The 64700-nt window shown below is 39.1% G+C and overlaps 2 protein-coding genes across 4 annotated transcripts; one reads left to right on the top strand and one right to left on the bottom strand.

The window, feature by feature from the left end:
• Positions 1 to 6925: 6925 nt before the first annotated feature.
• On the top strand, positions 6926 to 32677 carry LOC103280580 (uncharacterized). Of its 2 annotated transcripts, none has more exons than XM_008120092.3 (8): positions 6926 to 7256; positions 10201 to 10384; positions 17691 to 20978; positions 22085 to 22177; positions 24372 to 24563; positions 26718 to 26890; positions 28899 to 29016; positions 31360 to 32677. In XM_008120092.3, the coding sequence occupies exons 1-8, from the start codon at positions 7042 to 7044 to the stop codon at positions 31552 to 31554; spliced, it is 4458 nt and encodes a 1485-aa protein (XP_008118299.2). In that variant the 5' UTR covers positions 6926 to 7041; the 3' UTR covers positions 31555 to 32677. The 2 variants fall into 2 exon arrangements, with proteins under 2 accessions (XP_008118299.2, XP_062826841.1); XM_062970771.1 differs by having other exon boundaries at positions 24372 to 24596.
• A 232-nt stretch (positions 32678 to 32909) lies between these two features.
• On the bottom strand, positions 32910 to 63069 carry zc3h6 (zinc finger CCCH-type containing 6). 2 transcript variants are annotated; one of them, XM_008120086.3, is made up of 12 exons: positions 62025 to 63069; positions 54165 to 54348; positions 53354 to 53473; positions 50299 to 50533; positions 49257 to 49366; positions 48564 to 48680; positions 45276 to 45387; positions 43687 to 43796; positions 42511 to 42764; positions 41188 to 41651; positions 37620 to 37862; positions 32910 to 35247 (listed from the first exon to the last, which is right to left on the bottom strand). In XM_008120086.3, the coding sequence occupies exons 1-12, from the start codon at positions 62114 to 62116 to the stop codon at positions 33758 to 33760; spliced, it is 3531 nt and encodes a 1176-aa protein (XP_008118293.1). In that variant the 5' UTR covers positions 62117 to 63069; the 3' UTR covers positions 32910 to 33757. The 2 variants fall into 2 exon arrangements, with proteins under 2 accessions (XP_008118293.1, XP_008118294.1); XM_008120087.3 differs by lacking the exon at positions 37620 to 37862.
• Between the last annotated feature and the right edge of the window lie 1631 nt (positions 63070 to 64700).

The raw sequence follows: 64700 nt of genomic DNA, 5'->3' as shown, positions 1-64700 counted from the left end.
GTTGCTGGGATTTATAGTTCACCTACAATCAAAGAACATTTTGAGCTCTGCCAACGATGGAACTGAACCAGACTTGGCACACAGAACGCCAGTGACCAACAAAAAATACTGGATGGATTTGGTGGACATGGACTTTGAATTCTGGAGTTGTAGTTCACCTACATCCAGTTCACCTACATCACCTACTCAAATAATGATGGATCTAGACCAACCTTGGCACAAATCTCAGTATGCCCAAATTTGGTGGAGTTTGGGGAAAATAGACATTGGCATTTGAGAGTTGAATTTGTTGGGATTTATTGTTCACCTACAATCAAAGAGCCCCTTAAACCCCACCAATGATAAAATTGGGCCAAGCTTCCCACACAGAACCCCCATAACCAACAGAAAATACTGGTCTTTGGTGATCCCTCTGAACCCCACTCACAACACCCCCAGGGGTCCCGACCCCCAGGTTGAGAAATGCTGCTGTGGGCTATTTGGTATGCATGGACCTTGAGTTTTGGAGCTGTAGTTCACCTACATCACCTACTAAAATAATGATGAATCTAGACCAATCTTGGCACAAATATTCAATATGCCCAAATTGTAATGTAATGTAAATGCATCATGATCTTCTCCAAGGTCTCCTGTCTTCTCATTATGTGGCCAAAGTATTTCATCTTTGTCTCTAATATCCTTCCCTCCAGTGAGCAGCCAGGCATTATTTCCTGGAAGATGGACTGGTTGGATCTTCTTGCGGTCCAAGGGACTCTCAGGATTTTCCTCCAACACCAGAGTTCAAAAGCATCTATCTTCCTTCACTCAGCCTTTCTTATAGTCCAGCTCTCACATCTATAAGTTACTATGGAGAATACAATTGTTTTCACTATTCGGACTTTCGTTGCCAGTGTGATGTCTCTGCTCTTCACTCTTTTATTGAGGTTGGCCATTGCTCTCCTCCCAAGAAGTAATGTCTTCTGATTTCCTGGCTGCAGTCTCTGTCTTCAGTAATCTTTGCGCCTAGAAATTCAAAGTCAGTCACTGCCTCTACATTTTCTCCCTCTATTTGCCAATTATCAATCAATCTGTATATTTTAGAAAACATTTTCTTGATTTAAGCGGTTGGCGTGCTGGCTGATATCTGAACAGGGGATGGGCCGGAAATGTCACTGCCTTGGTACTTTCATTGCTGGTTGCTACTTCCCGGCAGACGTCAGGCGGTACAATGCTGGCTAAACAGTATAATTTCTCCAGCAGTGTAGGGCGTAGACATCCAGTGATAAGGCGGCATGGCTCATTAAGAGCCACATCCACTGTTTTAACGTGGTGAGATTTGTTCCACATCTCTGCATATTCAGCAGCAGAGTAGCAAAGCGCAAGGGCAGATATCTTCATCTGATGTGATCCCCAGGTTGTGCCAGTCAGCTTTTGTATGAAATTATTTTTAGTGTTCACCTTTTGCTTGATAGTCAAGCAGTGCTTTTTGTAAGTCAGGGCATGGTCCAGGGTAACTCCCAAGTATTTTGGTGTGCTGTAATGCTCCAGTGGGATTCCTTCCCAGGTAATCCTCGAAGCTCAAGATGCTTCTCTGTTCTCAACGTGAAAAGCACACATCTGCATTTTAGATGGAATCTGCTGCTTTTCCCTGTAATAGGCAGTAAGACCCCCTAAAGCTTTGGAGAGCTTCTGTTCAACCATTTCAAAGCTCCCTGCTTTTGCGGTGATGGCACAATCATCAGCATAGATGAAACAGTGGCTGGTCATTTGTGTAAATGTTAAACAATGTTAAGCACACTCCCCTGAGGCAGCCCTTTCTTCTGTTTTCGCCATCTGTTTCTCTGACCCTGAAATTCAACAAAAAAGCTCCTATTTTGTAGCAGATTTCCTATGAAGTCGGTGATGTGGTAGTCCTTTGTGATATTACAGTAGAGTCTCACTTATCCAAGCCTCGCTTATCCAAGCCTCTGGATTATCCAAGCCATTTTTGTAGTCTATGTTTTCAATATATCGTGATATTTTGGTGCTAAATTCGTAAATACAGTAATTACAACATAACATTACTGTGTATTGAACTACTTTTTCTGTCAATTTTTTTGTATAATATGATGTTTTGGTGCTTAATTTGTAAAATCATAACCTAATTTGATGTTTAATAAGCTTTTCCTTAATCTCTTCTTAGTATCCAAGATATTTGCTTATCCAAGCTTCTGCCGGCCCGTTTAGCTTGGATAAGTGAGACTCTACTGTATATGTTTTTCTGAGGAGGAGGCGATGATGTACAGTGTCATAAACTGCTGACAGGTCTTTGAAGACAGCTCCTGCAATCTGCTGCCTTTCTAAACCATCTTCTATGTGCTGAGTCAAGTTCAGCACTTGTGATGTGCAGCTTTTGTCAACTCCCATCAGCTACGGTGGGAGTTTCTGATTAGCATGGCAATGGGTGCATCTATGCTGCAGAATGAATGCAATCTGGCTCAAGGCTAGGGAATCAGAGGAGTTGTGGTCTTACTAGGGCCTTTACCAGGCATGGGCAAACTTGGGCCCTCCAGTTTTAAACTCCAACTCCCACCATTCCTAACAGCCTCAGGTCCCTTCCTTTTCTTCCTCATCCCCTTAGCTTCATCTGCTAAATAATAGTGCCAGTGGTTGAAATGGTGTCAGACTGCATTAATTCTACAATATAGATGCAGCACCCTTGGAGACAGATCAAACACTGCTGTCAGGAAAGGTCCTGTCAGAACGAATGCATGATCTGTTTTGATTAGAGAAAAATCTTTGGTGACATTTTTGAAGGATTGGGAACCTTTGGCTACAGAAGAATGAAAATAATATGCTGTGGGTTTTCATCATTAGTAGGTTTGGTTGAGGAGATGCATATGAATATGCTTTTGTTTGGAGAAGTCAGATTCTAGACATTAAGATGCAGAATACTCAAAGGAAAGCCAGAAGTTATTGTAATTTTTTATTTTTCTTCGTAAGTTTATCTTCTTTATCTTATCTTTTGTAGAGTCTCACTTATCCAACACTCGCTTATTCAACGTTCTGGATTATCCAATGCATTTTTGTAGTCAATGTTTTCAATATATCGTGATATTTTGGTGCTAAATTTGTAAATACAGTAATTACTACATAGCATTACTGTGTATTGAACTACTTTTTCTGTCAAATTTGTTGTATAACATGATGTTTTGGTGCTTAATTTGTAAAGTCATAACCTAATTTGATGTTTAATAGGCTTTTCCTTAATCCCTCCTTATTATCCAACATATTCACTTATCCAACATTCTGCCGGCCCGTTTATGTTGGATAAGTGAGACTCTACTGTATATAAAATACTGTGTGTGTGTGTGTGTGTGTGTGTGTGTGTGTGTGTGTGTGTGACTTTGAAGACTTTGAAGCTGCAAATCTTTTCAATGTTACTCAAGGTGATCAGTTGCAACATTCACACTTGCCTCAAACAGACAATAGTTCTTTCTCCCACCTTGAACATTATTCCACTTGCCTAGTTTTCAACAGATCTCACAACCTCTGAGAATGCCTGCCATAGATGTGGGCGAAACATCAGGAGAGAATGCTTTTGGAACATGGCCATACAGCCCGGAAAATTCACAGTAACCCAGATATAAGTGTCATTATACATTTTGTAAAGTCAAAAATTTTCCAGTACTGTCTTGGTTGTATATTTTTCTTCTTTTAATGTATTGGGAGGCTTCTAATAAATATATTTTTAAAAGGCTGTCAAACCCTCAGTACATAATTATCCAATATTTTGTGCCCATTTAATCATACATTTTTTCTTTGGTTTTCCCTCAATTCTATTTTCAATTTAAACAATATGCATTTTCCCATGATATATTGAGTGTCAGTAACAGTTGCACTAGGTCTAACAATCCAATCTTGAGACAGTGTTTGGTTTGTTCTTCATTGATTTTTAAATCATTTTGACCTGTAAACTTCTTATCTGTTGCAATGATACAAATTTTGGCAGGACTAGACTTTTTTTTCCGTGTCAGGTGCGACTTGGGAAACTGCAAGTCACCCCGTTAATTATTCCCATACATAACAGGGAGGCTTCTACAGAGGAAAGGAATGCCTATTTGTTAATTTCCAAAGAAACTTCTTCCAAGGACTTGACTGCAGCATAGTCTTGGAAGAAGTGTCTTTGGACATTAACAAATAGGCATCCCTTTCCTCTGTAGAAATTTCCCAATTATGTTTGGGAATAATTAACAAGGCGATAGCTAAAGTGATACCTTTGTAGAATTAATATAGTTTTAACACCACTTTAACTGCCATGGCTCAATGTTACAGAATCCTTGGAGTTGTAATTCAACAAAGTTTGGCTTTTTCTGCCAAAGAGTGCTGATGCCCTACAAAACTATAAATCCCAGGATTCCATAGCATTGGGCCAGATCAGTGAAAGTGGTATCAAGCTACATTAATTCTACAGGGCTGGTAAGATTTTAAAAAGGAATACAGCTAGTCAGCTACACCTCCATGCTCTTCTCTCTGCAGCTTTAGAGAGGAGATGAGCAATTAATCTCGGGTGCTCCTCCTTCTGACACTCACTCTGGTTTCATTTTACTTTGCTGCATTACGCTGGTAAAGGCCATCTATTCTATTCCTATGAGTGAGGAGCAAGTGCTTTTGTTCAGCTGTTTCCTCCAATCTTGTCCCCTGCATGTCCTCCATATTCAAGTCCTAGATATTTAGCAGGGAAAGACACAGCCTATAGGAAAGCAAGGATGTTACTTCTCCAAAAAGCAGAGTAGAGGGAGAACAAGAATACTGACTCCTGGCTTTGTTCTGGTGCAACACTTTCATTGAAATTAAATATAAAAAAGTGGGGAGGCCAAATAGCTAAGGTAGTGGATTTTTGGCTTACAGCAAGAGTGTACAGAATTGGGCACATTGTAGAGCAGGCCTGGGTAAACTTCGGCCCTCCAGGTGTTTTGGACTTCAACTCCCACAATTACTAACAGCTGGTAGGCTGTTAGGAATTGTGGGAGTTGAAGTCCAAAATACCCAGAGGGCTGAAGTTTGCCCAGCCTGGTGTGGAGCATAGCGTGTAATTAGACACGTAGCTAATTATGAGTAATAGTTGCTTGCAAAAAAAAAATCCTTTCCTTTTACGGCAGTGGTTCTCAACCTTTGGGTCCCCAGATGTTTTGGCCTTCAACTCCCAGAAATTCTAACAGCTGGTAAATTGTCTGGGATTTCTGGGAGTTGTAGGCCAAAACACCTGGGGACCCACAGGTTGAGAACCACTGTGTTAAGTGATGTTAACATCTGCAAGAATCTCGGGTTTGGAGGCCTGGCATGTCTAGCTTTCAAGAATGCCGAATAAGACACAGGCCAAAACATCTGGGGACTCACAGGTTGAGAACCACTGACTTAACACATTGTATATAATGAGACCTGAGCATCCACAAGATTTGGTATCAGCTGGGATCCTGGAACCAAAGCCCAGTGGATACTGAGTGCAAATTGTAATCTTTTGCAAATTTCTTGAATTAAACATAGACTAATTTTATGTCAAGAGAAAATGCTGCTAGAACACAGACATACAGCTTCAAAACCACATAACATCCCGGTGATTCCAGTCGTGGAAGCCTTCGACAATACATAGACTAAGCCAAATAACTGACAGGACCATATTTCTATTGTGAAAGTGACATTCATCAACTTTGGTTTTGAAAGTCAAGGGATGTTTTCATGATTTGAATTCTTAACCTGAGCCTGGTCTGATGGTTAGCCCCATGGCACATCTGCTGACGTTAAATTTCCGATCAGCGAACTGCCTGTTGCCATGAGACACCTTTGCCGTTGTCCAAGGGTTCTTGTTACCCATAAACTCACAAACCAATATAAATTATTTATAAAGCTGCCATCTCTCTTACATGAATGAGAAGTGAGTGTCTGGAAATGGAAAAGGGGCTCCTTCGGGAGAAAAGTAAGTTATCATCCATCTTTTCTTTCATATAGACATGTCCCTTGAGGTATGTGTACTTGAATGATTTTCAGGAAAAAAAGGTATTAATACCCATGCTATCATTTTTAACCTTCCATTCATGAAGAAATGTCATTTTAGCTATGTGAACTCCTCACCACCAAATCTATTACAGCATCCCAATTTATATTTATATCAAGAATTGATATAAATTTATATCAAGAATAGATGTGGTGAACCTTAGAAAGAATTGTGGTCATATGGATGCGAAATTTGCACTACGTTATGAAAGACTCAATGCCAATCAATCCCTTTATTTATACAGTATTTCCCCAAAGACTGAAACGTGCTACTAAAGAGGCTTCAAGCCTTTTAAAACTAAAGTAATATTTAAATTATTCTCTGTGCATCTGCCTTCAAGCAGTTTGTCGACTTTCAGAAACCCCATTAATTTCATAGACTAGAAATACTCAGAGTTGATTTGCTATTTCTTTCCTCTCTGTCATTTAATTTCTATTGTACATCACTTGTTCATTTCTCCACTGGTTTATTGCCTTTATACACTATAGAATTAATGCAGTTGGACACCACTTTAACTGCCATGGCCCAAAGCTATGGAATCATGAGAGTTGTAGTTTTACAAGGTCTTTAGCCTCCTATGCCAAAGAGTTCTGTAAAGTCGCACAACGTAACAGATCATATAGGATTCTGAATTCCTGGGAAAGTGTTCTCTCTAGGAATATCTAGGTTCTCCAGTGATTCCATGGTATTGAGCTATGGCACCTAAGTGGTGTCAAACTGCATTAATTCTACAATCTAGATCAGGCATGGGCAAACTTCGGCCCTCCAGGTGTTTTGGACTTCAACGCCCACAATTCCTAACCGCCTACCGGCGGTTAGGAATTGTGGGAGTTGAAGTCCAAAACACCTGGAGGGCCAAAGTTTGCCCATGCCTGATCTAGATGCACACTGAGAGAACTCATCAAATTGACGCCATGATTTTTAAGGTGTTGTCATGGCCATTGTGCAATAAATGTGTAATGTGAAAGCCCTTCCATTGCAGAGATGGCTCAGATAATGGTGATTTTTCTATTTCCAGAGCGGAAACAATGGAACTCTTTTCTCTCCATGACGTCTGTGACATCTGTGCGGTTGTTTATACCAAGTCCACGGAGAGAATTATTTCACCCATGGCTGCTGAACTTTACCATTTAATTTTAGCAACGGAACTAGGAGAAGTGAACCGTGAAGGGTTTTCTGGTTTAGAAAAGACCGCGGAAGAGTTAGCTGTGGCTACAGAAGAGCTGGCTTGTAGTGCAAAGAGGTAACATTTGTTTTTAAAAGGTGAAAAACATCCTAGTAAGAATGTGTTGTTGAAGGCTTTCATGGTTGGAATCACTGGGTTGCTGTGAGTTTTCCGGGCTGTATGGCTATGTTCCAGAAGCATTCTCTCCTGACGTTTTGCCCACATCTATGGCAGGCATCCTCAGAGGTTATGAGGTCTGTTGGAAACTAGACAAGTGTGTTATATATATTTGTGGAAACAATCAGGACCTGCTGACACCTTCCAACAAAGGATTCCCCCAGGCAGGAAGCAGCCAGACTTTGAAACTGCAAGGCTAGTCAGTGCTAATCAAGGTGGCCAATTGCAACATTTACACTTGCCTCAAACAGACAAGAGTTCTTTCCCCCACCCTGGACCTTCCACAGATATATAAACTTTACTTACCTAGTTTCCAATAGACCTCACAACCTCTGAGGATGCCTTCCATAGATGTGGGCGAAACGTCAGGAGAAAATAGGGCCGGGCTATGGCACAGCTGGTTAGTAGCCAGCAGCAATAAATCACTACTGATCGAGACGTTATTAGTTCAAAGCCTGGGTCGGAGTTAAGCTTTCGATCATTAATAGCCTAGCTTGCTGCCCACCTAAGCAGCTGAAAAACACTTGCGTCTGTGAGTAGAGAATTCTAGGTACCGCTTAATGCGGGGAGGCTAATTTAACTTAATTTACGACACGATAAAACTGCCGGTGGTGTGTGAAGAACAACAAGGAAGTACTACAGTAGAGTCTCACTTATCCAACACTCGCTTATCCAACGTTCTGGATTATCCAACACATTTTTGTAGTCAATGTTTTCAATATACAGTAGAGTCTCACTTATCCAACATAAACGGGCCGGCAGAACGTTGGATAAGCGAATATGTTGGATAATAAGGAGAGATTAAGGAGAAGCCTATTAAGCATCAAATTAAGTTATGATTTTACAAATTAAGCACCAAAGCATCATGTTATACAACAAATCTGGCAGAAAACGTAGTTCAATATGCAGTAATGCTATGTAGTAATTACTGTATTTACGAATTTCGCACCAAAATATGATATATTGAAAACATTGACTACAAAAATGCGTTGGATAATCCAGAATGTTGGATAAGCGAGTGTTGGATAAGTGAGACTCTACTGTATCATGATATTTTGGTGGTAAATTCATAAATACAGTAATTACTACATAGCATTACTGTGTATTGAACTACTTTTTCTGTCAAATTTGTTGTCTAACATGATGTTTTGGTGCTTAATTTGTAAAATCATAACCTAATTTAATGTTTAATAGGCTTTTCCTTAATCTCTCCTTATTATCCAACATATTCGCTTATCCAACGTTCTGCTGGCCCGTTTACGTTGGATAAGCGAGACTCTACTGTACCATCAAAAAAGACTCTGTGTCACAGTGGATGATGAAGTAGCAGCTCCCCCTGTGGCCAGAATCGAGCATACCCTCATGAAGCCGGAAGCTGGAAAATGTTAAATTGCCTCTATTGTCTTCTGGTGATACCTTTATTAAATACTGAAAAGTACTGAATCACAGAGTTGGATAGGACTATAAAGGCCATCTAGTCCAGCCCCATTTGGCCATGCAGGAACACGCAATCAAAGCCCTCCTGACAGACAGCCATGCAGCCTTTGTTTAAAAACCTCCAGAGACGGAGACTCCACCACATTCCAAGGCAGCGTATTCAATGCTGAACAGCTCTAACCATCAGGAAGCTATTCCTATTGTTTAGGTTTTTTTAATCATATCAGAAGCGAATTGAGAACATACTGCAAGCTGCTTCTGGTGTGAGAGAACTGGCTGGCTACAGAGACGTTGCCCAGGGGATGCCAGGATGTGTTCGCTGGGAGGCTTCTGTCATGTTCCCGCAAGCTAGAGCTAACAGATGCGAGCTCACTCCATCTTGCGGGTTCGAACCGGCAACCTTCATGTCATATGGTTTGCAGTCACAGAGCTGCTCCTTGCAATGAACTTCTTTCCCAATATCCATGCTGCCAATCATGCTTGGCTAGTACTGTATATAAAGGTAAAGTTTTCCCCTGACGTTAAGTCCAGTCATGTCTGACTCTGAGGGTTGGTGCTCATCTCCATTTCTAAGCCGAAGAGCCGGCGTTGTCCGTAGACACCTCCAAGGTCATGTGGCCGGCATGACTGCATGGAGCAATTGCACCATTCACACCTGCCTCAAACAGACAAGAGTTCTTTCTCCCACCCTGGACTTTCCACAGATATATAAACCCCACTTGTCTAGTTTCCAACAGACCTCACAACCTCTGAGGATGCCTGCCATAGATGTGGGCAAAACGTCAGGAGAGAATGCAACATGGCCATACAGCCCGGGAGACTCACAGGAACCCAGCATTGGATATATGTTTATTTATTTATTTATTTATTTATTTTCCACCCTTCTCACCCTGAAGGGGACTCAGGGCGGATCACATTACAAATATAGGCAAAACATTCAATGCCTTTTAACATAGAACAAAGACAAACAAACATAGGCTCCAAGCGGGCCTCGAACTCATGACCTCCTGGTCAGAGTGATTCATTGCAGTGATTCATTGCAGCTGCTCTCCAGCCTGCGCCACAGCCCGAGCCCATGTTGTTAATAAAGAATAAAGTTGCCTGAATTCTTGAACCGTATTTGATGGCAGTGTGTAATTGTCTTGAATATCTGCATTGCAGAATTTAGCACTGCATACTGAGCCACGTGGAGCATCATAATCTCAGCTCCAGAAAGTTACTTTTTGGACTACAGATCCCAGATTCCACCAATCATTGTGGCCATCCTGGAGAATTTTGGGAATTTGAACATTTACCAAACTCTCTTAATAACACTATGTGGTGTATGAGTTTGGATGATCTCAAAAGCAAGTTTCATTCATTATACCAGTGTGAGAACATATCTCATTGATCTTTTATTGGATTCTAGGCTGGCCGAGGAATCTGAGGATGAGGTATTTCAGCAGGAAATGATCCCAGCGGCCGAATCTCTCCTGATCTCAGGGAAAAACATCCTTCTGGTGGCACAGAAGCTCCAGATTCAACCTTCCGCTGATAACTGTATTGGGGAATTGGCTGAATCCACGAAAAAGATTCTTTTGGAAACCATAAAAGTACAGTAAATGTATTACATGTACATATGTATGTTTTCCCCATCAGGGACTTGCAGAGAAGTAGCAAGTGAAAGCCTGTTGTGGTCTGTTTAGTCAGGCCCTTGTGTGGCTCTTGAAAGACTAATTCCAATTCATTGTTGAAGGCTTTCATAGCAGAATCATTGGGTTGCTGTGAGTTTTTTGGGCTGTATGGCCATGTTCCAGTAGCATTCTTGAAGCCGCAGTGGCTCAATGGGTTAAACCCTTGTGCTGGCTGAACTGCTGATCTGAAGGTTGGCAGTTCGAATCCGCAAGGCAGGGTGAGCTCCCATCTGTCAGCCCTAGCTTCCCATGTGAGGACATGAGAAAAGCCCCCCCCCCTCCGCAGGATGGTAACATATTTGGGCATCCCCCAGGCAACGTCTTTGAAGATGGACGATTCTCTTACACCAGAAGCGACTTGCCTCAATTTGCTTCTGACACGATAAATTTTTAAAAAGCATCCTCTCCTAACATTTTGCCTGCATCTGTGTTTGTATCTTCAAAGCTTCTATCAGAAAATGCCACAGATATAGGAAAAACGTCAGGAGAGAATGCTACTCGAACATGGCCATACAGCCCGAAAAATTCACAGCAACCCAGTAATTCCAATTCACTCCCAGGTTCAAATACATTGCTTATACTTCATTCTCTGCTTCAGACAAGATATTTCCAATTCTCTCTAACCTCCTTGCTCATATCTACAATTAAAGTGAACAGTTATGGTAAGCTAGTGCAAGTGGCAAAATCTGTAAACTGTCAGGTTTCCAGAGACTTTTTGATTTCTCCAGATGGGATATTTTTGAACAATACCTGCCTGTCCATTAAGAGCTGCTAAGTCTACTTTAAACTAATGTAGGTTTTGCTCCTAAATGTAATATTATCACACAGACTGTTGTTACAACAACAGAGAAGCTTCACATTTTTCTAGGAAGTATAAGTAAAAAAGAAAAAAAAGTTAAAAAGAAAGGATAGGAAGCCAAAATAATTGATACACGATCTTGCAAAACTAACATAGAAATGAACGTTCTAAAAATTTATATTTAGCAACATAATATTTACTGGTAATTTATTAAAGCTGTTGATTTATAGTTTTTGTGTTATTTTTGTTGTGGTAATCTCTGAGCGGTTAGACTCAATTTAACCCTCTCTGGGGGAGATTCCACCAAAATCAGCAGAGTAGCAAAAACAAAGCTTTCAAATGCAACAGTTACTTACACTGGTGAGCAAGAGAAGCCTTTTTAGGATTGCAATGGACTGCAGAGTCTCAATAAAAGTTCAAAAAGTATTTATTCAGGTAAAAGGAACTCCATTGTAGATAGAAAGCCTTGGGAGCTGTCTAGATTACTATAGACTGGATTCTAAGGAAAAATAAGTAAGGAAAAGTAACAAACATCTACATAGTTACATCTTGCCAGGAGAGATGGCAGGATGCTGCTTGTTAGTTTGAAGAACAAAGGGAGAAGAGAGAGAACCAAAATGGTTCCAACCTCATGGTCCAGTTTATTGGGGCCATAAAAGACACTCTGACCAATTGGGAGTTAGTGTCCCTAAAGATTCACATTTCTACCAACTTCAAAGTAAGGGACGTGACGTAAACAGGATAGAGTGAAACACAGTAAAGCCTGTCTAGGCATGCTTTGGAAACAGGGAAAGGATTCCCTCAATCTAACTCTATCATCTATCTAACTACATTTGGACTTGAGTAGTCCAGGATGATTTCCCAACAATCCCCTTCTTCAGCCTGGGCTGCTCATGTCCATCAGGTTCAACATCTTCTTCAACTTATCATGAGCATGTCTAGGCAGGGGTTTTGTCAGAATGTCGGCAATCATGTCTTCAGATCTGCAAAACTCCAACCTCATAAATCCTTCTTCGTGTGCATTCTTCACGATGTGGTATCTTGTGTCAATGTGCTTGAGCAATGTACTGATCTTCTCTGTTTGAGTATACTTCAGACAACCTTGATTGTCCTCAAAAACTTGTATTGGTGTTGGTTCTTCGATTCCAAAATCAAATAACATCATATGTAGCCATTTCAATTGTTTGCATGCTTCTGATGCGGAAACATATTCTGCTTCTGTTGAAGATGAAGCTACTACTTTTTGTTTCTGTGTTGTCCAGTCTATCAGTGCATCTCCGTAGAAGAATAGATAGCCGCTGGTAGACTTGCGATCTGTAATATCATTGGCCCAGTCAGCATCCACATACCCTGTCAGTGTAGGGTTGCTGGTGGCTTGTAGTCTCAACTTGAAGTTCAGTGTGCCTTTTAGGTATCTAGCAACTCTTTTGATTGCAATTAAGTCATATTTGGTTGGTTTACTAGTCTTCCTGCATAGTATCCCAACCGCTGCTGAAATATCTGGTCTAGTGATTCGAGAGATGTACAACATTTTCCCAATTGCCTCTCGATACAAGGTGTTGTCACTCAATGGTTCACTTTCTGAAGTGTTTTTCCAATAGTTCACTTCCATGGGTGTAGTCACTGTATTTGCTTCTAAGAGTCCAAGATGTTTTAGCAAGTCAATAATCTTTTGTCTCTGATTCAGGAGAAAGCTCCCATCTTCTTCTCTTTCAACCTGTATTCCCAAATAATGACTCAAATTGCCAAGTTGTTTGATTTCAACGGTACGGCTCAAATGTTGTACAAGATCATCAAAGTCAGATTTCTGTTGAAAGCAACACACTATGTCATCTACATAGGCTAGAACATATGTCCATCTGTTGTTTTTGAATCTAGAATAAAGGCAAGGATCAGCTTTCCCTTGTGCAAACCCCTTCTCAATTAACATTTGATTTAATTTCTGATTCCAGCATTTTGCTGCTTGTTTTAAACCATAGAGAGATCGTTGCAATTTGCATACATATCCTTTGTGTGCCTTGTCTTCAAATCCAGGTGGTTGTTGCATAAATATCTCTTCTTCTAATTCGCCATGAAGAAAAGCTGTAGCAACGTCAAGGTGTTCAACATTCATTTTTCTAGAGGCTGCAATTGCAAGCAATGTCCTCAAGGTGGTGTGTTTTACAACAGGTGCAAAAACTTCATCATAATCCTCTCCATATTGTTGTGAGTAGCCCTTAGCTACAAGTCTGGCTTTGTATCGCTGTATCTGTCCATTTTCATCACGTTTCAGTTTGAAAATCCATTTACAGCCAACTACATTCCTATTTTCTGGTGGTGGTACAAGTGTCCATGTCTTGTTTTTATGTAATGACTCTATTTCATCTGATGCAGCAGTAAGCCATTTTTCTTTTTCATCCTCTGGAAACTTCAGCATCTGATTCCAGGATGATGGTTCCTGTAGTTCAGCTTCATTGGTAAGATAAGCAAATCTCTGGGGAGGGACCCCACGATTTGTCCTTTGAGATCTGCGTGGTAATTGCTCATTTTGTCCATCGGGTGTCTCTGCACTTTCATCTGGTCCTTGAGGGTGCCATTGATGTTCCTCTGCCATGCCACTATGTGGGTCAATCCTTTCATCGGGTCCTTCGACCTCAGATGTCAGGGTCTCTCCACTGGGTGGCGTTGGCTCATTTCTTTGATCAGCCCTTCTGACCAGCGATGGCAGGACTTTTCCAGCAGATGGCGCAATTGGCTCATTTCCACTCTGCAGACCGCATGTTAAGTCATCAGAGTCATTTCTTAACAAAGGCTCATCAACAGGAGGCTGTAAATTTCTTCCAACTCTTTCATCTATGTAAACCGTCTTTCCTACAAAAATTATATTCTTTTCTGGATCATAAAGTCGGTAAGATTTATGTTCATCAGAATAACCAACCAGTAGGCATTCTTTAGAGCTGCAATCAAACTTCCCACTTCGCTTTTCTCTTGGGATGTACACATAGGCTTTGGATCCAAACACACGCAAATGCTTTACACTTGGAGAATGACCAAACCACAATTCATATGGGGTTACATGACTTTTTGCATTGGGCATTCTATTTTGCAAATAACAAGCAGTATTAATGGCCTCAGCCCAGAATTTACGCTGAATTCCTGCATGATAAATCATGGATTTTGCCATTATAATCAAACTTCTATTCTTTCTTTCTGCAATGCCATTCTGATGTGGAAAATAGGGAAGAGAATATTGGCGTCTAATCCCATATTTCCTCAATAGATCATCCACTGCTTTATTGCAAAATTCTCCTCCATTGTCTGTCCTCAGAGTTTCTGGCATCCTTTGAAATTGATTCTCAACCATGGCCAAATATTCCTTTAATTTGTTAAATAATTCATTTTTGTGCTTCATGAAATAGACTTTGGTATATCCAGAAAATGAATCTTTGAAAACCACAAAGTACAAAGACCCCCCCAATGATGTAGACATGGGGCCACATACATCACTGGATATGACCTGCAGAGGGCGTTGCGCTTCAAACTCTTTGTCTTTTGGAACATTTGGAGCACATGCCTTGGCCTTTATACAAGTTTCACATATCTCCTTACAACATGAATTTACTTCCATATCTCTACATACTTCTTTTGCATTCCAGACATATTTCTCATTTGCATGACCAAATCTTTCATGCCATAAACGAGCACAATTTCGTTTCTCACATTCTGGTAAGGCTAATCCTGAAAACTTTGGCTCAAACATAACTTTGAATATCCCATGATATTCCTCAGCCTTTAAAACAAGTTTTCCATCTTTCAGCACTTTACATAGTCCATTCTCAAAAACAATTTTACATCCATGACGCATCAGCTTTGCCACAGAAATCAAATTAGTTCCAATGTCTTTACTGTAGTAAACATTGCTGAGAGTTAGATTGATCCCAGAGTCTGCACATGCAAGATTCACTTTGCCTAGCCCTGTACAATTAACTTTTTGACATCCAATTCCTTTCACAGTAGATTTTTCTTTCTCGATTTCAATAAAATAATCCAAATGACAAAAATAATGGCCCGTCGCTCCAGAATCTAATAAGATATCTTTTTCATTAACAAGCTTATTGGTCACATGTAATGCAAGACTTCCAAAGAAATCATTAATTCCTTCTGACTCAGCTGTGTCACTTGGTAACACCAAATTTGCATGCTTTGCAGAGGTGTGCTGACCTAATCTCTCATTTGCATTTTCACTGGCAGAGAACTGGCTTTGTCTTCTGACCTGGGTATTGAAAGCCCTAGGCTTTGATCCTTGACTCCTGCTGTGAGAAGCTGTAGAACTAGTTTGATTGTTTTTAGCAAACCAGCAGTCCCTTTGCAAATGTCCTGCCTTTTGGCAGAGATTACAAATCACTTTATTCTTGAGTTTAAATTTGTGCCCAGCTTTCAGAGCCATGCTTTTTGACTGAGATTCAGATTGCATATTATTTTTGGGATCAGATCCATTTCTTTCGAGATATTCAGATTTCAACTCAGCCGTGATAGATTTAAGAGTAAGCTGTTCACTTTCAAGTCTGTGTGTATTACGTAAAATTGTAATAATACTTTTGTAAGATGGATGGATCCCACATGCAACTAATCCTATGCACATTCTCTCAGTAATTGGTTCTCCGCTAGATCTCAATTGATCAACTAGAGATCTTATCTGTTGCAGGTAATCATTCAAATCATCTTCTGAATGCATTTTTGAATTAAAGAGTCTTTTATATGCAAATATAATATCTGCCTCCGACCCTTTACTGTAATTAGTCTGCAAATAGTCCATCATCTCTTTTGCATTAGAAGCATCTCTTACAAATTGAAAAACTCTCTCTGATAGGGAATTTATTATTATGCATCTCACCAAACGATCATCTTCCCGCCACGTCTGGATAGCCTCCTCCCCGGCTCCTTCTGGTGGCCCGCCTTCTTGCAGCACTTTTAGTTGTGCTGGTTTGAGCATGGTTTCCAGTCTTCTTTTCCAGTTCAGGTAGTTCTCTCCATTATCCTGCAGCTTGGGTAGGCTCCAAGAGGTTTCTTTGTTTTGCTCCATCCTTTCAATTTCCAAAAAAGATTAAAAATCTCCAAAAATCAAAATATTTGGAATAATCCAGAAAAATAAAAAAAAAAATTAAAAATCTTGAAATTAAGTCTCAAATCTTTTGAGAACTTTCCTCTGCTCCTTATTTCAATTCAATCCTTTTAAAAAACAGGCTATTTCCCTTTTGCTCAGCTCGCAGTGTCTGGGCCCGTAACCCTTTGTTGTGGTAATCTCTGAGCGGTTAGACTCAATTTAACCCTCTCTGGGGGAGATTCCACCAAAATCAGCAGAGTAGCAAAAACAAAGCTTTCAAATGCAACAGTTACTTACACTGGTGAGCAAGAGAAGCCTTTTTAGGATTGCAATGGACTGCAGAGTCTCAATAAAAGTTCAAAAAGTATTTATTCAGGTAAAAGGAACTCCATTGTAGATAGAAAGCCTTGGGAGCTGTCTAGATTACTATAGACTGGATTCTAAGGAAAAATAAGTAAGGAAAAGTAACAAACATCTACATAGTTACATCTTGCCAGGAGAGATGGCAGGATGCTGCTTGTTAGTTTGAAGAACAAAGGGAGAAGAGAGAGAACCAAAATGGTTCCAACCTCATGGTCCAGTTTATTGGGGCCATAAAAGACACTCTGACCAATTGGGAGTTAGTGTCCCTAAAGATTCACATTTCTACCAACTTCAAAGTAAGGGACGTGACGTAAACAGGATAGAGTGAAACACAGTAAAGCCTGTCTAGGCATGCTTTGGAAACAGGGAAAGGATTCCCTCAATCTAACTCTATCAGTTGTTACAACAACAGAGAAGCTTCACATTTTTCTAGAAAGTATAAGTAAAAAAGAAAAAAAAGTTAAAAAGAAAGGATAGGAAGCCAAAATAATTGATACACGATCTTGCAAAACTAACATAGAAATGAACGTTCTAAAAATTTATATTTAGCAACATAATATTTACTGGTAATTTATTAAAGCTGTTGATTTATAGTTTTTGTGTTATTTTATCCTAGTGTAAGTGTAGGAATCATCCACCCCTTCAGATGTTAGGACTACAACACCCAGCATTCCTCACTTTTATTTATGATGGCTAGGTCTACTGGGACTTGCTGTCAAAAATCAAGGGGAAAGCCATTCAATTCCCACTATATTTTAATGTGGTTACATTATTGAAAAGTTACTTTTTTAACTATAGCTTTTAGTACAGCTTGGCTTCTGGAGAGACCAGCTAGGGAATTCTGCCAATCGTAATCTGCCAAAATCTGCCCAGCAAGCAACATACTAACATTTTTTATTAGTACAATATTTTATCTTAGTTTAATATGATGGTCCTTGGGAAATGCTGATTTATTTTTTTCTTAACAATGAATTCCTTAGGTCCTCCAAACAAAAGACAATGCGGCAGTCAGGAAGATAATCCAAACTGCCTCTTGGTTCTTGGACTGCCTGGTCATGCTTGAGTCGGCTGAAGATACATCGGCAATGCTGGCTGCTTTCCACACTTTTTCAGAGGCTTCCTTGTTGCTCACCGATTTGACAGAAAAATTCCTCTGGGATCTTAAAGATTCTGCTCATCAGGAGCATGTGGCTCAGTGCCTGCAAATACTTAAAAACTGCACTGCTATGCTACACACAGCAAAACTCAATAACCTAAAGTACCCCGGGGATCATCAAGTGAAACTATCCAAAAGTTATGTTTTTGATTTGGCAAAAAACACAACCGAGGAGTTGATCTCCCTGCTGAGGAATAATGTGGGGACCAAGAGGCTAAGTGAAAGAAATGGCCTATTTTCCCAGCATTTGCATAAGCTTTTGAGCCTCCTATCCAGCCCAGAGCCTATTGATTTACAGGAGGGAAATGTCCACATAGAAGCACTGGTTTCCTTCTGCATGCTGCTAGCAGATTCATCAAGAGCGGATCAAAAGGTGAAGTTGATCAGACTCTGCCATCATCTCCTGAAATCCAGAAAGGCCATTGAGGTGGGCAAGACTATTGGCTTCCCAATGGAAAACCAGATAGAAGAGAAGGATTTTACCATGAAAACTATTTTAGGAAATCTTGATCAAGCAGTGCATACTGCTGTTCTTTATCAGATACTAGATAGCTTTTCTGATACTAATGGACCACTGCAGAGATTGACAGAAGCTGCTCTACAATCACATTCTTTAGGGAATGGAGGACTCTTAAGGAAACTGAAGCCTCTTATTACTGAATTCTTCAGTTATTCCCATCAAATGCTCAAAGGAGCTAATTTTGTCCTTGCCACGTGCACTGAAATAGAAACCATACAAGACATTAAAGATTGTGTTGGCCTTTTGGGCAAACTTCTTGCCAAAGTGCCTACCCTACTCAGTGAAATGAGCCAGCATCCTGGCCATGGGAGAATGGCTGAAAAGTTAGACTTCTTGTGTCAATCATGGTCTAGCACAATGGAAAGTTTGCTGATGTGTTTTGAGAAAGTGGTTGATCTACGTGAATTTCTTGACCTAGGAATTCAAGAGATGGTGGAACTCAAAAAGAAGAGTGAGGAAGCTTTAGCAAATCAGCACTTTGGAGAATTTTCTTGCCATGCCTCCAGTCTTTCCAAACAAGCTACACAAGTAGTTGAGTTTGTTATCAGACACGTGGATAGAGCCAGGGACCCTATTTTCCGGAATGGGCTGCTTGTTTTAGTTAAGCAACTCGAACGGGCCATATTGCAAGTGAAAGCTGCCATACGTCTGTGTAGGACAAGAATTTGTAGTCAGGAAGCCAAAGATGAATATTTGAAGAAGGTGGAAGAAGTGATTGAGTCAACATATAATGTCAGAATGGGACTAGATGAATGCAATCAGCCAGATATCCTCAGCCCTCTTCGTTTAGGTGTAAGGAATCTCAACATTTCCAAAGATTCTCCCTCTAGCTCCCCTGTACAGGATCTGGCAGAGGGTGATGAACATGACAGTACTGAACAAAACAGTTCAAACAATTCAGAATTAATGGCAGCATTGTCAGGCAAATCTCTTCCCGCCTCTTGTCCTTCGCAGAGAATCTCTACAAGCAGTATTTCATTCTGTGAAAGTGCAATGGGAAAAGTGGATTTACATCCTCTGATCACAGAGCTTCTGACAACAGTTGAAGCACACAACACCACACAGCTGAACAGTGTTTGTTCTAATTTGTTGGAGTTTTCCAACTGTTGTGTTGATGCATCTAAAGAGGCCTTAAAAGTTGCCAAGTCGCCTGAGTCAGAAAAACTCCTGCATTACAGAGAAATAGTGGCATTAATACCTAGTCTAATCAGCTTAGTCAAAGGTGTAGATCCAAACCATTCTCCTGAATCAGAGAAACTCCTGCAAACAGCAGCTTTGCTCTCAGAGAAATTTGATGAAGTTAAGCAATGCCTGATGATAGTTGCAAGCTCTTGGTACCCCTTTGCCAAGCAGCTGTTTTGCAATATCTCTGGATCTGATCTTGTGGTCAGCAAGCAAAAATTTGATGAGATAATTGAGACTTTAGGGAATATTGTTCAACTGGCTGGCAAAGATGCTCATACAGATTGTAAGAACGAGCAGGCAGAGTTTCCCAGAAATTATGAATGTTTTCTGCAACTTCAGGATACATTCACTTGTGTACAAGCCAGAACAAAACACTTGCTTGACAAGGCTTCCATGGTCAATAAGGCTCACTCTGACATTAATCAGCTGGAAAACTTTGATATAACCTGCATTCTTTGGTCTGTCACCATCCAAGCTTTCCTGAACTATTTAGATCAATTTATGAGAAGAGATGCATTGTCCTTAAGTGATTCAAAAGCCAAGATGGGACACCAACTTCCTTTGCAGAGCACCATGGCAGTGCTGTCAGAGACTACTCTGAGAATACAAGAAGCCACCAGACTGTCACTTCTGCCTTGTGCTGGACATGATAATGAGAATGAAATTATAGTGCTAAGGGAGCAGATGAAAACACTGATGGCATCTCTGCTTCATGTTGCAAATGCTCTTTCTGCCCCTCCGCTGCCTTCCCCAGATTTGTCAGTCCGTTTTCAGCTTCTCCAAAGGCAACTGGCCATAACAACCAAAGTCCTTCTGCTTCAGCTGAATGTAGTCAATGGAGAATTCCTCAGCAGCATCCAGAACTTCATCCGACTAGCCCAAGTTGTGTCTTGTGACAGTGAAAGTGACTTTGGTGTAATCAACAAGGAGGACTTCGAAAAAGATGCAGGGCTGTTTGTGGAAAATATCCAGATGGTCAAAGATATAATCAGAGATGCCCCAGAAAACCCTTCTTCCTCAAAGGTGAAAGAAAATTTACTTTCTACCGTTGAGCATCTCGTTCTCCTTACTGATGAAGTGATAAGAAGAACTGGGAGACTTCAAAGTCAGGTAGACAAGGAACATCTCCTGGCGGACAGTATTCTGCACGAGTGGTCGGCTAGAGCTGCTTATCTTGTAAGGCAGCTTCAGTCCACGAAAAGCGTCAGCAAAAGAGCCGTTGAACGTATTAGGAGATGCTTGAAACATAGTAAGGAATATATTCATTCCCGTCAAGCTTTCTATGGAACACAGTCTCTCCTACAAGAGGACAGGGATAGTGGGAGGCATCAAGACCTTGAAACTTCAACACACAAGATCACTAAAATCAACCAAGAAGTTTCATTTATCAAGGACACCAACAAAACGGTAACATGGCCTTGCCTCTTAGAGTTGTTTAGTAGGAATCATTACAATATTAAGTTTGTGCTTTGGTGATGGGGCTTGTCTATATTTCTTTGCTGTTAGTTTATATTTAGATGCCCAGTGAGGAAGAGGAAGAGATCCTTTGTATAAAATCCCACTTGGGATGTTGCACTCTGGCATACTGTATTACATTATTCTCTTTCATAAGCAAAGCAAATGTGTATACAAACTTGCTCTTAGTATACACGTAGTTGAATACCTGGAATTCTGAAATCCAGAATTGTCTACATTGGTAGCTGATATAAAAACACATTTGCTTTCTGATGGTTTAATGTACACAAACATATTTCATGTGCACCATTATTTAAAATGTTGTGTACACATTCACTTTCAGGCTATGTGTGTACATTGTGCAACATAAATAAATGTCATGTTTAGTCTTGAACCCCATCTCCAAGATATCTCCTTATCTACAAATTTCTCCAAAATTCTAAAAAAATCTGAAATCCAACACATTTCTGGTCCAATAATAATAGTAAATAATAGGGACAATTTCTACATCCAAGCACTTGGGATGAAGGGTATTCAACCTATACTGCAAATACAAGGAAGTCGTCTTGACTCCTATTTTAATGGAGAATAAACAAGGGCAGTACACCAATCTTTCAAAGCTTAATCACTGGGACTGAGCTAGAAAAAGCAACTCCGGTTGCTCCTGACACGAAAAAAAAAGCTAGAAAAAGGAAATGCCATTAAAAAAATAACATAGGGGGTAAAAGATTATTTTAACTCCTGAAATCATTTTTTTACAATATGATCTCTAGTGTCTCTTTCTTCCCGGAACTCTCTCTTTCTCACTTAATGGTAAGTTTTTAATTGTTGAATTTTAATTGTGGGAATTTAACTCCCACAATTCCTAACAGGTAGGCTGTTAGGAATTGTGGGAGTTGGTGTTCAAAACACCTGGAGGGCCCAAGTTTGCTCATACCTGTTCTAGAGTTTATATATTAAGCAATGTATTATAACAACAATTCATTATCTTTTGAACAATAATGTTATTATCCGTTCCTCCTACTCTTGGCTTTCTGGTGCTGTTCCTCTCCTTGTAGGAGTCTGACCAGTATATTAATTATGGATCTCCTGCTGAGACATCTGCCAAGAAAGAGCAGGTTGGAGTTACTGAGGAAGAAAACATAGACCAGGTCTGTAGACTTTGATTACTTTTGCCAGAGGTAATCTTTGTAGTTTGCATTATGTGGTAAAACAGAGTTTAATAAGATAAACAGTAGTGCATCATGTGGCACCTTAAAGACTAATAGAAATATTACTGTTGGAAATTACAACCTTCTTCAAGCCTCCTCTAGTAATTTGTTAATCTATTATTCTGTTTGCTTACTGTTTTGTATGTATGTTTTAGTATGCAGTTTCTTTTGCTCTATGTTTCCTGAGAAGTTGTGGAGGCTGCAGACCACATGAGCTGACCTGAGGCTGCTCAGACCTCAGACTCCATTTTAGTTTCTTCTTAGACTCTGGACTGCTAAGAGCAAACACTTGCTTGATGGTTGTGAGAAAGGTGCCCTGTGCCATCTGCACACAGAGTCAAATATATCTGAAACTGGACTGATAAGCTATGTACCTGTCTTATGCTGAACACATGAAGGTTGTGTGTAAATTAAATATGTTATTTTACCAAAGCCTAAGAGCCCCGGTGGTGAAGTGTGTTAAAGCACTGAGGTGCTGAATTTGCAGACCGAAAGGTCACAGGTTCAAATCCCGGGAGCGAAGTGAGCGCCCGCTGTTAGCTCCAGCTTCTGCCAACCTAGCAGTTCGAAAACATGCCAATGTGAGTAGATCAATAGGTACCACTCCGGCGGGAAGGTAACGGCGGTCCATGCAGTCATGCCGGCCACATGACCTTGGAGGTGTCTACGGACAATGCCAGCTCTTCAGCTTAGAAATGGAGATGAGCACCAACCCCCAGAGTCAGACATGACTGGACTTAACGTCAGGGGAAACCTTTCCCTTTCCCTTACCAAAGCATACTTCATTTTTGTCTCTTGAGTGCGTGATATAAAACAAGTTGTTTTATGGGAGAGTAGATATATTTTTAGGCACTGCAAGACACTTCTGAAACTCTGCTGTCTTTATGCAGTGGCAAATCTCTGTTTTCCTAACAAATCAGAGGCAATCGGTTCGGTCAGACCACTGAAGACATTGCCTTGCATATTAAATCTGGTTGTACCATCTGAGAAGATTTTACTCAAATGGGTTTTTGTCTCTCCTCTGCAAGATCAAACTTTTCTAAAAGGTTATGATCTCCAAATGGTTATGAATGCCATTTTCCAAAAATTACAGTATGAAATTTTGGAGTTTTAATCCAACCTATAGTTCAATATTTTCTTCTTTTAGCAGAAACATGACATGATCTGCTAAAAGGGGCTGGGAAAGCTCTGGCCCCCCAGGAAGCCAATTCTAGCCCCTGGGATTTTTCCAGATGGCACCTTTCTCATGATACCTTTGTGACACCGTTTGTTTGGTGGCTTCTCGGGTTTTGTATGTGTTTTTACTCCATCCCAAAGGGTTGCAGTGCCTCCTCTAAAGGTTAAGTATTGGAGGCAAGAGTTTTAGGGAAGATCTTTCTGAACTTCAGATGATGATAAGTGTTTGACCTACTTTAAACTGCTCTGGATGAATCAGAGAATCAGTGTGGTGTTGTTTGAGCATTGAACTGAGACCTTGAGAAACAAAGTTTTGAATCCCTATTCAGCCATCCAAACCCACAGGGCGACTTTGGGCAAGTCATACTTTCTAAGGAAGGCACTGGCAAACCTTTTTAAAATAAAACATTTGGAAAGAAAACCCTGTGAGGCGTAGGATTCAAATCCCCTCTGATCCACGGAAAGCCACTGGGTGACCTTAGGCAAGTCACATTCTCTAATACAAAGAAAACTCTTTTGCCTTAGGGTCAGAAATGAGAAAGTACATAAGAACACAATGAAAGATTGTCATAAGGAGGAGACAACTTCAATATAGTACTTGACAACAATAATTTATCATAATTTAGCTTTAAAATTAAAATATGTTGATATTTTAGTCCTGCCCATTTGCTTTTGTCTGAAATTGCCTTTGTCTGAAATATCTGAGTTTGAATTAGATTTTTGAGCTGGACATTTCCGACCCTGTTCTATCACTGAATGAAAGGTGGGAAAACTCAGAGTCCTTTCACATAGCCATATAACCAGAATATCAAGGCAGAATAACCCACAATATCTGCCGTCAACTGGGTTATCTGAGTCCACACTGCCATATATCCCAGTTCGAAGCAGATAATGTGTGATTTTATTTAGCTGTGTGGAAGGGGCCTGAGAAGGTGATCTTCTCTTATTATCTTTCCAGCACTATGGAGATCCTCAAAGTGAGTTTCAGCCCAGTCAAACAATGGAAAACTCAAGAACCAGTCCTTCCTCTTTGGTGGGAGATTCCAAAAAGTGGCAACACACTGGCTGTCCAATTTCACAGGTCATGAAGCAAATGACAACTCAGATGTCCTACATGGCTCAGTTCCTGAAAAGGAGAGGACCACTTACGGTATTTCCTCTCTGCCTCTTTCTTCTGACAAAGGTTGGCTATAACATGTCCATTTCATTTTATTCTGTTTCTGATTAATGTACTTTGAGAATATGGAGATTGCTTAGGCCTATGTGGGCAGTTTATTCTGAAAGGAAACAGCCAATTGGCACAAACTAGTCTGTTTTCAGCTTTCCACAATCCAAAAGCTGTTTCCCAAACTTAGCTCTTCCAGGTGCTTTGAGTTCAGCTTCCTGATCATTGCCCAAGGTAGCTGAGGTTTCTGAGCACTGAAATCGAAAGCACCTGGAGGACTAAAGCTTGGAAATCACATAACCAAAGGAAAACAAATTACTGTATATTTATTTATTTATTTATTTCCAACATTTATATCCCGCCCTTCTCACCCGAAGGGACTCAGGGCGGCGTACAAAATTGGCAACAATTCGATGCCTACACATAATTAAAACAGCAATGAAAATCCAATTAAAACAATTAAAACAATATAAAAATATAAAACATATGATTAAAATCCATTCATCCAAAATCCTTGTGCTGTAGCTGTAAATCAGTCTGGGTCGTCTTTATCATTTAATCTTCGAAAGCCTGGGCACATAGCCATGTTTCAGGGCTTTTCTAAAACTCTTTTCTAAAACTAAAACTTATACTTGAGTATAAGCCTAGTTTTTCAGCCCTTTTTTAGGACTGAAAAAAAAAATCTCCTCGGCTTATACTCGGGTAAGGGTCCTGGTGGGCTTATATTTAGGTTGGCTTATACTCAAGTATATATAGTATATTTATTATTTTTCTCTATTATTACTGGTATTGTTACATTTATTATTTTACTCTATTAATTATTATTATTACATTAATTATTTCACTCTATTATTATTGTTACTTTTACATTTATTTTACTCTACTTTTATTATTATTAATACATTTATTATTTTACTCTATTTATTACTACATTTATTATTTTACTGCATTTATTATTATTACATTTATTATTTCACTCTATTATTGTTGTTACTATTACATTTATTTTACTCTACTTTTATTATTATTAATACATTTATTATTTTACTCTATTATTACATTTATTATTTTACTGCATTTATTATTGTTATGTTTATTATTTCACTCTATTATTATTAAAATGATACATAAGCACATTTACATTGAAGAAGATGAAAATAATGATTTAATCAGAGTTGGTCATATCTTAAATTATAGTTTGATGTAAAGATTCAAAAACATTTAAAACTACTGATGCTTCAATTAATGTACAGTAGAGTCTCACTTATCCAACATTCACTTATCCAACGTTCTGGATTATCCAGCACATTTTTGTAGTCAATGTTTTCAATACATTGTGATATTTTGGTGCTAAATTCATAAATACAGTAATTACTACATAGCATTATTGTATATAGAACTACTTTTACTGTCAAATTTGTTGTCTAACATGATGTTTTGGTGCTTCATTTGTAAAATCATAATCTAACTTGATGTTTAATAGGCTTTTCCTTAATCTCTCCTTATTATCCAACATATTCGCTTATCCAACATTCTGCCGGCCTGTTTATGTTGGATAAGTGAGACTCTACTGTAATTTTATTGGCATCTCGGCTTATACTGGAGTCAGTGTTTTCCCAGTTTTTTGTGGTAAAATTAGGTGCTTCGGCTTATATTCGGGTCGGCTTATACTCGAGTATATATGGTATATTTGCTGGCTCTTCCCTTTGTCCTTGTTCCAGTGAGCAAATCCAGAGAAGACGAAGGATGGATCTAGACAGCCCAATATTCCAGGATCTGATCCCAGGTTATCTGGCAATGTAGACTCATATAATCCAATTCAAAGTTCAGTGTAAATCCAGCTGAAGTGAATGGGCCCACAAGGACTTCAGGGTGATTTAAGATTCTTGAGGACTACTCAGTCTTTTTGAACTAAATTGGAGCTGACCTGGAAAAATGTACTGCAGCATGAATGAGGCAGTATAGTGCAAGAAAGCATTATTGCCTGATTATGGTACTTCTGTAAACTCTCACAGAAATAATGCTCTTGAATTCTTTGGACAAAGAATAGGGAGGAAATACACGAGTGGAAAAAATGGCTGACCTGACTGTGTGTTTGTTTGTCTGTCTTTCTTTTTGGAAATGGTTATGGGTTTTCAGACCAAGGAACAGCTCATTGCCTCTGCTGCAGAAATAATTTCTGGAGGACAAGTTTTGGTGAAGTTTGCCAGCATTGTTGCAAAGAACTGCCGAGATGAAAGATGTGCAACCGAACTGCTGCATGCGGTGGAACAAACCAGGACAATCAGCTATCAACTCAGCATTGTTTCCAGGTCATTAATTTCCAGATCTTGGACATTTACTTTTAGGAGGAATGAATTACTGTATTTTAAAAAATCAGAAGCATTGAATAAGTTGATGCCATCTTATTAATCAGAGTAATTTAACCATTTTTCTTCTCATCCCTTCATGACCATCAGCATTTTTAGTCTGTATTCTGCTTATGTTGCACTTTGCTCCCAATGATATTAAACAGTGACTATTTGTCTCATTGATTCAAATGGAAAGGAAGAGAGCCGGTGTGGTGTCGTTAGTTTGAGTGTTGAATTAAGGGTGTATCTGCACTGTAGAATTAATGCTGTTTGACACCACTTAAACTGCCATGGTTCAATGTTATTGAATGCTGGGATTTGTAGATTGGTGAGTCCACCAATCTCTTTGGCAGAGAAGGCTAAAGCTCTTGCAAAACAACACCTCCCATGAATCCATAGCACTGAGCCAAATGGGATCTGTGTGTGATTTAGACCTTATTTTTTAGTGAATTCGCCATTCTTCTGTAACTTTCAGTGGCACTTTCCATATACAGTAAGTCCCCACTTTTGCAAAGGTTGGGGGCACAGAGCCCCTGTGAAATTTGATCCATGCTCTAGTGCAGTGGTTCTCAACCTGTGGATCCCCAGATGTTTTGGCCTTCAACTCCCAGAAATCCTAACAGCTGGTAAACTGGCTGGGATTTCTGGGAGTTGTAGGCCAAAACATCTGGGGACCCACAGGTTGAGAACCACTGGTCTAGTGTGATGAGGTTCCTAGAGCAGAGCTTTCCAAACATTTCATGTTGGTGACACTTTTTAAACATACATAATTTTGTGACAAATTTAGTATTACTAGCAAATTGGAGGTTAATCCAATCCCTTGTAAGAGATACAGGCACATACTTGTAATAACAAAACATATGCGGACACAACATATGCCATGAAAATATAGGATTTATTGCTTATTTCATATAGACTAGTTATATTCACATGACACACCTACACACTGCAGCCAACACACTAACATATTGTGACACACAGTATGGAATGCTCTGCCCTAGAGGTTGCTAGAGAAGTGTTTTCTTTAGTTTCTTCAGTGGGACTAATAGTCAATTTCTATAGAGTTAGAATCATAGAGTTGGAAGAGACCTCACAGGCCATCCAGTGCAACCCTCTGCCAAGAAGCAGGAAAATCACATTTAAAGCAGCCCCCACAGATATCCATCCAGCCTCTGCTTAAAAGCCTCCAAAGAAGAAGTCTCCACCACAGTCCGGGGCAGAGAGTTCCACGGCTGAACAGCTCTCACAGTGAGGAAGTTCTTCCTGATGTTCAGGTGGAATCTCCTTTTCTGTAGCTTGAAGCCATTATTCCGCATCCTAGTCTCCAGGGCAGCAGAAAATAAGCTTGCTCCCTCCTCCCTATGACTTCCCCTCACATATTTATACATGGCTATTGTGTCTCCTCTCAGCCGTCTCTTCTGCAGGCTAAACATGCCTAGTTCTTTAAGCCGCTCCTCATAGGGCTTGTTCTCCAGACCCTTGATCATTTTAGTCGCCCACTTCTGGACACATTCCAGCTTGTCAACATCAGCTGCCTTAAACGTTAAGGCGTAAAGGACCAAGAGATTCCTAAAGAGAACGTAATTAATCAAATCTGCAAAGGTACAGAATAGAAATCTCTAGTTCCGAAAGGTCCCTCAATATTCTCAGCCAGATTAAGCCTTGCAAGATCTTTAGTCTTCTCTGCCAAAGGGTGCTGGTGCCTCATTACATTACAACTGCCATGATTCCATACCATTGAGCCATGGCAGTTAAAGAGGTGTCAAACACTCATTTTCTTCAATGTATTTACACCCTTAAGCTAGTGAATGGAGGGAAACTAAGAAAAACTACATAACTGAATCTTTCTACTCACAGAATATAATCTGCTGGGTCAAAGAGATGGAACTGAAATGTGTCTCTATTCCACTGACTACAGAATTCTATGTCGTTTTGGAGGACTTACAATGTTTCGTCTCTGTTCTGCCAGGGTTAATGCATCAACTGGCAGGAGCCGGTCATCAGCAGAACACCTTGTGAGCAATGCGCAGAACCTAATCCACGTGGCTCTTCAGATGTTAAAGATGGCAGAAGTAGCTTGTGTCAAAGTAAGTCACAAAGAGTGTCCCTGAGTTGTTTAATAAAGCATATTTCGGTGGGTAGTATCATGGGTTGTTTTGGCTTTACCATCCCGTATGGTGGTCACGGTTCTTGCGCAAAAGTAGACATCTCAATCTCTGTGGGTTGTATAGCATCCCAGGCTCATTTTTAAAGATTTCACCCCTTTGTAAAAACCACCCTTTCAAAATTTATTTTCCTTCAAAATGAAAATTCTTGCTGCTAGAAGCCACAAGAACAGTAGTTTTTCCCTAGAGCAAAGTTTGAAAGGATGTCACATTGAGGGGGAGGCAAGCTTGTTTTCTGCTGCTCAGGAGACTAAGACCTGGAGCAATGGATTAAAATGCAGGGCAAGAGATTCCACCTCAACATTAAGAAGAACTTCCTGACAGTAAGAGGTGTTTGGCAGTGGAATATGCTACATCAGAAGGCAACGGAGCCTCCTTCTCTGGAGGTTTTTAAACAGAGGCTGGATGGCCATCTGTCAAGAATGCTTTGATTGTTTCTACATGGCAAAAGGTTGGACTGGATGACCCTTGTAGTCTCTTCCAACTCTATGATTCTATGCTTTTCTTGCAAATTGGGGGGTGGGGGCAGTGAGAGGAATACAAGAAGTGTTCCTCCTCCTCCAATCTGAAAAGTCACACCTGAATTCACATGAAGGGGATGGCATATCCTCAGAAATTCATGTGGATAGGAAAACTGCTTCATGAACTTGCTGATCACAGTTTTCTCCTAAGTTAACTTGTATGTGTTCAAACCACAGCACCTGGTATTCATTGGATGCCTCTCCTCCAAATACTAACTAGGGCTGATTTTGTTTAACTTCCAAGATCAGAAAGAATCTGGTACCTTTAGGGCAGTGGTTCTCCACCTTCCTAATGCCACGGCCCCTTGAAACAGTTCATGTTGCGGTGACCCCAACCATAACATTATTTTCGTTGCTACTATTATGAATCATAATGTAAATATCTGATATGCAGGATGTATTTTTATTCACTGAACCAAATTTGGCACAAATACCCAATATGCCCAAATTCGAATACTGGTGGGGTTGGGGGGGGGAGGTTGATTTTGTTATTTGGGAGTTGTAGTTGCTAGGATTTATAATTAACTTACGATCAAAGAGCATTCTGAACTACATCAATGATGGAATTGAACCAAACTTGGCACACAGAACTCCCATTTATTTATTATTTATTTTCGATATTTCTACTCCGCCCTTCTCCCCGAGGGGACTCAAGGCGGCTTACACAACTGGGAGGATCACTACCAGTATATCATGATACAATAAAATAATAAAACAGTTAAAATAAATAACATAGTAAAATACAATATATAAAAGATTTAACACAGTGCAACGCCGAATATATATGCCAGTCATCCATCAGATCTTGTGCAAGAGCCTTAATTCAATCCATGTCAACGCTGAGTTCATTCATTAAATGCTTGCGCACATAGGCAGGTCTTCAACTTCTTTCTAAACCCCAGAAGGGATGGAGCCTGCCAGATGTGACTGGGGAGGGAGTTCCATAGGCGAGGAGCCACCACCGAGAAGGCCCTGTCTCTCGTCCCCACCAGCCACGCTTGTGAGGCAGGTGGGATCGAGAGCAGGGCCTCCCCGGATGACCAACAGAAAATACTGGAAGGTTTGGTGGGCCTTGACTTTTGAGTTTTGGAGTTGTAGTTCACCCACATCCAGAGAGCACTATGGACTCAAACAATGATGGATCTAGACCAAATTTGGCATGAATATTCAAAATGTCCAAATGTGAACACTAGTGGAGTTTGGGGAAAATAGACCTTGACATTTGGGAGGTGTAGTTGCTGGGATTTATAGTTCACCTACAATCAAAGAGCCCCTTGAACCCCACCAATAGAATTGGGCCAAGCTTCTGACACAGAACCCCCAAGACCAACAGAAAATACAGGTGGGATTTGGGAGGAATTGACAGTGATTTAGGGGAGCACTTCAGCCTTCTCTACTAAAGGGGTTCCTAACATCAGAAATATGCTTTCATATGTATTTTCTGATGGGTCTCTGGCATTCCCCTCGTGACCCCCGCCAGGGGTCTCGACCGCTAGGTTGAGAAACGCTGCTTTAGGGCATTCCCTTTTAGGTTAATTTGCTTTGAACATAAAAAGATAGGTGGGTGAAAAGTGCTTAAAATATATTTTTCTCATTTCCTTGTTGCTTCATTCTTTGTGCACTATTTTGGCAGAGAGCAATATTGTTTTCTTTTGCATATTATGCTGAGCATATTCATACATTCATTTGTCACAAACGCTATACTGGAGCGTTGTCACTCTTCTTTTGCTTCCCCTCCTTGCAGTGTTCGCAACAGGCACCCCCAGACTCAGAAGAAGCTGACGTAGCTGCATTTTGCAGCCAATGGAGGAAATGCCTTTGGTGGCACAGATTCAAGGAATCCCTGAACTCAGAAAGAGATGAATTGGGACTGCGCAAAACTGCATCGTGGCCTGAGCCTACCTTCACATCGATGGCCCAAGAAGTCTCTGCTCCGTAGTCATATTCCAGTCCTGCTGAAAGAAGTACTGACTATTGGAGATATGAAATAAAACTCATAAGCAAAATGGTCACTAGATGGGCTAGGCTACTGAATACCTTCCAGATGTTTTGGATTACAGGACTCCTTCATCCCTATCTATTGGCCAGGGCTAGAATTGACTAGTGGGGAAAATAGACATCTAGATGCAATTGGACTATTTAACTATGATTTATAGAAATAGTTTCCGAAGAAAGCTTACAGATGCAGGATTAAATGTGCCAGCTCCAACACTCTTTAAGTCTTTGCCCTGCCTGTCTCTCTTGAGTTGCTTCCAACTTTCCTCAGCCTTTTTCTCCTTTTCCTTTCCCATCACCCTCATAATCACCGATATTTATGCCAGCAGGCCAGAAGCCTATTGGTATCGTGTGGATGTATTTTCCCTTGATGTGGAACATACTGGATTTGGCTGGATCATTATTCTCACTTGTTTTTATAACTAGGGGCTGTTATGGCAGAGAAATGTTAAATGGAATAAATTCTTCCAAAAAATCTGACCCTTATTTCACCCTTCTCTAGGATTAAATAGGGATTTCCTAGAGGAGGGCTAAATTGAATGAAGAGATTCATTTGCCTGTCAGATATTTCTGGAGAATATTTGAGAAGACTGCTTAGAATTCTGCTCTTTGAAACTCCTCTTTAGTGCCATCCTGTGGCCTGTTAATAAAACATAAAAGTAAGCAGAAACAAGACTGGAACATTTGGATGACAATCTGGAAAGGTCTGAGCATACATGTTGCCCTTTTGCCTGAAATAACATACCTGCCCTTTAGATGGAGAGGGTTTTGGCAGAGAGGGGTTGTACAGTTGGAAGCTCTGGCCTCTGACTACACCAGTGGCTTTGGAGTTATGCACTGGGAAGAGTAAAGCACTCTTGGGAAGAAACAAACAAGGGAAAATCCATATATAGGGTTGTATCCAGCACTACCATTCCATGAAAGGAAAGGGGAACCAATTTTCACTATTTCTTATTCCTTTTCTCTTAGTTATTGTGCTCTCAAGGTTGATAGGCATTCTGTGATATTGTGCAACTTGGCAAGAATGTCTGCAACAGGAGAAAAAGGAAATATGCAATGCATTTTTTTTTAAAAAAGTTCTCTTCCCACTGCTATTGACAAGACTGCAACACATAGGCCCAAAGCCTATTGTTACTCTCAACTTGAATCAATGGGCTTTCCCTATCTGTTGACTTGTCATACAATTGATTCAGTGGATCTTCTCTAGATGAGACTAACCTAAGAGACTCCAGCCACACTCCGCATTGCAAATTTTCCAGCATTTACCAGCCAAGTAGTTCAACGTTCTACTCAAGTCTATAAAAGTCAAGAGATTTTCACTCTTTAATTTGTTAAAAATGTCAGACACATGAATACATGTTACTGTCATTACATCAATACAAAAAGCAATACAAATTAAGCAGCTGGATACAAAAATACACTGAATACACGAACACCACAATGGGACACAACACTAATTGAGAATAGTGTATACATGAAAAAGTAAATACATTTTTTACACGTAATGTGAATGTGATTTCTACTCTTAACAGTAATGTTTTAGTTATTTCATTTGCAATATCTTCTATATACAGCATAGAATAAAATACTTTAAAAAGTTGTTTCTTCTCCTTAATATGCAATATCTTTTAGCCTAACAGTATGAATAAAATGATGCCTTGTGTTAACTGCTCAGAAAGGATCAATTTTTTAAATTTGCTCAGTAAGTAGGACTTCATACACTTAACGGTCAACTTAAATACTGTCTCTCACAGTACTGTACATTATATTGCTTGAACCTGTACAATCATACAAAAGTGGCAAACGTTCGCTAAATGGTAATTTTGAAAAGACACATTACACATATACAAGTCTTCAAAGTCAATCCTCAGTGATGTCTATTTACAATGAAAGTGCTTCTTTTGGATCTAACATGATATACGTATTACAAAATGATTAATCTCCCTCAAAATGGGAAAATTATGCAGAAAATACCAACTTGGCAAACACTATAGCATACTGGATTACTGCATGTGGTTCTGAAAATAGCAGCCCAAAAGTGTTTCTGTTTATAATTTAAAAATAAATAAAGCACAGAGGTAAACCAGTTACAAAATGGCAGAAACCTGCATTATCCATAATGGTAAAAAGTCTTAGTAAACAAGTAGCTAACAAAACGGTGAAGCAGTGGGGTCAAAAGTCTTGAAGACCTCTTTCAGTGATTTGTCATCCGAATCCCCACTTGGGTCGTTCTCTGGGGCTTGGTTGGTCTGCCCAGGCTGCCTTGCCTGCTTCTGATCACTGTACTGTGGTCTGATCAACCCTGATAGAGCCTGAATCGGAAGGTTGTGCACAGCAGGTGCAGAACTTGAGCGTTTAGCCGGGGACTTCCTGATGCTCCCCACTTTATCCAAATTGGCTTCTCCAAATCCTTCCAGATTTTTTTCCGCCTGTGGAGATGGTTTTGGAGGTAACTGTTCTTCTGATAAAGTAGTTTCACTTTGGCTAGAGTTTTTCAAAATACCCTTTTTCTGATTTTCTCCATTTTCCCCTGAATTAATTAGAGGGGGATCTAATGACGTTTGATTTCTTGGATCATACAAACTAATGCCACTCAGTATTGAGCTAGGAGTGCCCAGACGAGTGCCAGAGGAGGACAACTTGGGTGCATATGGAGGCAACATGTCTGGATCAGTCTGAGAGGCTGCCACTTCTGAGGACTGTGATGTCCCACTGCTGGATTTAGCTAACCTGGGATCAGGTTTAGGCGGCAAAAGGTCTTTTGCTGTCCCATGGTGGGTGTCTGTACTTGATGATCTATGGAGTCTGGGGTCAATGGTCTTCTGCAAGCGAGGATCTCCTAATTTACCAGGATGTGAATCTCCAGCGTGGTCCAAAGAAACACTTCTGCTTGCCAAATTTGTATTTTTTGCTTTTGCCACTAATCGTGGGTCAGCTGGAACTGCACTCGGAATGGAATCACTTTTAATATTCCTTAATTGATTAAATCTCTGGTCAGCTATGAGTGGCGGAAGAGGTAAATTGATGGAGGATACTGGGTCTTGCTTGGGCAAAGGTACTGGGAGCAAATCTTCAGGAGCCCAAACAATATGTTTCGCAAAGTTGGGTTTGCTCAGAACAATGTCCATTTTAATATGGCTAAACTGCCGAAGCTGAGACCTTGGATCCCGTAATGTTACTCCAGGAAGAGGGTCTAATGGTATCAAAAAAGGTCTCTCTCTCAATTCTCGTTCTGTTTCCTCATCATCTTCATCCACTCCTTTCTGCATGATTTTGACACTAGGATGTGTGTGGTGCAAGTCCATCTTTGTTCCACTTGCTGATGAGCTCACATGACTACATTCATTACCTTTTAACGTCCTAGGATCTCGGGAGAGCCTTGGGTCCAAGGTTGCTGAATCGGATGCTTTTCGAGCATTGGATCTTGAGGTGGACCTGAGCCTGGGATCAGTGGCTTGAATTCCTGGGACTCGCTCCTTAGCAAGTCTTGGGTCAGTTGGCACAACACTTAGCTGCTGGTCTGCCAAATGCTGTTGATTTCTGAATGTCTCACTTTGTTTCTTTAAGGTCTTTAGTATTGCTTTAACACTGCTTCCTTCTTCCTCTTCACTACTTGAGTACCAATTCACATTATCATCTAGAAAGATAAAAAGACGACATCATGCACATTTCAATAGCCATTTTTTTCCTAACCTAAGATTCCTAAAACGAAATTTCTCAGTGGTATCTGGGTATTTTTAAATAAAACTAAATTACACAAAAGAGTACATTTCTTGATTTCCTATTTGAATGGTAGGAAGAGATGTCTCCAATTACAAATTAGCTGTAATAGTTTAGATCGGCAAAATTTAACCATAAAACCAAACGTTAAATGCTACAGAGATGAAAACACATGAAGTAACATAATTGGCCAGATTACATCTGTGGATTTTAGTAGATATTATATTTTTATCACAATCAACAAATCTGAGTATAAGTGTTCCTAATGTTTAATATTCAAGTATGAATTACTGCCCAAACTGAAAAAGGCACTATATAGCAAGGTAAATATTTCAGTGAGATGAAAAAACAGATCATTCACAAAAACATTAACTGGCTTCATGTGTGTTTTCCTTCTTTAACTGTTGGAAGGATGCTGACAAAGGTCAGATTTGATTTGAGGAATTTTTTTCAACTGTCTTCCAAACTACAAGAATGAATTTCCATGTGTCCAAAGTTGAGATAGTCACTCTGGATCTTCTAACTCAGATGTGCTATTTTGTACCCATAAAAACATATGAAGAGCTATGCTGGATAAATACTAAAGTTCTCCCTAGTTCAAAATTCTGTTTGCATGCTGTCCATGCAGTGTATGACATCAGGACAGTTCAACTGAAAGATGCCATGAAATCATAAAACACTTTCTACAGGGTTAACAAAGTCCTCTGAAGATAAGACAACACTGTGATTTGATTATTATGCGTCAAAGAAAACCCATCCTGTTAAAATTATTCAACAGCTGCTTCAATACATATGTGTAATTGAGTAGCTTCTGGTCTAACATCTTGTAGCCCACCTTGTGATCCAGCAGCTGGATCAAGTAAAAGACATCTGTCCAACTGCCAATCAAAGCACAAGGAAATTGCTTCCACCAGCAAATAGGGCTGAGATGAGGAGTTGTGACAGAGTCCTAATTCTGATTGCCCAGCCCTGCTTGCTGGTGGGAGTGGGTTGGAAAACATTTGCCTTGTGCCTCAGTTAACACCTGGACAGACCTCCTTTATCTGATCCATCACCTGGCTGTTAAGGTGCACAGTTACATAATCTTACAGTAAAACTAACCAGTTTTATTGAATACAGAGCATCTACAAATTCACAAGGGCAATACCGAAAATCAACAATTTTTAAAAAGAGCTTATTTCTTAACATACCAGGAAATGGCAATTTTTTTTGTTCAAAGCCCTATAACTTTACATTTTCATTTTATCGTTTTGTGGCTTTTTTACACAAAGTATTACAACTAGACCACAAAGTGGGAATATTTTAAATTAATTTTCTTTCTTTATTCATGTCAATTAGTCTTGATTCTATATGCTTCTCTGATATTTTTTTCACCTTGTGTTTAGAAGCAAACATATCTGTGGTCTCTTTTTGGGAAAGGATGAATGACAGATTTAAGTAACATGGCTGTTACTTTATTCAAATCTTTCAAAAAGTGATTTATATAGATTTCTATTAATAAGGACAAATCCAAGAGGTTTTGTAACTTTCCTAATAATATTAGACCCAGTATTTCTCGTTTTTATAAACATTGCTTTTAACATTATTTTTGATGATTTCAGTAACTCTTTAATTGATTTTATTTTAGATGTAGTTGCAGATGCAACAATTACTCTCCATAAGTTCAATGGAACAAAATAAAAAATGTTAAAAAGAACTAATTTTTCATAGCTTGCTATTATTTGCAATGCCTGGGCAGGAAGGAAAGATAAAACATCACAATCCAGGTCAGCATTATGCTGCTGCGAGAGGAAGCCAATGCATTTCTTTGTATTAGATTCATAAAGAATCTATCTCTAAATCTATCTTTCCTCTTTAAGACTCTGGAATCCAATGGTCACAAAGGAACTCTATTCTGTAAGTGTATTTGCCATCACATCCTTCTTCCTAGGAAGACAGATATCCCTTCTGCTGATTTGTATAAATGCTGGTTTAAAAAAAGAATAATTCATAGTTTTTTAAATCTCTTAATTAGTATCAGGATTAGGCAAGCTGTAACAATAAAAGAATATAGGTACAATGTTATACATGCATATGGACTACTTTGGAGACATACTTTGTCAAATGAGTACTTTAACGGCAAGGTGGAATGATGCTGCTGTCTAATCACTATAAGAAACTTAACAGGATCAATTTGGAGCTGATTTTGCAATGTATCATAGAACATTCACAAGTACTTGTAAAGACAACTTACATATGGACAGAATGTTATACAACATTTTATTTTTAAAATGCAGAGTCTGACAATACCTTCTTCTCTACTCAATGACCTTTGACAACGATTGCTCATTTGTTCTCCGTCATCTTGATGTTTTTGACTGAGCCTAACGAAAAGGGCCTTTTGCATTGCAGGAAGGAAGTCTGGTACATTAATAGCTGAATTGTGTCCTGTTGCAGGGGCACAATCTAATTCGTACTCATTTCCACTGTTATGTGAATCTGAAGAAGTGTGGTGAAGCTGGTGATCTGTGAATTCGCCTTTCCATGTACCATCTGGATTTAATATTACAAATAACCAGTATTAATGCTGAATGCAAGCTAAAATAACTGTTTCTAAGTTCCCTCTTCTTCTTATAAGTATGTTGCCTTAGTGCTACCACGTATAATCAAGAAACATAATTCAACGTGATAAAAAGAGGTGGCACTGGCTGCAGTCACCAGAGCAGGTAGCAGATTTATATTTCACCTCAGTAGCATCCTTAAGTACACTCTTTAGTTTCTCTAAGACAAAGTTATCTGATATTAACAGGTTGCATTTCTTTGAGTGGTCATCTGTGAAATTCGCAATGAGTTCTTCTGCACATGCGCAAAGCAATTAAGAATTCTTCAGTAGCGCTAAGTGAAACATTTTTGCGGTAGCCCCACCTACTCTTTCTTCGACAGCATATATGTATGCCAGTAGGAGGGGCTTGAGCTTCAGTTCCTCAGCTGCTACGCCAGCAGCTATGGATATCGGGCCTGACCAGCAATGGGGAGGATGGGTGGGGATGTGCGAATTTCACAGATGACCACTCAAAGAAACCCAGTTACAGATAAGCAACCTGTTCTTCTTTGTGGTCCCTGTGAAAATGCATATTTGAGTGACAAGCAAGCTACTGACTTTGGAGGCGGGAGTCATGCCACACAGGAGAAAAGCACGGCTCTGCCAAAAACAGAATCTTTCCTATATAGGCTTACCATCACGTGAGTGGAAAGCTGAGGTGGAGAAGTTCATATTGGATCCCTTTTGAGGCCTCTGAGACATGCTTGGTACCAACCAAACCTGGGAAGCGGTCAGCAATTGCAGTATGTACTGGGGCGCTGCTGGCAGCTGCAGGGACTGAGACTGGGGTGGGCTCTGGGGGGGTGCAATTTAGAAGTTGATAGTAAGTTGGTGTTTGGGACTCCTGCGTGAGAAGTGAGAGAAACCGCGATGATAAGAGCAGTGGGAGCAGTGCTGGTATTATCCACGGTAAGGGATGTAATACAACTGCCAGTAGGTCTGCTGATGGGAATGGCGCAAGTTAGTCTAAGGGAACCCTTTTCATGAAAGGATCATTTGCAAGGGGGGTCCCGTTGATAGAAGGCTCCCCTGGAGGGGCTTCAGGACAAAGAACTCCAGGATCGCTTAAGTGGCGAGAGGCACTGCACCTGAAACGGGTAATAAGATTGTAGAGAGTGCAAGAGGCCATGCAACCTTGGCCTCAAGTCCGAGTGTGGACGATGGATCCCAGTGGGGGCACCAGAAGGCAGCAGCACTACAGCGCACGACCCTGAACTTTCATGCCAAAGTGGAGCCAAGCCCTCCAAGCAGGAGTAGGTGTGCTGACTGGATCTCTGCTTAGTGACAGTTGATGTAGATGCTCCACTGGGATGATCACCGGGGGTGCACCAGATTCTTTTGCGAGAGGATATTGGGAAGGGTGGCCTGAAGTAGCACAGATGCTATCTGTGCTAGAGAGGCCAGTGAGGGTGGGGTTGGAACGCTCACCAGTGGATGAGCCAGGATCTTATTGCCCGAGCCCTGTTTCCCTTTCTTCTGCTTTTTGGGTTTCTTACAGCAATCAGCACCCTTTCCTGAAGTTGGAAGAGGCTGGGAAGCCTTAGATTTCTTAGCCTTTGGAACCCTCATTGAATCTGTGAGACTTTCCTCAATGACAGCTCCTGCAATGGTTGTCAGGGTGATAGGATTGGGCAGGGGGCTCACTGAAAGAGGAAGAAGGGGGCTGAGATGCTAGGAGCTTTTTAGGCATGATTGGTGCCATCAGCGCTTGCTCATAAAGGAGCACTTGAAAGCAAAACTCCAGATTCCTGCACGTCTGGAGGGTAAAAACATGGCGGATGTGGCAGGACTGTACCATGTGAGTTTCTGTTTCTTGGTATCTGGGAGCTTCCCTCTGCAAGTTGCACACTTGAAAAAAGTAGAAGACATCCTGATGAATGAGCAAGGGAAAAATCAACTGGCCTGATCCATTGCGTAGGGCAGAAGAGTAATCGGAGAGCGTAGCCAAGTCATAGCCGGTAAGTACAGAAAACAGTCCAAATCATTTAGCAAGAGAGTAGTTAGGGAATGAATCCAAGTCAAAAATATAACGAGTTTGCTAGTTATACTGAGAACAAGAGCTAAGGGAAACCTGTTAAGCTGCTGCTGCAGTAGACAACAGGAACTGAGGATCACGTCCCTCCCACTGGAATATATACTACAGTAGAGTCTCACTTATCCAAGCCTCGCTTATCCAAGCCTCTGGATAATCCAAGCCATTTTTGTAGTCAATGTTTTCAATATATCATGATATTTTGGTGCTAAATTCGTAAATACAGTAATGACAACATAACATTACTGCGTATTGAACTACTTTTTCTGTCAAATTTGTTGTATAACATGAATTTTTGGTGCTTAACTTGTAAAGTCATAATCTAATTTGATGTTTTATAGGCTTTTCCTTAATCCCTCATTATCCAAGATATTCGCTTATCCAGGCTTCTGCCAGCCCGTTTAGCTTGGATAAGTGAGACTCTACTGTATTTTGGGGAGAGTGGATAGGGCTACTGTTAAAATCTTTTACTTACCGAGTGAACAGAAGAACCCATATGTGCAACTTCACAGAGACCATGAAGAAGAAAGCACCCTTCCTAGGTGGCATGGTGAGTAACTAGTTTTCCTCCCATATGTGAAGCAGTGGGGCAGATAAAGAGTATCCTAGCACCTTTGGGATAATCTTCTCAGGTCCACCGTTGGAAGAAGGGTTGACTGGAATGTGAGCTACACAACCAGGGATGAACAAGCAATCCCCTATGGCTAGCCTCTTTTGTGAAACATCAACATCCAAGCTGACATTTATCCCTCCAGAACTGGATATATGTTTTGGATTTCTTTGGAGCTTCAGACCTTACAAAAAGGTATCTGATACTGGCTAGGTGAGAAGTCTGTGTGTGGAGGAGAGACTAATGGTTTCTGGTTAAACACAGGATGACAACTGATTTTCTCTTGACCAGGCTGCATTCAAAGAATAACTGCCACTGGCATATGCTCTTATATGAAAACTTAAGTGATTTCTTTGGAAAGAGATGTATTTACAGCAAGAATGCAACCTATTCTTTACACCTGGCCTCACTAGCAGAAATTTCAAAGAATGCATTTTGCTTATAAGGTACACAGAGATAATACAGGATTCCTAAGGGTTCCATGCAGCAGGTATGTACTCCTTTCACAATGATTGAATTGTGAAAATACTTTTTAAAATCTTGAATAAGCACAGGGAATTCTCACATTTCAACTCCTCACTGCAAATATAATTGTAGCTCAGGATAAAATGTATACCTGTATATTGAAACTTACCACCAACATTTGGAGTTGCCTGGAAGTTGTGTACAGCCTGATGTGAATAGTAATTGTCATAGAAATTGGCTGGACTCTGAAGAGGCTCATAACCGGTGTTTGGCTTTCGTTCACTAGCAATTTTCTGATACGGTGGACCAGGTGCACAATGACTGTCTCTGGGCATGTTTGTTATATGGTCTTGAGCAGCAGCACAGCCGAAGGATGCTCCAGGTGGTGCTAAAGGTGGACCACCCTGCTGTCCGTGAATAGATCCACCAACTGGACCCTGTGGTCCCAAGTAACCTGGAGGGCCTGGCTGCAAAGGAGGGCTCTGTGGCACTGCTGGACCTGCACAAGGATGCCCAGGAGAACCTGAAAGTCCTGACAACCCATTATGTCCTGGGCTTGAGTCTGCATTGTACGTATCGTCTCCTTCAAATTCTGGTCCCGGTGGTGATGTGCTATTATAGAAGGATGGTGGACTGAAAAACAAAACATTAAATCAAGGTAATTTCTGTATAAACATAAACCCACATACACCACATTCAACAATTGAGCTTAGTGCCTCTTAGAAAACACTACCACATGATCTGTAGTTTTATTGTTTTTTGTTTACTGAAAACCAGATCACTGCACAGACTACCAATTATTTTAGCAGCTATCCTCTCTGAAAATGGCAACACTGAATAGAAAATGCAGGAAAATATTATGATACATCATAGTAACTCTGTAAAGGATGTCATAGAAATGTCTTGTTTAGAGGGTTTAAAATGGATCCAAGTAACTGCAATTTTTAAAAAAAGCAAAATATAATTAGAATTTAAATATAAGTTAAATAATTACTGAATGAACATTTTGCTAAATGTGTAGTTCAATAAGGGATATCACATCTAAATAACGTTATGTACACATTTTAACGTCATTTTCCTAAAAGCTTATCAGTGTACCTTCTAGCCTAGCTGCACAAACTACAGATGCTCCTTATCATGATGTATTGAAGGGCTACTGCATTTTCTTTTGTATTTTAAAGATGAAAAGAACAAGAAGTACGAGGAACATGACAGAGTCCTTGCATGCAAGGAAAACACATTCCATACTGTTCCCTCTTCTTTTGCAAAAACAGTTTTCTATTTGCAGATTTATGCTATAGAAAATGCAGATAAAGAAACAGAAAACACAGAGGAATGAGTGGCACTCAGCTGGGCAATGAGGTTGAGCAAACATCTTATTACTTTTATTATAAGCTACTCAGAAGGCCATCAATGTTCTGCACTTCTTCTGTACTTCTTATGTTGTCTCCATTAAAACCTGATATGCAATTCTGATAAGTCTAAGACTTACGTTTTCCCAATTTTGTGTGCTAAATCCACAGTTGGTTTCACAACTATCTCAAAGAGAGATGGGATTTTCTTGAATTCACCAGAGGGATCCTGAAAGTCTTCTGCCTCTTCTTCAGTAAATGAGTATGGTTCTGGTGGAGTTGGCAAAAGCCCAACTCCTGGGGGTGGTTTAGGAAGAGGAACTATGCCACGTTTTCTAAGCTCTTCCACTTCTTTCTCATCATCATTTTGTGGCTCCTCATCAGTATTTAAAACCTAGAACATAGAGAAAAATATTACAGTCTTTAAGTTATCCAAATTTTCTAATATTTTAGCAGTTATGATATAATCCTATCATGTGTTTACTTAATGGGATTCTGTAATCCCTGATCCTAAAGGCTTAGGAATCCAGGTTTAGAATAAAATACAAATAGACACACACTACATTTAATCTCAAAATTATTTGAAGCTCCCTATCAAAACTCGTTTATAAAAACCTAGATATGCATTAGACACAGTATATTCTAAGTCTATAGATCAAACAGACCGCAATATAACACCCAAACTCTTGCTTCTAAAAGCGGTCAACTCACCAGCACAGATCAAAAAAAAGGGGGATTTCTCAATAAGAAACAATTATTTCATTGGTTTCATATATGGATTGAGTTTAAGTTCATCCATCACTTTCATCATGACAAGAAAGGATCCTCTTGAACGCCAAATTAGAAAGGTAAGATAATTACTTCATCCTTCCCAAGAATTCTTCTGAAGCATGATGTTTGCTTCAGTTTCGCACTTGTTAAATATGCAACTATCACTAGTTTCTGTATCCCTTCTCCAGCACAGAGGAGACATGAAAAGAAGACAAATCTGTTTTCCTCTGCACCCAATGTATGTACCTCAGAAAAGCTAACAAACATGACCACACAGTTCCTTTTCATTTTAGGGCTAGACCTGAGAACTCCTGACAGATTATATGAGTATCTATTGGGCACAAAGCAGGAGTAACTCAATTCAATTCTCATTGGTCACACACAGAGGAAGAACTAGAGAATGTGTTCCGCATCCGTCCCCATGTTTAGCTGGAAGTGGGATGCCTAATGTGCATAGCTATGCTTTAATCTCCAATAAGAGCTCTTGGATAGGAGTGTCTTCTTGATACAAAAATAAAACAAATGCCAGAAGGAGATTTACTTACCTTATCAAGTAGTTCTTTAGTCTCTTTAGTTAGTGGATCATGAGAAAACTTGCACTTGTCCCCATGGTAGCACTTGGCTCCTGTATGATAGAACTTGCAAGGGAATTCATGTGAACCAGTATTAAGGAGTATGTAACAGGGATAAGTTTTCTAATAGTATTATTTATACAAGCTTTCCCTCTTGTGACCCCTTTCTACTTGAGAAATTTTTATGTGACCACAGATACCTAGGTATATAAAATAGGTATAAAAATCAAATCTTTACTGATAAATCAACATTTACAAGTCTTGCTGAACAGGCTGATTTTCCTTTCCGTGGAGTACAGTTGAAGCATTTTTTTTTTTGCAGAGTCCACTGAAAACCCTGCAAGTTGTTGCTAACCAATTTTTGCAAATGGGTGATGTTGAGGAACCTTTTATTGTTCCCATATTTTTTGTGATCCCAATACTGAGCTAATGCTACCCCATCTGGGATTTGGAACAACAGTTTAAAAAACAGTAATTTATACAATCACCACTTTGATAGGCACAGTAGGTTGGAGTGAACAGTACAATGAAATAGTTCTTCACACAGACATTTAAGGAATGACTGCTATTGAGAATTGGATCAATGAGCTCTCTAGAATATTTTTCTTAAAGTCCCCCTCAGGGTAGAGAAAGGTGGGACATAAATATGGTAAATAAATAAATGAAGAGTATATGGAATAGTTTGGAGCCGTTAACATTCTTCCATATGTTAAACAACTTAATCCCAGAGTAGATTAGAGAACAGAAAGTATAAGTAATGCACATTTAAATTTGAAATGTATTTTTTCCTAAAAGACTCTGCAAACAAAAGGATTTCAACCTGGTACCAAAAGGAATACAGCATTAGCACTCTGTGCAAAGGCGCTTTGAAGCAAAACCATCACCATAGAGAAGTTAAATTTGTTTCTTTTTTTAAATAGTGTTTCTTTTTACTATTTTCAGGAAATAAAACCGTTGCTTCTCTCAAACTTGTGTTTTTAGCTACTGCAGTTTCCAGAAAAGTTATACAGTAGAGTCTCACTTATCCAAGCTAAACGGGCCGGCAGAAGCTTGGATAAGCGAATATCTTGGATAATAAGAAGGGATTAAGGAAAAGCCTATAAAACATCAAATTAGATTATGATTTTACAAGTTAAGCACCAAAAATTCATGTTATACAACAAATTTGACAGAAAAAGTAGTTCAATACGCAGTAATGTTATGTTGTCATTACTGTATTTACAAATTTAGCACCAAAATATCATGATATATTGAAAACATTGACTACAAAAATGGCTTGGATTATCCAGAGGCTTGGATAAGCGAGGCTTGGATAAGTGAGACTCTACCGTAATAAGAAAACATGTGGTGTGGCCACTCCTTTACTGTTCTTTTTCCATACTTCTTTTGCCATCCTTTATATAGAAACTAAAGGTAATAACAAAAATCCACTTTCCCTTTCTCAGCTCCAATATCGTATGACCCAACAACAATATACATGCCATATCCAAGTTAAAAGAAGAATTACTAGTATTATTATTATTTAATCACAACATTACTGGAATTACTTTGTCAAAGGATATTATGCATGTAAATGCAGTTCTCCCCTTTGGTACAATACCCCTGTATATAAAATTTGCAGATTTCCTTTTTCTTTTCTATTTCTGCATCATGATCAAATTTACACTGATCTCCCTGTGAATATAAAAAGAGAGATTATAGTTCCTAATGTGGAATTCTTCTATTTCATGCTAAAAAGGCAATTATAATATTAATAAATTTGGCTCAGCAATGTCCAATTTCTCTCTATTAGCCCCCCGAAAATTAAAATTTAACAGATAAACAAATAAACAAAGGTCACAAAGAGACATCCACTTACTCCACTGCTATGGCACCAAATGTGGGCACTTCTGCTTTCCCACCACTATAGCATCAAATTTAATTCCACCCTTAACTACTGTATATACTCGAGTATAAGCCGACCCGAATATAAGCCAAGGCACCTAATTTTACCACAAAAACTGGGATAACTTATTGACTCGAGTATAAGCCAAGGATGGGAAATGCAGCAGCTACGGGTAAATTTCAAAATAAAAATAGATACCAATAAAATTTCATTAATCGAGGCATCAGTAGGTTAAATGTTTTTGAATATTTACCTATTTCAAAGAAAAACAATAAACTAGCTCTATAAGTGGAAAAGTAGGGGCAACAAAAACAATATGGTATCAGCTATAACCTAATAATAATAATAATAATAATAATAATAATAATAATAATAATAATAAACTTCATTTGGATCCCACCCTATCCCCCCCATGGGACTCAGGCCGGCTTCCAACATAGTAACAGGCAAACATTCAATGCTTATATAAACAATGCAGAGCTAGATATAGATCTATAATTATAGATACTAATTTCACAAATGCATTTCCCCCTGAAACGTTTGCAAATCCCCTGTGTGTATGTGTGTGTGTGCATTTCCCCTACAATATTTGCAAGCCATGTATTCATATCTATCTAGACATGTCTATATATATTTGTGTGTTCATTTCCCCCTTGTAATATTTGCAAGCCCTATATATAGGTAGGTAAGAATATATTCATATATATCCAGACATCTCTCTTTATATAGATATTTGCAGAGACTAGCAAACGTATGAGGGTAAATTCATATATAAAAATAATGTATATGTATGGCTACAGATACATAGGTATATGGATCTATATGTATAAAGGATTTGCAAAGACCTGCAAACATATGAGGGGAAATTCATATATTAAATTAATGTATATAGATACACACACATATAAAGGTACATAGAGATGGCAAAAGCTTACAAGGGGTTAATGCCTATATATCTGTAGGAGAGTTGAACAAATATTTCAGGGAAAAATGCTTTCATAAGATTAATGAATATATATTTTTCTTCCTGACTTGCAAGGGTGTCTTTCTCTTTTCAAAACATTCTCTTTATTATGAGCGAGGGAGGCTTTGCAAAAGAAAACAACACTGATAAGGGAGAAGAGAGAAATAGATCACATATTGCAAGCAACAGCCTGCAGGCTCTGTTGCTGGCCTTGACCTTGACCCGATTATAAGCCAAGGAAGGCTTTTCCAGCTCATAAATAAGGGCTGAAAAACTCAGCATATCTTCGAGTATATACGGTAATTGGGCCCACCATTTACACTGTGTGCCTGAATTCACCCACTCAAATAGCACGACTGTAGAGTTTTCCTAGACATGTGTGGAGCACTGAAGTTCAACATACAGTTATTGGTATTATTAAATGTAAGATCAGAAAATTTCAAAGCTTCATTGATACTTCTACTGATTTAACTCTTCCAAATTAATGTAATCCATCTCACTAGGTCTTTCCCCATCTCTTCATTATCCAAGCTGAATGAAACAGTCTTAAGTGACCCAAAACTCCTTTCCCTTCACCAGTCTCTATTACTTATCTAACTAATTGTAATTCCCATCACTGACTAACTGTTCTATACAACTACCTTTAAAAATCCCATTAAATGAGAAGCTCGGCATCTCATTGAACATCGAGAAAACCAAAGTGCTCTTCCAACAGGCACGAGCTAACCCCTATGCAATGCCAGGAATACAGCTTAATGCTGTAACATTAGAAAATGTTGATCATTTCTTGGCAGCCACCTCTCCACAAAAGTCAACATTGACACCGCTTGAGCTCTGTGAGTGCAGCATTTTTCCAAATGAAGCAGAGAGTGTTTGATGATCAGGACATCCGTAGAGATACCAAGAGGCTCGTTTATAAAGCCACTGTCCTCCCAACCCTGCTCTATGCCTGCGAAATGTGGACGGTCTACAGATGTCACACTCCTGGAGCATTTCCATCAGCGTTGCCTTAGAAAAATCTTGAAAATCGCTTGGGAAGACAGGCGGACAAATGCCAGCATGCTGGAAGAAGCAAAGACTACCAGCATTGAAGCAATTCTCCTATGCCATCAACTCCGCTGGACTGGCCACGTTGTCCGAATGGCCACCATCTCCCAAAGCAGTTACTCTACTCCCAACTTAAGAATGGAAAACAGAATGGGCAGGAGAAGAGATTTAAAGATGGGCTTAAAGCCAACCTTAAAAACTGTGGCATAGACACTGAGAACTGGGAAGCCCTGGCCCTTGAGCACTCTAATTGGAGGTCAGCTGTGACCAGCTGTGCTGCGGAGTTCGAAGAGGCACGAATAGAGGGCTTAAGGGAGAAACGTGCCAAGAGGAAGGAACATCAAGCCAATCCTGACCGGGACCGCCTTCCACCTGGAAACTGATGTCCTCATTGCGGGATAACATGTGGACCAAGAATAGGTCTCTTCAGCCACCTACGGACCCACCCCAAGATCCCACAAATGGAGGACCATCATCCTCGACCTACAAGGGATCGCCTAAAGTAAGTAAGTAAGTAAGTATAATAAAATTATTATTTCCATAGTTATTGAAAAGACTACAATTGTTCAGAATTTATTTCCAGACTCTGGTTTCCAGATGTAACTGTTGGACAAAGCTAGAAGACAACAGAATTGAAAACTAATTCAGTGATGATGCCACACCAGGAAAGAATGTATGTATAGTATCAGACTACTAGAACAAATATGCTAATATAAACCACTTGTACAAAACACTTTTGATTCTATATTGCTCATTTTTAATATTAAGTCTGAAAGTATGCACCAGTGTCTAGAACTACGGTAGCTTTCGTTTTGACTTTCCTTACAGTTCCATAAATAGCTTTCTCTGGTATCTTTTTATACTAAGCACATAAAAATGGTTTGTCATAAATCATGAGCAATAAAAATAATTCAATATCCCAATTTTAAACAGAGTGTATAACAATATAGTCACCTTAATACACCGTGCCTCTAGGAAATATTTGCATATTTGTTTTCCTTTGTGTTCCACAGTATGCTGGTTTATGAACGCTTGACTCATAGTTGGCCATTTCTTCACTGGCTTTATTTCCTAGAAAAACAAGTAGTTTTTTTAATGTGTTGCTCCATTAAATACTGTCAACCAAAACAGTTACAGTATTCAAATAATTTAAAAAATCAATGATTAACTGAGTTTTCCAAAGATTTAAAGACAAACCAATATATACATTCATCGATCCAGTTGGAAGCTGGATACAGTTGTATAGCGGCCAACTGCGTCTTTATGAAGAAGCAAACAAGATTATCACTGAATGCAATGTCTTTAATGGTGGTGATGAATAAGGGAACTGACAATTTAGCCACCCAAGTGAAAATGTAGTCTTACTGCTGCTGATTAATTTCAGTCATTTCATTTTGCTAATGCAGCTACTTAGCAATGCATGATATTTACCTTGGTTGTATTATCCTACATCTTACAATTCTTTAAAAAAAAATCTCATAGTGCATATTGTGCAAACACAATGAAATCCACTTACTACAGCCATAGTACTGGAGGCCTGACTATTCTAATCTTTACACTGCCAATCATTCCACTAAATACTTCTACAGCAATCTAAATAAAAGTTCCAAACATTAACACAACAGAATCAATTTCCACATAATTTACCTCTTCAAGTCCTTTATTTATCCCTCTTCCCCTTCCACGGTCTTTACGCTTCAATTTCTTTTGTATGCCACGCCCTCGGCCAATACCGTAACTGATAGTTTGCCCAGCACCTTTATAAAAAGCACAAAACCTCATGATTAAAATCATTTAAAGCATAAGGATTATGTCCTGAAAATGTAACAATATTCACATAGACTGAACGCTTATAATGTACAGATCATGTTAAGATCTCTTCTTGCAGTTCATTTCAGAATTAAATGCCTTTTGAAGTAATTTCTGAGATAAAACAGCAAACAAATTGTTCTTAATTTTCTTGAAACCTTTCAAAATGACTTCTAAGTACTAATTAAGTTCATTCCTGAAAATATATTTACATTTTAAAAAATGTAAGTAGAGCAGTAACAGCCAAGGTAGTAAAAATGAGTTGAAGGAGGAAGGAATAAGACAAGAATTAATGATGCCAGAAACAAAACATACCCCAGTAAATTTTAACATCAAATTGTGATGTGGCAGCTAAAAATCCATTTGATTCTAGGCTGTAGAAGTATAGACGGAGGGAAGCAATAGTACCACTTAAACATTAGAAAAGACCTCCTGTTTATAAGAGCTGTTCAGCAGTGGAATATGCTGGGGAGCTAGGGCGGCTCATATATAAAGTTGTTGTTGTTGTTATTATTATTATTATTATTATTATTCTGTCTCAGAAGTTGGTAGGGCTTCCTTCAATGGAGGTTTTTAAGAGTCTGGATGGCCATCTATTAGGAGAGCTTTGGTTGTACAGTATTTTCCAGAATGGCAGAGGGTTGGATCAGATGGCTCTTGTGGTGTCTTCCAACTTTTATGATTCTACATTCTGCCACACCAATTTTGTTTGTAAAGACACTGGCAACTAAGAAAATATTCAACCACCACAAAGATTCCTCACCAGGAGTTGGGGAAATTGCTGGTTTGTTTAGACTGGATCACTGCTAATACTGTAAATACCACTCTGCATAGTGTGAATTTTGACTCACAAAAGATTACTCTTAGATTACTTCCTTACCTTTCTGAATTCCTTTCATTCCTTGTTTCATTAGTTCTTTTGAAACTGGAGCATCTAAATCAGAATTTGAAGTCTCTTTAGCTTGTCTATATTGTTTTAGCTGGTCAACGAAATCCTCTTTTTCGTCTTCATTATAGCCAAAGTCATCACTATAATTGTCATAGTCTTTGTTTTTTGATTTTTTTATATGCAGTGTCTTCTGCAAAGGGAGATACTTCCCTGAAATATGCCCATGCTGGATGAGAGAAAACATCAGGATACAAACTGTAAATTTCATCTATGTCAATCAACAACAAGTCTCCAAGATGTAGTTTGACTACAGATGTGAAGAGTTGCACAAGAAAAGCAAGTGCTCAACACCAGTTTTCGCTATACAACTTAAAGGAAATATAAAATTTAATGTTTGGCTGATATAATCATTCTTTGCCATGTTCCCCAATCTAGCAAAGACTTCTATCATCTCAAGTTTTTATTTCCCACTGCCCTAAAAGAAGAAGCATTTATCTTGGGTCTCAAAAGATTGTAGGATAAAGGGCTGAATGTTGGAATAAGCCATTGTGTTGCTCTTTCCTACAAAAAATTCAGCCTATAAATAACTGATTTTTGCTATAGTGTTTGTTGCAGCTAAACTGAAGTGTATCAAGAAATTAAGAAAACTACCTAATAGAGGACTGACACAATTTTCTTCAGCATTCAAATTAATATACACCACAAAAGCATAGGCAGAATTCAATGTGCTCTGTGCCAAAAGGGAGAAAGGTAGCAGTACGCAAAACTAAATGTGTCAAAAATGCTTGTCATAGACCGAAATAAAAATATTTAATTCAAATGTGTCAAGTTAACCCAAGTTAGCTGCAAAGCTCCCAATATTTTATGTAAAAATAATGCAAACTAGCAATTTTTTTATGAAAAAATAAATAATTAGAAATCAGAATCAGAAATGAAGGCATACATTTTCTGCTCCAGTTCTTACAGAGAAAGCTAAAAAACTAGGATGAAACATAAGCAGCTTTTTTGAAAAGTAGCATCAATTATTTCTCATGAGAAGGACTCAAGTTAAAACTTATTTTGCCTTACTGTTGTTACTATTGTTTTAATTTTGACTTACAACAACCCTACAGCAATCCTATCATGGGGTTTACTTCCTTCATAAAATGTAAACTTCCTTTTGAATGCATGTATAATTTTAAATTGTAAGGCAAAGGATGCACTGCATATTAATTAGTTTGAAATCATACTCCAGCTAATAACTGAGTAATTCTAACTTTACAAGACAGTAATAAATGAAATATGTATTACCCATATTTTCCCCGGCAAAAACATAAGGTAGCTTGAGATCAAATTACTTTGGAGAACAATCAGATTTTTGAGTGACTGTTGTACCTCTGTGAGATATTCAATTGAACCATTTGTATGTCTTCTCATTTTAGTCTATAAGAAATCATTCAGATAAATAATATTTCTATCCTGTAACTAATGTTCTTGTTAAGGATGTTATGCAGATCCTTCTCTGATACATATACATAATAAAAACCCAAACTATAAATATCTCAACAATAAAGCATATTTATTTGAGTCATCTACAAGCTAATCACGCTGAAGTTTTCTTTACTGTTAAAAAAATCTGAAGCAAGCAACAAGAAAGTGAAAGTAGTGTATCTTGTATACTTATGTGTAAGTCTAGATGTTTTAGTCAAAGAATCAACCCAAAAAGCCTATGTAGATTTATCTACAGTTCAAAGTAAGTACTGTATCTTTACTCTTTACTCCCTTTTTGTGCTGCTGAGCAAAAGGCGATAACTTAATTTGTCTTAGAAAAACATAAAAGTAGTAGTAATTCCCTTTTTTCTTTCTGCTGCAGTGCCACATCTGAGCTGTTCGAATGCCTGGATGGGAAAATGGCAGTGCTAGCGACCAGGGACATCCTTGACTTATATTTACGTCTTTATCAAAATGCATAATATTGGCCCCAAAATCTGCCTTTGACTTACACATGAGGTCAACTTATAGTACTAGTAACACCCAATGTGTCATCAATTTCTTTTGCAGAAACTGAAGAGTTAATGGAAGCTTTCAACACTGGGATTGAAAGGGACAAGCATAGAAATTGCTTTATTCTGTCTCAAAATTTTGGTAACTTGTTAAAAGGGAAAATGTTGTTCCTTTTGTCTGTATACCTTATATCCATTTCATAAAAGTGAAAGCAAATCAAGAAAATAAGATTACATATGGCTGGTTAAAAAGAACATGGGAAAACAGCATATATGTAAATTAACAAAATATAGGTCCTAGACCAGTAGTTCTCAACCAGTGGGTCCCCAGATGCTTTGACCTTCAACTCCCAGAAATCTAACAGCTGGTAAACTGGCTGGGATTTCTGGGAGTTGTAGGCCAAAGCACCCAGGGACCCACAGGCTGAGAACCACTGCCCTAGAATGAAACATTTTAAAAGGTTTAAACTTTTTTTAAAAAAAGATGATGATATAGTCTGAGATAGAACTGTTGGCCCTTTATATTTATGGTTTTAACTGTTGCAAATCTGATTATTCATGGATTATTTTCCACTACAACCACCCTTGTCATTATTAATAGGGATTTTAAAAATGGCAGTGCCCATCTTGGGCTGTTTTCAGTTATGTTCGGCTTAGTCAGTGACCAATCTTTGGTCACTAGGAAATAATCAAACTAACTGAACCCAACCACACCTGCATTCCCTCACTTACTCCTTTGAGCAGATGAACAAAAGAGGGAAAGGTTAGCAGGAAGGGTATGTAGGAACTTGAGAGGCCACAACTGGAAGTGTTTGTGTGCTTCTCTAGGTCTTCCAGTGCTATTCTATGTATCTGGCTCAAACATAACTAAAACATAGGCTCTGCTATTATCCCTGGTTACAGGTATCCATAGGGGATCTTGAGTCGTATCTCCTAAAGATACAGGGATCGTACTGTGTTCATGATTTTTCCACTTTTCCAGGTCTTTGGGGCCTTAACCCTTGCAATAATTGTGGGCCAACTGCATATTTAAAAACAAAATTATGTCAAATTAGAAGATGTACCTGAAATGAAGACTCATAATCTCTGTAGAAACTGCCGCCTTTCTTATGGGATCTTTCTGAACGTTCAGCTTCAGAATCAATGCTATAATCAGAACTATCATCGCTAGAAGGGGAATTGTGCTGAAAAGCAAGAGGTTTCATTTTATAATGTAGACATATACCTTACAGAGTGTACTTTAGACACTGCAATTAGGGTAGGAAGAAAAGAATGCCATAGGTTAAGAGTGTACAACTCAAATGATCACAAAGATTAATATATTAAATCAATTTAATTATTATGAAGATATATTAATAAAGTTGGGTTGCATTTCAGCTGTACACATATCGTGCAGTACTAGACTATCTCATGGCATGCATTCAAGCTTGCCTTAAGATGTCATATTATCACCATTATCATCTAAATCCATGCCCACACCACAAGACTGGAATTCAAGGACAGAATTCATTCTTGTTTCTGTTTTCCAGCTCACATGTGATTCTGGAAAAGCAGGAACTAGAATGCAATGCATCAGTGGGCTGGTTCCTCCACACCTGTGGGATAATTCCCACAACTGTGGGAAATATCTTCATCACAGAGTTTCATCATCAGTGAAAGCACACAAAGGTATCACAATGTATAAGAATTGTTTCAAATGGATTTCAGTAAAGGAAAATAATCACTGTGAGTAGAGATGCAAAGGCCTGAAAAAAAATCAGAAAAATGGGGAATAAACATTTTTCTTCACGCCTCCCACATTTTTCCAGTTTTTCCCAGGCCTTTCCATCTCTGTGAGTACAGAAGCTGCACATATCACTGACTCAAAATTCTAACCTTGTGTTTATCTCGTCTTCTCCTTTTTGATTTTTTCTTCTCTTTCTCTTTTTTGCGCTTCTTTCGGGATTTCCTATGTGCTTTTTCATTTTTCTGTTTATCTTCAGCTTTTGTATCTTGCTCATCCTTATCTTCTTCAAATCCCGTATCATCTATTTCACCATCCTCAAGTTCACCATCCTCTCTAATTCACAAAGATATAGTATGAACTCAGTTATGTATTTGGAAAATTTAAAGTGACAGAATAAAGACACAATCACCCAGACAACAAGTTCCCTCTCAAATACAAAGTAGCTCTGTAGATTTTTTACAATTTACTGTTTCTTAAAAGATATTGCAGAGCTTATATGTAGTTTTAATAAATATCTGAATGCCATTTTAAAATTTCAGTTTCCAAACCACTGCAAAACTATGATTGAATAAAAAACTAACATATACCTAAAACTATTAATAAACCAATAATTAACAAATTAACCAAGCATAAACAATAATAAATAACTATTATGTAATTAACAAATTAAGGTAGAAAAGCAGATAATAAATTTCAATAAAACAGTTAAAACCCAAAATAAAAAGCAGTAAAAGAAATAAAACTGCATTAAACTTCACATGCAGTACAAGCCACTTGGATAATAGAATCATAGAATTGTAGAGTTGGAAAGAACCTCACGGGCCATCCAGTCCAACCCCATGCAAGAAGCAGGAAAATCACATTCAAAGCACCCCCGACAGATGGCTATCCAGCCTCTGCTTAAAAGCCTCCAAAGAAGCCTTCACCACACTCCAGGGCAGAGAGTTCCACTATGAACAGCTCTCACAGTGAGGAAGTTCCTCCTAATGTTCAGATGGAATCTCCTTTCCTGTAGTTTGAAGCCACTGTTCCGTGTCCGAGTCTCCAAGGCAGCAGGAAACAAGCTTGCTCTCTCCTCCCTATGACTTCCCCTTACATATTTATACATGGCCCTCATCATGTCTCCTCTCAGCCGCCTTTTCTTATCCAGAACACACAATAAAATCAACTCTCGACATCTGAACACCATGCTACAACTAGGCACATGAAAAACCCTGGTAAAATTCAGTACTTTCTTCCCACTTCTTTCCCCCGAAGTCCTTTTCCCTTGGAAAAATAGTTCATTGAATATTTTCTTTTAGAATGAGAGATAAATGTTTAAAACAAAGTTTTCATATATTTACTCCAATGTATTTCTAAAGCAGGAAAGCTTTAATGTAAGACAATGCATATCCAATTTAGAAGACAAGAACTGTTGAATAGTTAATTAGTTCAAGTCACTCATAGAGAATCCAACAAGATGAAGGGGAAAGCAACAGAGTGATCATCAGCTGGTTCAGAAATTATTCATAGCCAGTCCAAGATAAGGAAAACACAAACACCGAAACATACTGTTAGTCACCAAGGGGGATTGAAAGTAACAAAGCTGCCAGGTAGTGGGAGATTTATAGATAATGGTCCTCATGACACCAGGTGCCCTAATAAAGTCAATGTCTTTTACTTAATAATCACAGAGAACTGCACAATCTCTCCCCTTCCCCTTGTTGATCAATCAACAATGCCTGAGTCTTCAGCATCTGCAGCTTCATGCCTCAAATGCCAAGCTCCTCAGACTAAGAAAGATCATTGTTGCCAGCAGCTTCCTGGTAATGTAAAATGGTTACCAGCCATTCATTAATTCAAAGCATTGCTTGATTCGTTTCTGTAGGGAAGTGGGTGAGAGGAGGATGTCAATCTGGACCACCCTGTCCAAGATGTCGCCCACCAAACCATCTTTACACTAATCCTGCAATGCAGTGCATTTGTGGAGCCACTGAATTTGTCTAGTAGAGACACGGGGGGCACTTTCATCAAGAAAGCTACAGTTTAGGTAGTAGCTGCTTGTGGTTAATCCGTGCTTGAAGATTAGGCACAAAAGTAGTGAGCAGATTTACTTGCTCAGTCAGTCCAGTTCTGTTGAAGCAGTTCCTCTCTGCTGCCCATGTTTATACTACTTTCCACCTGTCCTGAGTTCTAGTCAGCAAGTGATCCAAGAACCAGGTGGTTAGAATACAAGACCTGTAGTGGTTAGTTCAGGACAGGTCAATCACAGGGTATCGGGCAGGATGAAGGGAGAAGTAATAGAATTATAATCAGCAGGTCTAGAAATTATTCCAGGTCAACTAAGCCAAAAAGAAGTAAAACAGATCTGTAAATCACAGCCAGTCTAAAGTAAGGAAAGCATGAACCCTAGAAAGTATTGCTAGTTGCCAAAAAGGACAAACAGAGGTGCCCGATTAGGTCAGCATCTTTTACATAATAACTGCTGGGAGCTTGTGATTGAACCACTAGTTCCTAAGACTCAGAAATTACATAGAACATTTGGACCATTTATTTTTCAACACAATTTCTACACAAAATAAATAGATTAAAAATTGACATCAGACATTCCAAGATTTAAAAATGGAGGATGAGAACATTGCAGTTTCATAGGGCATTCTGTCTCTAAACTCAAGGCAGCCATTCTTTAAGAAAAGAACTTCCAAGACCAACTCTATTAAGAAACAACTGAGACAAATCACCAAAGTAGGTATCCAATAATCAATACTACTATCCATCTGATGAAGTGATCCATAATCCATGAAAGCTTATAAAAGATTCCTTTTTTTGGTCTTTTAAGGTGTCACAAAACTTTGATGTTTTCCTGCAACAGACTAACACTACTATCCCATAAATTGCTACCCTAGGAATTTATTACAAATGCAAATTATTTTCAAGAATACTTGAGGTGCCCTTTGAAAATGGCAAGCATTGAAAAGCTCACATCCAAATTCTTGCTGACAGAATTCTTTTGTCAACAGAGGGGTTCTAGTTAGATTTCAAACATGAATTGTAAATGGAACATGCCATTTAAAAAGTCTCACATTAAAGGTATTATTTTTTAAATCTGATTTCTTTTAAACAAATGAACTATAAGGATGCCTTTACAAAAGTGTTGAAGTTAAACGGTATTTTGAAATGATTTTTTGTTTGCAATGAAATTAAAAAAAATGATCTCCCAAATATTATCAGGCAATGGTTTTTTCTCAGTGAGTTAAATGTTGAAGGGAAGAATTTAACTCCAATTTGAAGTGTATATATGCTTAACATGCCTAATCACTTTCAGGAAAATAGTTAACAATAGAGAGATATTGTAATAAGAAGATCTATCTCAGGATTACTGCTAACTCTGTTCTTGTCTGCTTTCAAGTTGTTTCTTCCATATAAGGCATGCCTATCATGGGATTCCCTTGGCAAGATTTGTTCAAAGAAGGTTTGCCTTTGCCTTCTTCTGAGGCTGGGAATGCGCAACTTGCCCAAGATCACCCAGAGGGTTCCCATGGCTGAGCAGGGATTCAAACCCTAGGCTCCAGAGTCATAGTTCAACACTCAAATTACGCCACACTGACTCTAGAGTCATAAATAAGGAAAATGAAACGTACAAGCACCAGTAGAAAGAATTAAGGAAAAGACCAGAAAAACTATTTGGACAATAAACAAAACTCTGTAGAGATTTTCAAGGAGTACTCGATCTTTAGAATGTCCTCTTCTATAGTGAGCTATAATAGATGGCCTACTGGTCACCTTCCAGAATGGGCACGAAACTATAAATATGTCTGTACAGGCAGTCCCCAAGTTATGAACAAGATAGGTTCTGTTTGTTCTTAAGTTGAATTTAAGAACCGATTTTAAGTCAGAACAGGTATATTTTTAACTTTAACTCCAGTCATACATACATATAGATTGGATAGAATAGGAATGGTTAACACCCCCCTGTGGTGTTTGTTTTGCTGTCTGTGCCCCTGTTCAGAAGATTTCACCTCACTTTTCGTCCATGTGATAATTGGGTTTTGAAAAAAGTGGCATGTTGTGGAAACAAGGGTTGTCGATAAAGCTTCAGTGGAGACATATTTTGCCATGGTAACTCTTTCTACCTTTTGAGGGGTATATTTCTCTCACTTCCTGTTGTCTGACCCCATTCTTAACTATGAGTCATTTGTCAATCAGGGACTGCCTTTACATCAGGGGTCCCCAAACTAAGGCCCAGGGGCCGGATGCGGCCCTCCAAGGTCATTTATCTGGTCCCCGCCCTCCGTTTTATAATATAATATTTTATATCAGTTTTAATAATATATTATATATACATATAATATTGATAAAAATATGTTATACAACACTAATAATAATACCATATAATATTAAATTATTTGTTATATATTATATATAATATTACAGTACAGTGGTATTGTTCAATATATAGCAATATATAATGCTAATATTGCGCTATGCTAATAATATAACATATTGTTTGTACATACAGCTGCTCTGAGTCCCCTTTGGGGTGAGAAGGGTGGGATATAAATGTAGTAATAGTAAATAAATAAATGAATAATTTTAGACTCAGGCTCGCCCAAAGTCTGACATGACTTGAAGGCACACAACAACAACAACAACAACAACCCTAATTAACTTGACTATCTCATTGGTCAGAAGCAGGTCCACACTGTCCTTTGAAATCCTGATAGATTTATGTTGGTTAAAATTGTTCTTATATTCAAATATTGTATTGTTCTTCCATTGTTGTTGTTTTTTGCACTACAAATAAGACATGTGCAGTGTGCATAGAAATTTGTTCATATTTTTTTTTTCAAATTATAATTCGGCCCCTCAACAGTCTGAAGGATTGTGGACCGGCCCGCTGCTTTAAAAGTTTGAGGACCCCTGCTTTACATCAATAGTGAAATGTTTATCATAGAACTATCCTCAGTAATTTGGTTGGTACAGTTTTTAACTATGACATTCACTTATTTTAGATTTTTCAGGAACTGCATATATTTAATTCACAAAGTAATCTCCTTTAACATATAGTTTTTTTGGCCATATATAAGATTGGAAAAACCTTTAAAACATTTTAAGGACCTTTACTTATAACAAAGCATGATCAGCATAATTTATAAATTCTGTTCCCCTGATGACAACAAGCCTCAAATGTTACATGGTACATAAAGGCTGTTTTGCATTGGACCCCAAAATGTCTCCACTTGTTTTTTTTAAAATGCTACTGCTTCTTTGGTAATCATGAATTTCTGAGGTGATTGTAAACATTTATGTAATGACATATACAATGACTTAGATGCAAGAATATTCTCATTTCTATTAAAGTGATCTCACTAATCAAGTTTCATATTTATGTTAAATTTAAGATGACATTAGTTTTCCCTTATTCAAGTTGAATTGTGTCTGTATGAAATGCAAGAAGAAGAAAAATCTAAGATAGAATAATTTTAAGAAACGCTTTTAAAATAACGGTTACCCTCTTTTGACTAACTTCAGGAAAAATGAGATGAAATCAAAATTTTAAAAATTAAAGTTCATTTAAAAACAAAACTAAATGTAGTTTTTACTTCTTATAAAACCAGATTCTTACTACTATGATTAAGTTCTGCAATGCCATATTTCTTGTAATTAATTGTTCATTCCCCTTGAGAGGGTAAATTATGTGTTGCAATTCTGACATATCACGAACTTATCCTTTCAGTCAGTATACAACCCAATACACTGTACAAGTAGTATATTATCACTTTGTTCACAACTCTGGTAATCAGAATCAGGTTTCACAAGATAAGAGCCACACCTATTCCTATTCTTATTTCCTGGGTATCAAAATGACCTTTTGAATAGCACTGCATTTTTATTTTGAGTTGCTGGCTACTGACCCAACCCAACCTAATTGACTTATAAATTCTCAACAAGGGAAATGCTCAGCCAATGTGTCTTCACTTTATAAATGCTGAAATAGTTGATATACTTCTATCTACTAGTTGACTCTCCACATTTGTGGGTTTCACTTTTGCAGATTTAATGTTCTCTCTAGGAATTACTAGTTCCTCCATTATGATTGTGTGGCCAACTTCTGCCAAAAGGTGGCAACAGAGTCATGATGGAGTACCTAGACATTCCTGTAGAGGTGTTTTCTCAAGAAACAAAGAACCTTTTAAAATGTGTTTTTTCTGCTTTCACGTGGGTCCTGCACTCCAAGGCAAGAATGAGGAAGGCTGACTGTATTTAGATACCAAGCAATCAGTATGTTCAGTATACTGTTGTAGTACTGGGACAGAATGAACAGTCTGACTTCTAAACACTGGGATGGAACAAAACAATAGCAGATCTCCCTCATTAACCAGGACTCCCAAATCACAGCAAAACAAAACAAGAAACCTATTCTTCTAAAACATTCTATTCAACATATTATGGGGGGGAAATTATTTAGAAGCAACTAATTGCTGAAATATAAGGGAGTAAACTTTTTGTTTTGCTCTGAATGATTAATTCTAAATATCCTGTTTTAAAGTTAACCATATTATTATTGGGACATAAGGGAATTTTTAAAGTACAAATAAACATGCAAATAAGCAAGGACAGCAGTCAACTCATAAAGGAGTTACTACTTCTGCAAAGTTATACATTTACAAGATCCAATTCTACTTCTCACACTATGTAGGGTCACTCTAATATAGATCAATGCATCTTCTGTTAGGGTAAACAAATGAGATGAAAACTGAATTTTTAATACCTACACATTTGTTGAGTCTTCCTTCTATAAATGAGAATACTTTGCATGAATATGATTTTGTACTTTCCGTCAGTTTTTAATTTTAAAATAACAGAAAGTCACAGAATAAGCTCAAAACTAGTAATTTAGTAATTGGCAACCATTTCTTTTAAAAAGAATTCACTATGTAACAGGTGGCATTTATATCAGTTCTGACAAAGCTTGTAATATACTACTTAGTATCCAGTTTGAAGAAAGAATTATTTCATTAACATGTAAAATGCTGCTACTTTACTAAAAGACTGCTGGTATGTAGATCTAGGTACAAGGCCCAGACCTGATTCACTGTTGCTGCGTGCAAGTCATTTTATCTCATACTAGCAGAAAATGGAAACAGACTATACCATAAAGTGCTTGGGGCTATGTATATGTTTTGTATCACTGATTTTAAAAATCCTTTATATGATTGTGGAGTGGAATAAGTTTTTACAGGGAGACTTGTTCATTATTGGAAACACGTTACTTTGATCAAAAAAATGCATACATGTCATTGAATGTATGGAAAATTATTTAAGGAGTCTCCTGTTTGAGAAACATGAAAAGTGAAATCTGTAGGGGGAAAAAGTCTGCTGAAAAGAGAGGAGGAAGATGCAGGATCTCAAACCACAGAAAGGGTTTGGGTTTGTTGGTTTAGGATTGAAAAGTGGCAGAGATAACATTGAATACGAACTCCCCTGCACCCCTCCCCTTAAATCTAGTTAAATGTGTACGGTGTCGACATTTACATGTAGCTTCATGTATACCACATGGGAGGAAAACACAACTGTTTTTGATTTCAAATGGGAGTGAGGAAAGAAGAACAATGGTGACATTATACAGACACCCACTGCGTGCGTTGTATGAAAAGATGGATTTTTTTCCTTTTAACAGAATGAAATGTATAAAAATAAAAAATGCATGCAAAATGCTCTTTGATCAAACATCCATGTATCTAGATTTATTATTTTTTTCTCTCTCTTAAATATATACCACCACCACCACCCTTTTTTTCAGGCTGAAGGTGACTTCTCCCCCATCACCCATCCCCATTACAACGCTATAGACATTATTTTTTCCTCCCCTTTTGTTTCTTAAATCCACCTAGGCACAATTTACGACATTATTATTATTACTATTATTATTATTACCACCATCATCTCACAGCATATCGTCATTTCTTATCGCCACTGAGAAGCGGAGAAGAAAGAAAGAAAGAGAGAGAGAAGAAGGGTTACTCGACCTTTCGTCCCCTGCATGTTGCCTGTCAGAGTCGGGCATGTTTTGGTCAAGAATTGGGTTTGGGGGCTTGGAGAACAAGCTTTCAAAGGCCATTGTGCTGGCTCTGGCTGTGTGTGAGGAGGAGGAGGAGGAAGGAGGAGAGAGGGAGGAAGGCTGGGCACTGCTGCTGCTGCTGCCAGTGGTTGGGAAGGGAGGGGAGGGAGGAGGCGCGATCACACACACAACATGCACACAAACCACACACACAACGAGGCAATCGCGAGCGCGCACAAAGAAGCAGCAGGAGGAGCGCCTCACCAAGAAAGAGAGTCCTTTCCCCTTCAGGATTCAGGGGAGGAACAATCACACATAGACACACACAACAAAAGGACCTGTGGGGAAAAGGACACGATTTTGTTTAAAAAGGCGACACAAAAGTCGTTCTATGTCAAGGTAAAAGCCTCACAAGGAAAAAAAAGGGCAATCACACATATACAAACAAGAGACTGGGCAGAAAGGGGTTTAACCCATCGCCACATTACTTTTAACAAGGGTGAAAGTGTCCTCCTTCCCTTCAAAGCTGTAGGGAATGGTCTATGGAAAGGCGAAAGTGTCCTTCCCCTCAAGGTTTCCCTCATGGGATAAGATCACACACTGGCATACAATGGGCCTATCCATCGCTTTGGAGGGTAGAAATGACCAAAATTTCCTTCAGACTCACACACACAACAGAAAGACCACAAATACAATAACAAAAGAATAGTCCTATGGGGAATGTCCTTCTCACACACACAAACCAACAAAGCAAAAAAAATGGCGCAGGAAGGGCTCCAAGGGCTCATTCCTGAGGGAAGGAGGGGGAGAGGGATTAGATCACATCCATTTTACACGCACGTCCACATCCAACGGGGGTGAGCTGCTGAAGGAAGGAGGGAAAAGGAGAGTCAAGGAGAGCCTGAGCAGCAGCTGCTGTTTGCTATGCCTTCCTGACAAACATGGCGCCCGCCCGTTTGCCTGTGTCCTCCACACAGAGAGAGAAAGAGAAGGAGGAGGAGAGCGAAATGGCGCGCGCGCGGGATGGGAGGGCTCACAAGATGGCGCCGCCGCTCTCACATAAACGCCGGAGAAAGGAAAGGAAAGCAAAGGAAAGGGCGGGAACAAGCCAGAGGCCCCAACCGCCGCCCGGGAAGCCAAAGCCGAAGCCGCGTTTGGTTGCGCGCGCGCTCCCGCTTCTGCCTTTCCCCTCCCTCCCCATTGGCTGCGCCGCCGTCACCGCAAAAAACCTCTCTGCGCTCTCATTGGTCCCCGCCCCGAAAGAGGTAAACGGGGATTGGGTAAATCGAGTGCCTCTCACGCGGCCCGCCCTTGAGAAGAAAAGCAGGAGGAAGAAAAATTGAATGGTTGGTTGGCCTTCTCTTGCTTTTTTTTTTTGTTTTGCTTTTTTTTGTCCCCCCCCCCCCAAAGGAAAAAAGTAAAATAAATAAATGTCCCTCCTCACAGTGCAAATCCCAAGATTCCATGGGAGATGGACGTGGCTATCCAAGGCCCCTTCCACACAGCTGTATAAAATTCCACATTATCTGCTTTGAACTGGGTTATATGGCAGTGTGGAGTCAGGCCCCTCCATACAGCTTTTAACCCAGAATAATAATAACTTCACTTCACTTTATTTCTTAATTAGTCGCTCTCCACCAGAGTGCTCCGAGCGACTTACAATTTAAAATATCATTCCACAATATAAAAACAATATAACAGCAGTGAACAAACAAATGATTAAAAAACAAGACAAATAAGATAGGCTAAAACATGTGGTCCATCGACTTCGTAAATCACACAATATAAAGGCAAAAATCCTACAATATCTGCTTTCAACTGAGTTATCTGAGTCCCCACTGCCATATATTCCAGTTCAAAGCACAAAATGGGGGATTTTATTCAGCTGTTTCATCTGTATGGAAGGGCCCTCAGATAATCCAGTTCAAAGCAGATATTGTGGAGGGTTGTTGTATGTTTTCCAGGCTGTATGGTCATGTTCCAGAAGTATTCTCTCCAGACAGGAATCAATCAGGGGCAGCTAACGACTCTGAACAAATGATTCCCCCAAGCCAGGATGCGAGGCTGGGAAGGCCATTTAATGCTAACAAACGCGATTAATTACAACATTCACACTGGCCTCCAACAGACAAGAGTTCTTCCCCCCACCCAGGAACCTCTACAGATATATAAACCCTCCTTGCTTAGTTTCTCCATACCTCACAACCTCTGAGGATGCCTGCCATAGATGTGGCCGAAACGTCAGGAGAGAATACTTCTGGAACATGGCCATACAGCCAGGAAAACATACAACCCTGTGATCCCGGCCATGAAAGCCTTCGACAACACAGATATTGTGGATTTTCTGCCTTGACATTCTGGGTTATATGGCTGTGTGGAAGGGCCCTCAGTTCAAAGCAGTTATTGGGCTCTTCCAGACAGGCCCTATATCCCAGGATCTGCTTTAAACTGGATTATATAAACAGAAAACCTGGGATCAGACCCTGAGATATACAGTAGAGTCTTACTTATCCAACATAAATGGGCCGGCAGAACGTTGGATAAGCGAATATGTTGGATAATAAGGAGGGATTAAGGAAAAGTCTATTAAACATCAAATTAGGTTATGATTTTACAAATTAAGCACCAAAACATCATGTTATAC

The sequence above is a fragment of the Anolis carolinensis genome, chromosome 1 (genome assembly GCF_035594765.1).
Source record: "Anolis carolinensis isolate JA03-04 chromosome 1, rAnoCar3.1.pri, whole genome shotgun sequence".
Taxonomy (NCBI): Eukaryota; Metazoa; Chordata; class Lepidosauria; order Squamata; family Dactyloidae; genus Anolis; species Anolis carolinensis.
This window is presented reverse-complemented; position numbering and strand designations above follow the sequence as displayed.

Coding starts and splice junctions, on each gene's coding strand:
- LOC103280580 (XM_062970771.1), top strand. CDS start 7,042: ATGGAACTCTTTTCTCTCCATGACGTCTGTGACATCTGTGCGGTTGTT. Junction 7,257..10,200: donor CTGGCTTGTAGTGCAAAGAG/GTAACATTTGTT, acceptor ATTGGATTCTAG/GCTGGCCGAGGAATCTGAGG. Junction 26,891..28,898: donor CAACTCAGCATTGTTTCCAG/GTCATTAATTTC, acceptor CTGTTCTGCCAG/GGTTAATGCATCAACTGGCA.
- zc3h6 (XM_008120086.3), bottom strand. CDS start 62,116: ATGGCCTTTGAAAGCTTGTTCTCCAAGCCCCCAAACCCAATTCTTGAC. Junction 49,367..50,298: donor AATGAAAGGAATTCAGAAAG/GTAAGGAAGTAA, acceptor CTTTTTATAAAG/GTGCTGGGCAAACTATCAGT. Junction 35,248..37,619: donor GTCATTGAGTAGAGAAGAAG/GTATTGTCAGAC, acceptor TTATCTTTCTAG/ATGATAATGTGAATTGGTAC.